This window comes from Schistocerca americana, chromosome 1 (assembly GCF_021461395.2).
Source record: "Schistocerca americana isolate TAMUIC-IGC-003095 chromosome 1, iqSchAmer2.1, whole genome shotgun sequence".
Classification (NCBI taxonomy): domain Eukaryota; kingdom Metazoa; phylum Arthropoda; class Insecta; order Orthoptera; family Acrididae; genus Schistocerca; species Schistocerca americana.
In genome coordinates, this window is record NC_060119.1 from 365,485,773 (window position 1) to 365,546,720 (window position 60,948).

Below are 60,948 nucleotides of genomic sequence, written 5' to 3' on the forward strand. Positions count from 1 at the left end.
CTGCTTCCAACCAATCCTCACAGCACTCAACCCTCTTTGCTTTCTGTTCTGGCGTCAAGAGCTTCGGTACGATTTTCGCACACAATTTCTTCATTTCAAGTTTTTGTGCCAGGATTTCGTGAACGACTGTTTTGGGGATTGACAGCTCCCCAGCAATCTTTCTCACTGTCAACCTACGGTCTTTAAGAACAAAAGCCCGAATTCGTTCAACATTTGCATCGGATCTCGATGTCGACGGGCGTCCCGGGCGAGGGTCATCGTTCACTTCTTCTCAGCCAGCCCGGAACCTTTTTAACCACTTGCTCACGGTTGGTTTCTTCAGAGAATTGTCTCCGTAAACCTGTTTCAAACACTCATAAATCTCACGGCCATTCTTGTCTAGCTTTGCAAGAAACTTGATGTTGACGCGCTGTTCCTCAATCAGAGAGAGCTCCATGTCGACGGCAGGTGAAAAAGGGTAACAGTCAACAAGCTGCCGCACACTCCCACCTTCACGCAGAGTGCTCTGACTCGAACTGAGCGTTGATGGGATTGATTACAGCAGTAGTCCCACCTGGCGGTGACTGCAACTTGTAACATAAAGACATTATTCAACTTTTATACGTATTTTCCGGACAAACCTCGTATAAACAGGTGATAGTAAAGTAGGAACAATTTAAAGAATACACAAAGTAAACAACTTCAAAGGTAGACAAAAATGTCCTAGGGTTTTTTTTTTCCAACTCAGCAGATTTGCACATACATTCCGAGAACTGGTTAATGTGCTCAGTATAAGGGGTGACCACCTCTGGCACCAATACAGGCATGACAACTACGAGGCATCCTGTGAATGTCATCAATCCCATGTTGAGGCAATAATGCCCATTATTCTTCCAGAGCTGCTCGTAAGTCTTGGAGAGTGGTTGGTGGATGCTGACGGGATGCAACCCGTCTCCCTAGTGCATCCCAGAAACGCTCTATGGGACTGAACTCGGGAGAGCGAGTAGGACACGCCATGTGTGCAATATCTTCCGTTTCCTAGAAAACGTCAGTCACGTGTGCTCTATGAGGTCGAGCATTATCGCCCATGAATATGAAGTCTGGGCCGTCAGAACCTCGCAACAACCACACATGAGGTCCCAAGATTCCGTCACGATACCTGATAGCAGTTCAATCTTGCCGATTCACCCGTGCAATTTCATGAAGAGGTGTTCTAGGGGTCAACGTAATCGCTGCCCACATCATTAGGGATCCTTCTCCATATCGTTCTGTTTCCACAACGCTTGAGTCCCAAAATCGTGTTCCAAATTCCCTCCAGATGCGAATCCGTCGACAATCACTTTCCATGCCAAATCGGGACTCATCTGTGAAAAGAACATTGGCCCACTATTCGACCACCCAGGTGGCATGTTGACTTCTCCACTCTAGACATTCCCTTCGGTGAAGACGCTTCAGTGGTGCACATACAGCAGATCTCCGACAATAGAAGCCTCTCTGCCGAAACCTTCTGCACACCGTTTGCCTCGATACAAGATGTCGAGCGGATGCTGCAAAGTCAGATGCCAGTTGCCGTGCAGTATTAAGGCAGTACTGTCGTGCCCTTACGGGAAAATAACGGTCTTCTCTGTCTGAGGCCAGGCGTGGTCGACCAAGCCCTGGTCTTGGGGATACAGTTTCGGCCTCTATAAACTGTCGCCACATCCGAGAAATAACAGAACGATTCACATTAAGCCATCGGACCACATCAATTTGCGACTGTTGTTCTTTCATTCTTTCTACACCCCTCCACCGCAGAGAGTCTGGTAGGTGTCTTCTCCGTGACACATTGTACCGTCTGTGACTGTATCTACAGCGATTTTGAACCTGGGACTATCCGTTAAATACCACACCGCCTGATAGGTGCCCTGACGTCAGTGCTGGCGTGGTTGCCGTTGATCGGAATGCCATCATCCGTGCAGAACACGATCGACCGGGCATCTGATGACAGTTTGTATGATTATATCGTGAATTAGATACAGGAACGGAAAACAGCGATTTGGTGCTTTAATTTTGGACACAGGTGTGTTATATTATACCTATGGCAGCTGTAGAGAAAAACATGAGAGACAATTTCATTGTGAAAATTACCTATAGTGAAAGTTTGACTTCAAATCAGTATAAAATCGATTTATTTTCATAATTAGCAGTATCATTTATGTCTGTTTCTTATTTGCGTGGAAATTGCGTGTAAAATTGACGGCGTAGGCAGAAAGAGCTTCCGTTTTACGTAAAGAGGTTTCACTTCTCCCTCGCATACTGGCAGTGATTTCGGTCAAAGATGACGTCCCTCTGTCAGTGCATCAGTGCTATACCTAAACAAGAAAAGATCCAGTAACGATACTCTGTGATGCTTGTCGAATGGGGTGTCTTCAGCGGCCTGCACGCGTTCATTACACATTAATTGACAACACTTGTTTCTCAGACCTTTCATGTAATGAAGTGACCCTCACACCACCAGCAATAATACGAGTATTGTCATTTGACAATGCTATTTCACAAGGATACGACGTCGAATACCCAGAAGAACGCGGGTGCGGCAATTATATTAACTATAACTAGAAAGGAACAGCAGGAAACAACGAAAAAGTTGCATGTTGCATGTTAATTTATTGACTGAAATCACAACCACAGACTCTAAAGACTTCATACACTATTTTCGGATGACTCCTGCATCATACGACAAATTATTAATGTTGGCATGACATAAAACAGAGCAGCAAAATATGTTAATGAGAGAGGCAGTCGCAATCGATGAGAGATTAAGAGGAAGTTTGAGGTTTCTGGCCACTTTCGGGTCATTAGAATGCTTGAAGCTTAGTGCTGTAAAATAAGTAAATACAATCAGCAAAACTGTTACGGAAACCTATCAGACAATTGAGGGTCTGAGGGTATAAGCGGTACATGCGTTTGCTGAGACAAACTGAGTAAATGGATACCAAAGTTAAACGACTGTTTAAAAATTATGCGAATTACTATCGAAATATCAGATATTTTCTTTTAATGGTCAGTTAGTCCCGTATAGCAGTATGCCTGTTTCGAGATTGTAAGGCTTATGCACAATTTTGTATAGTATACTTAAAATGCTTATACTCCTGGGGCATCTTAAAATTTTATAGAGTAAAACAGGTACAAGTGCAAAAACATTTTCTTTAGTGTGCTTCATTCTGAAGATTTTTGTTTTTGGTACAACACTCATTACCCTCGTTGTACATGCTCGTTATAAAACAAGAATATGTGCGTAATTAATGAAAAAGTAATGTAACAACCTGACAAACAATAGGTAACCAGCAAATGAACTAAAAATACTTAAACGAAAATGTACTGGTGTGGCTCCAACACACGTGAGAGATTATTCATTTTGATTTCTTTAATATCCTTACAGCCAGTGCCTTAATATAGAATCTGAATCATTTACTCCTGTCGTGTCTCTTGAAGAATGTCCTCCCTGGGACATCATTAGTCATGCTGTCATTGCATTGGTACAGTTTTCAGCCTGGCCTATCCACTTCTTTGACCACACCTCTTCTTTTTCCACTCCCTCTTCTTACATTCATGGTAACTGCAATCTGGAAATGGGATACATTGTTACAGAATCCACGATAAACTGAAGTGATGTAGTACTTTATTTCCTAAAGAACTTTACCCCTTGATACAAAACCAGCAGGAGAAATGTTGATGAGCGGCCAGTATTGTGCGTCCTAAGATTCGCATCGATAAACTGAAGATCACGTTCTAGTGGGTTCTTGAATTGCTTTGTTAGAAGATATTCTTTGCTGATTCTGATCCTACTAATATTAGGAACTTCGTCCTTTGCTACGGAATCCATGGCTTTAATCGAACAAAAGTTTTCCGTTTTCATTTCTACTACGAAAAACAATAGGCTGACATTCTTCAAATGGCTCTGAGCACTATGGGACTCAACTGCTGAGGTCATTAGTCCCCTAGAACTTAGAACTAGTTAAACCTAACTAACCTAAGGACACCACAAACATCCATGCCCGAGGCAGGATTCGAACCTGCGACCGTAGCGGTCTTGCGGTTCCAGACTGCAGCGCCTTTAACCGCACGGCCACTTCGGCCGGCTGACATTCTTCACTGCGCCCATCCTGTCTTGGGGAACAAATGCAGTGCAGCCACTGGCATGAAGCCTAAACTTTATTATCACAGAGTGCATAATTGTGCAAGCAATCGCTTGTACTTCTTTTATTTTCAAGAGATACAAACTTTAGCTTGACGAGTATGGTTGGTTGGTTGATTCGGGGAGGGAACAAAACAGAGAGATCAACGGTTCCATCGGATTAGGAAAGGATGGGGAAGGAATTCGCCCGAGCCCTTTCAAAGGAATCATTCCGGCATTTGACTGAAGCGACTTAGGGAAATCAAGGAAGATCTAAATCACTATAGCCGGACGTAGGTTTGAACCGTCGTCCTCCTGAATGTGAGTCCAGTGTGCTAACCACTGCGCCACCTCGCTCGATTTGACAAATGTGTGCTTGTGAATGTCACTTGTACGCTCAGCTCCTCAATTACATCTGCCTTGCAAACACAGAGTGAGGTAATTAACGTGAAACATTTTTTTACTGTCTGTTACAATTTAGTGAGAATGACACGCATTTTACAGACCTCTTAGTATTTATTACATATGTATGATGTATTTTTCGAAGTAGAAGCGTTTTCCCACACTGATGGGTAATTAAAAAAAAACGGATACTATGTCTTCAGATTCATAAAAAAAGCAGTGACATAGCGAATCCTCCAGTGACCATCCTAAAGTTGAAAATACGTTGGTCTATAAAACTGTTTTGTATGTATGTTTAATAATTCTTTATAGGCGATTCTTTTAAATCGTCCGGATATTCTTTTGGAGATTGTTTTCCTGTTGCAGTCGATAAATTCAATCATTATTTCTTTCTTCGCCCGCCTCCATAACCGAGTGGTCTACGTGACAGACCTTCATGCAGGAGACCCGGGTTCGAGTCCCCGTACTGCAGCGATTTTTCCTTGGTGGAAGAACTGGACCGCGGCGCACTCAGCCTCGTGATGCCAATTGAGGAACTACCTGAGTGAGAAGTAGCAGTTCCAAGGTCGGGACGTCGACAATGGCCTAGAGTGCGATGTGCTGACTCGATGCCCCTCCATACCGCATCTGACGGTGAATGACTGAGAATGATAAGCGGTCGCTGGGCTGTAGCGTGGTCTTCAGGGCATTTTTTTTTTCTTTTATTTCTTTGTACGTTTTAGAAAGTAGAGCAGGGAACTGTGAATATCTCAAAATGGTTCAAATGGCTCTGAGCACTATAGGACTTAATATCTGAGTTCATCAGTCCCCTAGGATTTAGAACTACTTAAACCTAACTAACCTAAGGACATCACACACATCCATGCCCAAGGCAGGATTCGAACCTGCGACCGTAGTGGTCGCGCGGTTCCAGACTGCAGCGCCTAGAACCGCTTGGCCACACCGGCCGGCTGTGAATATCTATCGAAAGGAACAAAGACGACCTACAAACACAAACGGTGCACACTAACTCCGTGTGACCGGTTCATGAAGCTCTGACACCATTTAAAAAGAGCATCCTGTCAAAACGTCAATTCTGGACTTCACAGGCTTTGTGCACATTGACAGTACTGATAATATCTTGAGAGCTATCAGTACTGATGGTCAATATTTATGGTGCGAGTACACTAATTCTATTTGTGCGCCGTTGACTTTTCTACGTGTCGTAAAGTGCACAGTTCTAGATTTGTAATGATTTATAACAAGTTGTCTTTTTACCAAAGTAAGATCTTATCAAGATATGACTGGATATTTCTGCAGCTATTTCAGATATTTCTTCGTTACAAATGACTGAACCATTTGCAGAAAGTCTGCAGGTCATTAATATACAATATGAACAGCAAGGGTCATAACTCACTTGCCTGGGTTACTCGTGAAGTTACTTGACATAATTACGCAATTTAAACGAAGACATTACACATAATGGTTGGACGACTCATCTAAAACCTCAGAAGAAGCAGTCCATTTTCTTCGGACCCTGGTGTCTTTAGACGGCTGTTGACTACAGGAACGGCCAGTCCACAAACAGGAGTTCATATTTCCATTCGGAGAAGCAACAGGCTGTAAGCGGAGAGCTGGCAAAGAGCGCTTCGCAGAATCGTAGCCCACCTGCTGTCGGTTGACTCCCCACGGGAGTCCTTGGACGCGCTGAGCCACTGCTGCGGATGATGTCATGCTCCTCGCCCCCGTCCCCCCGCCCCCCTTCACCACCACGCGGCCACTGTGCCCTCCCCTCCGACCGCGACCAGCCCACGGCCGTTCCTCCGCGTAAAAGTCTGCGGGCCGGGCTGCTCTCGTCCAGTGTGACTGTTCCTCGCGATGCAGAGCTTCGCCAGGTTCCTGCTGTTGTCGGCCTGCTGCTGGTCAGCGGCGCTGGCCGCGACCACCAAGGTCATCTGCTACTTCAACACCAGCGCGCTCAAACGACCAGGTAACGACGCATACACACGTGTGCGGTAGACGAATTTTAACTGTTGTCTGGGACAATGGGCAACGCTGACTCAGAAATAAATTAGTTTAGTACGAATCCCTGGGTCCCAACCAAGGTTGTGGAGGGGTTTTCTTTTGTTATCACATGAGCACCGGGACTGAAACTCCCCTCCACAATATTTCCAATTGGGAACCCCTCTGTAGCACTTCCCAGTCTACTGTTACTACAATTCCAGTGCCATCAGTCCGCAGCTCGTGGTCGTGCGGTAGCGTTCTCGCTTCCCACGCCCGGGTTCCCGGGTTCGATTCCCGGCGGGGTCAGGGATTTTCTCTGCCTCGTGATGACTGGGTGTTGTGTGATGTCCTTAGGTTAGTTAGGTTTAAGTAGTTCTAAGTTCTAGGGGACTGATGACCATAGATGTTAAGCCCCATAGTGCTCAGAGCCATTTTGAACCAGTGTCATCAAGAGGCCAGGTAACGACGAGCACAGTCGTGCGTGATCGTGGAACTTGTACCCCAATGCAGCGTTATTTTGTAACTGTTGTCTGGCTCAATGGACAACGTTGCCCCAGAAATAGTGCAGTTCCAGCTCCTAGGTTCCAGTCAATGTTTTCCGGAGGTTTCCTTTTGTTATCAGTACTGAAACTCTCTTCCCAAATATTCCCATTTGGGAACCCCTCTGTGGCACTCCCAGTCTACTGTTACAACAACACCAGTGGAATGAAACGATCAGGTAACTACGTCTCGACCAGTGCGTGATCACGCAACTGATACCCCAAGTCAGCGGAAATTTTTACCTTTTGTCTGGGAGTATGGACAACGTCGTCCCTGAAAGAAAGCAGTTCCGTCACAGTGGTTGCAAGCAATATTTTTGAGAGGTTGCCTGTGGATTATCAGGTGAATACCAGAACTGAAAATCTCCTCACAAATATTCCCAATTGGGAACCCCAGTGTGGCACTCCCAGAAACTATAAGAGAAGTATTTTCAAGAGAACAGTCGGACATGCAATTTGTCGCTAGTGATGGGTATAAAATAAGTTTAAAGACCACTTTCGCCATTGACAAACTGAAATAAATTATTTCAAAGGAAGCTATGTCAAATAATATAGAGCGACTTAATTGCTCCCACACCTCCAACAGATAATGAAGCATTTGTAAGACTGTTATTTGCACAGGTCAGTTCTATTTGCAAATTACTTATGTGTTTTTACAGGTATTAATAATATACAGTTATTAATATCAGTTTCATCGGCAGTGCTAGAATACACATTAATGCTTGTATTGATTAGACTGCGCGAGTCGCCCTTACTCGAATGTCAGTGCTAAGCTCAGACATCCAGAAGAGAGTATGGTGCACAGTTTCTTTTGCCTTATGATTGGCTCTTCATCTTAGAAAACCTTTCATACCCGCCCCCAATCATCTAATCGAATCGTTGTCTACCTTTGCAGTTTCTCCCCCACAGCACTCTGTCGGACGACACAAACGCATTAAACCGAGCGGTGTGTAACAGATTTTTTCGACGACTAAGATCTCGAGACCTGGAATGCTGTCTCCGTAAATGTTACTGCGGGGGAAAATCTTAAGTAAGGGTATATTAAGAATGTTGAAAATAGATATTATTGCTTTTCACAACCAAGCCAGAAAGAAGGTAGGAGCCACACCGCGAACACTGTCAGGTTCTCTTCCATTATTGCATCCGGCCAAGGCTGGACGTCTGGGAAAAGCATTACGCGCAATTGCTGTAATTTCACGGTTGATGTTATGGATCTTGCATAGGCACAAGAAAATGCGTCGTTTCCTCTCTTACTTACATATACTGTCTCGTCAAAATAAACTGTTCCTCAGCGGGTGGATTTTTTCCGCTGGCTAACTGTCGATAATGCTTCCTACATCACGATGCATAAACCAATCCCTGTGTCGTATGTTGCTACAATTAAAATGTAGGTTTACTTTTCATTGGTGGACATTTCTCACAATTATCATGTAAACTCTTTCGGTCTCTGGAGTTGTTCTTGAAACATTTCATACACTTAGTTACTGAGTTTGTCAAATTACTACAGGTTGTTGTGGATGTCCATAAATTTTTAGAATCTCGTTAATGAAATGCTTGTTATTACAATGACTACCATCACCATCACGGTTAAGCATCTTTCACGCTATGCACTATAGTTTCTTTTTTAGTAGCTACTAACGTATTAATGTATTCCGCACTACTTTTGTTTCGTACTAAACAACGAACGGGTTTCATAGCCGAGGACAATGTGGTGCATGTCGACCAAAGTATAATCGATAATTACTACAACATTTAGGAGTTTAGCACTTAGGAACTTACTTCTTTTCAGATTTAAGTGGTAAGGTCTCGATGTGCGCCATAGCCTCCGAATCTTATTGGATCTGCCGACATACTGCTGTGCTGCGGCCCACAACATAAATACAGGGTATTACTTCTGTTTGCAGTCGTGCGTTCATCTGAAGGTATTTTCATGGAATACGGAAGTGAAAGGTGGTCAGTAAATAGTTCAAATAAGAAGCGAATAAAAGCGTTTGAAATGTGGGACTACAGACGACGTTGAAAATTAGATGAATAGACACAATAACTAACGAGTAGATAATGAATCGAATTGGGGAGAAAAGAAGTTTATGGCATAACTTAACTAAAAGAAGGGACCTATTAATAAGTCACCATCCTGAGGCATCAAGGATTCGTCAGTTTGGTAAGGAAAGAAGTGTGTGTTTTTGGAGGGGGGGGGGGGGAGGTAAAATTTGTAGAGGAGAGAGACCATGGCTTGACGCAGTAAGTAAGTTCAAATGGATATGGGTTGCAATTGTTATTCGTAAATGAAGAGGCTTGCATAGGATAGGCTAATTGGGTAACTGCAACAAACCAGTCCTTGGACTGAAGACCACAACAACACAGTAGCGCGCACTGATTCACACTGTGAGCGAGGGTATTGATATTCTGTGATCCTCACAAGCTTCGTCTACTTTTTAGATTTCTTTGTAACGCTTTCTCATTACTTGTGACTCACTACCGCACACACTTAAATTTAAAATCGAGCTGAAAGTGTTTCAGTTCCCTTCCTGGACACTCTAGTTTAGCGTTTTCTTTTTAATTTCGCTACATCATTTTATGCGAATGCAGGACTGTTTCGTTCAACAGGACCGGATTATTTGCACGAAATCATTGCCCAGTCAGAACTTGTATTCTGCCTTTAATGGCCTCCCATTCGACGAAACGTAAGCCCGTTCCTACCTTTATTCGCTACCATTGAGGAAAGCTAGCATGTAACATGTTACAAAATTCAGTAGAAGGCTTCTTTAGTATGTTTCTCCATAACGTTGCTTTTACTGTACGAATTACCAACCTCAGAATTCTCATTTTATGATCTCTGCTTGTGCTTGAAGTACCGGAAACAACACAATTTGAGCCTTTTCCAAGATGTTAATGTGCAGACAGTTTCTTGTGCGTGCTTTACGCCAAAATCGTGAAAGTAGACAACAAATTTTATTCATTATATTTTCTCAAAGTCGAATTACTTTCGATTGAAGACAGTACAAGATCGTGAAATCAAATTAAACATATTTATGAAATATTTTTTACTGCTTGAATCACGTTTTACTAATACTTATTAGTAGGACATGTTTCAGCAGCGTGCTGCCATGATCATGTGGTTTACAGTTACATGTACATTAACGCAAAAAGTCATGAGACTGTATTCGATACAACATGATGAGTTTAAGCTTAAACTAAATGTGTATGAGTATTCCATAATAATGGCTATAAATGAATATATTTGACAATGAACTCGCACTAGAAGGATACTTTCTAGGGATAATTATGTGTGAGTTATTTGAAGACCTGTAGTACTATAGTTCAGATGGTATTGTTAAGCCAAAATTATAATAAATGTCTTAAAACAGAAATAAAGAATTCTATAGTTTGTTGATGCAATGTGTCGCACATGCTTATTCTCTTTTTGAAGTCAGAGGAATTTCTGAATCAGATATTGCAAGAAAAGTTGATGAACGCTGGTCTATAGCGCTGCTGAGACAATGGCTTCTCGCCCTCCCCCCTTATTGAGAAAGAGCTTCACCTTGTGCGAGTGCGTTGACCTAACACAGACGCGCTAAATTCGCTGGTAACGCGTGCCTTTGCATCTACGTATATGCCTAGTAAGGCACTTCACAGTGCGTGGTGCAAAATACTTCGTAACGATATTAGACATTCCCTATCGTATTCCATTCGCATATGGAAAAATGGGAAAATGTCTGTCTTTATGTACCGTTACGTACAGTTCGTTGAGCATTGCAGGAATCTGTCATTTACTGCCGAAGTGGAGCCGAGGTCGATATGGACCTCGTAGAGAACTCTAATTCTTGACAAAGACTTCTTTTCTCCTGTCTATCATTCTGGGGAAGTGGGCTGGCAAAGACTTAAGTCGAATCAGACGGAGTTGTTGAGAACTGTACATCATTTTCCGTACAATAAAACAAGGAGACTGGCTACATTAGAGTGGCAACCTAAGAGAAATGAACGATTTCTTTAATAATATCTCCGTACCCATCCGATTTTTTTGTTATGATTTCAAAAAACAGTACTGGTTTCCAGAAAAATAGTTGGTAACTTACTTCAGCTTTCGTCAAATGTTTAATATCACATACTGGTAGTTCACTAATATGCGGTTGATATATACTGTAATTTCCTTGTGCTTTTGTTCTTTACTACAACAAAGCGCTGGTAATAGCATGGTTCATCGTTGTCATTCCTTATGTGGTATGTTGTGTTTGTAAAGATGCCTTGAATTCGCCTTATCCGAAGAGACTTAGCGCCATTTTTGAACTAACTAAGGTAGAGTATACAGTGGGAGAAAAAATTTATATTCATTTCTCATGATTCTATGATGCTTGCCCCTTTTTTTTTTTTAAATTTTCGTGCAGTTGTACAATTTCGGTTTACACCACTTTTAAGTAGCTGAATACGGTTTCAGTTATGTGATCATAAAAATATTTACCATGGGGAACGTAGCCAGTACCGCAGATATTGTTATGATCAGAGAACCAACAAATATATTTAGGTACTTGAGAACGGCCTAAGGCTGAAATAATAGAACAGTTCGAGAACAACATAAAAATTAATACTCTATGGAAACATTCGAATATTTCATAGCAACTGTGCTCAGAGAAAATCATCTTAGTTTGGAGTTAACGGGAAGAGCCAAGTGAGGAGAAGTGTCTTAGGGAGAATAGTATTGCAGAAAGACAATGGTTCTGTTATTTCGGAAGTAGCAGTTTGGACAAGAAAAATTCGCCACTTCCAGTAAGACCATCAGTTTTTGAACAGCAGTATCTGAACGTCTTAAAGCTAAATGGATCAAGTCAGTCGGCATCAGTGTTGGTACGTATGGATAAATGTGACCTCACGACAACCCAGCAGCATTTACACCCAGTGGATCTTACGTGAAAACTACAAAAATCAGAGAGTGAAAGTATGGTTGTCATTAGTTATCTCATTAACGATAACGAACGTTCGTATCCAAGATACTTGCCTGTGCCTTTATGCAAAGATGAAAGAAAAAGCAAGTAACTACGAGCGCTATTCGAAATCTAAATCCGCACGAAAGTTTGCAAACTATCCATAAAGAGTAATGTTATGTGCAAGTGGGACAAAGAAAGCACTGAGCACTACTGATTTAGAAAAATACAAATATAAATGCTGGCATTTATTGCGGGCAGCTCAAGTGCAACGCGATAAAATAGCTCATGGTGAATCTTCATTGGGGTATAATTCCAACTTCACCTCTTTTTCCGATAATACACCCTCAGACTTCCACATCTCCCGATCTCTACCCAGCAATCTTCAAGGAAACTAATTAAAATTGGTTAGATATATTTGAGGTTTCGTCTATGCGTAGTTGTAGGTCAATTGTGATAGCAGCGTTGTTTAGACAAATTTATTCATGTACAATGGAAGAGATCTCTTCAGACCTTCAACAAAGAAGCGCACCGAATAAAAATGATAAATTACAAGTTGTAAAAATAGTAAAATTAGTTAATGCGAGCGTGTTTCAAATAACAAAGTAATGAGAGGAAATGGTCAACACAGCCTGCACAAAATCGTTGCTGAAAGGAGTCTGAAGCTTGGAGGACATGTACGCACGGAAGAATCTCCAAATCAGCACTGTAGTGCCAAACAAGGGTGGAGGCAGAACTAGAGTAAGAGGTCGTAACATCTGAGAACGATCTTTTGCAAAGGGTCTTAACCGCATGGATATGAACTTGGAGGAAGCTGGAAACCTTGCAGCTGACAGAGTTCGCGGGAGGAAACTTGTTGCCCTATATAGTCCCTAGCACTGGAGGAAATAAGTCTAAGTATTGTGTAATGCGTCAGCAGCTATTATATACACTGTTTCCTGTTTTGTGCTATTCCTGAGTTTATTACCAGCACTTGGGCGTTAGGTCTGTGACTAGAATCAGCTTAAGTGCAGATAAGTGCAGATAAGAAACTTTATGGCAAGTGACACACTAGGCTCCCTTGGCCTACCAGTTGCGAGAGTATCGAGTTCGTTGCCTTCTCAAACCGGTTGCGTTAGAAAGTTCTGTGTGATGACGCTCGTTCTTCGTTGCTGGTACAAAACTCTCACCTACGCATAATTGCAGAGGTATTCCAGGAAGATCTGACGACCATGTGCCGCAAATACTATCTCAGCAACATACGTCACCCATAACCAGATATCTGTCCTATTCTGTAAAGACAGGTGCAGCCACAGTTCTGCCAAACTAACTTCACTGTACCGCTACTGGAGTTTCCCGATCTGTGAAAGCAAATGACATGACTGCCTCAAGAGTCATTACTTCACATTTCATTTTCAATTTACTGCAACTTTGGCGTCATTGCGAAAGAAACGATGCTGTACTTTACAGACAATATTCCCCACATTCTTCAAGGGACAATTACGTTTTCCGAACTCAGAATCGATTGCTGACGAGTACAAATCTTACTGCTTTGATCCCAATGCTTCCCGTTTCGAAACAATCTATTATTCAGGTTCTTTAGTTTTTAAGTACGCGGTAAATATAATAAGGTTTTAAACGTGCATGATGTATCTGAAATGGAACTTCCGATACACAGATCACTTCTTGTTTCGCCGCACTTGCAGTGATAAACATTTATGAAAGTGATAGATTGGTCTATTTCCGCAATTTTGTCACGAAAATGGAATCACAAGAAAATGAGAACTAATATGTAATATTCCATGAGCCACTGAAATCGGCTCTGTGATGGTGTTTTGTTTCCAAGATGAGTCTCCGAAGAGTTCAATGATTCTCAAAGATCGCTTTGCAAAGAGAGGCCTGTTAGAATCGTTGAAATAAAAAAAAAAAAAATACAGCTCCTGAAGACTGATTTCCTGTCTTAATTGGCATAGGAACAAGCCATACGTCACCTGTGAGTAAGTACCGCCACTTTATTGTGAACTCTCTTCATGAACGTGTGTGCCTGTTTCTAGAGCATTTTTTCGTTTGTGTGACTTAGCGACAGACCAGCTTGTTTGGATGTAGTGTCAGCGGTTGCTAACGTTTATCTACGGTCGCGAACCACGATAACAGTTGAACTCTGACGCCGATGTTTAAAGGCAACGTGAAAAAATCGACGACTGAAGAACTCAAAAGCAGAATCGTTAGCTGATATGAGAAGAAATATGGAACTGCGAACAGATGAAAGCAACAGCAAAAAAAGCGTCACAACAGCGATGCAAAAGCAAGTTTGCGAAGATCAGTATATAAATAACGTTGGTAGTACCTGTATGTATCACATAGCAAAATATTTGCTAATTCTCGCTGATGTAGGTAATTTGGTTGAAACTTTGTGGTTGAGATTACGTTCGACAAAGACTAGAGGGTGTTTAACTTTGCAAAGATACATCATAGTTCTTTGCTTTCCACTACGCTGTACCTTGGATTCCTATAAGGATGCACAAACGTGCCGTTTACGTATTGCAGAGACAGATCGTTTTATCATGTGAAACAGGAGACACTAAATATCAAATATAACTTATTTTATTAAAAGAACTTCACTGTCATTCACTGATATAACCCTTAACTCCTAGAGGGACAGCGAAGACAAGACAAGACTAATTACAGCGCACTCAGAGGTGTTAAAGCAGTCTGTCTTTCTGCGCTCCACACCCGAATGGAATGAGAAAAAAACCAGAATGGGAAGTACCCAAATCCATTTACTTCAGTGGTTTGCAGATACGGATCTTGATTATCGAGACACGAATAAGTGCAAAAGCGCAGCCTCTTGTGACGTCACTATCGGTATCGGCGAGTCTTCCTGCAGCAAGGTGTCGACGCTTGCAAAAAAGGCTGGTGGTCAGAAGTCCCTGTGAGCTGTAAGGTGGGTTCTTGGTGCCACGTAGATACCAAATTTCACCACAAGTCTGCCAGACGACACCGTGGTTCAAATGGCTCTGAGCACTATGGGACTTAACATCTGAAGTCATCAGTCCCGTATACTTAGAACTAATTAAACCTAACTAAGTTAAGGACATCACACACATCCATGCCCGAGGAAGGATTAGAACCTGCGACCGTGGCAGCCACGTGGTTCCGGACTGAAGCGCCTAGAACCGCTCGGCCAGACGACACCGTGGACGTAACACACCACAGGTAGGTCGTCATACCTCCTGTGACAAACAGCCCACCCTTTCTCTTGACTCCTTTGTGACGGAGGTCTGGACAGCGACGTCCAGCTTTGAAATAGCGCGGTTGTTCTTATCGGTTGCCGAGGAAAAAATTTCGGACACTCCGCTGCGCTGTTCACAATCGGCACGAGAAGGTTTCTGGAGTTGAATGAAGTAACCCCATCCCCTGTGGCGTTCATTTTCACAGTTTTCGCGGCAGAAGATGACAGTTTGCAGTCCAATGTGCAACAGGGCGACATTCTTGACAACCTTTGACACTTCCAACATCGCCCGGACGATTCATCCTTTCTCTAAGGACATCACGAGACTGCACCTTACTGAACGTGATCTAAGTCCTTTTAGTGTAGCGTGGCCGCAATGCGACGAAGTCTGGACGTGATCCCTCCTTTTTGGTGCCCTTCAGTGCCGTGTGCATCGGAGGGGAGGGGATGTGACATTGACACGTGGGCGAATAAAACAGCAATGAATACCGCAGTTCGTCAACTCCATCAATTCCACCTGCATACCTTCACTGAGTACTTTAAAAATGTACCTGTACTAAGACACCCTTGACCGATTTCTTGGCACCTGCAGGTAGGCAACCCTCTTGACACCTCTCAGATACCGCATGGCCCCAAGCAGGCACTAGAGCTGTAGGGTGTCGAAGGAGTTTTCTGCCCACAGGCATCTAGTAACTAGTCAAGCGTTTTATCTGAACAGGTACACTTTTAAAGCGCTCAAGAAAGATGTGCAGGTGGCACTGAGGGTGTTGCTAAACTGGAGGGAGGGCGGGTGCGGGTCTTTGAGGGATCCTTTGCCATTTTATTATGCACATTTCAATAAAGCAACCCTCTGGGATCACACCATAGGAGGTTGCAAAAAAGGAGGGACAAAAACCACAAACACTCTTTTCTGCTTTGGATCGTGTTCAGATTTCCTTGAATGGTTTTGAACGGTTCCAAGCGGTTCCAGTCTTTATATCAGAGCAAAGATTGCGAGATTATTTTCAATGGAGTTAGAGCCCTGTCATTTCCTTAGAGAAGGACTGAATCGTCTGGGGTATATGCGTAACTAGCGTCAAAGGTTGTCAAAAATATCGTCCTGTTGCACAATGCTCTGTAAACTGTCGTTTTCGACTGTGATGTCTGTGAAAATTAACAGGTCAAGGGAAGAGCTAATTTCATTCAAATCCCTTATGACACCTCCTGAGGCCTTTTCTTGACGATTCACAGCAGCGGTGCGTTCGAAATGTTTTCTTCACCCACCCATAACAAAATCGCATTATCTCAACGGTGGGTGTTGTGGATCTGACCTCTGTTGCAGAGGCATCAAGGGAAGGGGTGAGATGTGGGTACAGAGAGATGTGACGGCCTGTTCCCTTGGTGTGTTATGTTTATTGTGTCGTTGGGAAGAATTTGGTGAAACCTGGTGCGAATGTGACGTCAGTGACCCACCTTACTCCTCACATGAACTTCTGGGACGTGTTTTTTCTTTTTGCACATCTCGACACCTTACTGTTGAAGCGTCGATGCAGGCTATGTGAGTGCATTTTAATTGGTACCTCATCTGTCTATGTAACATGGTGTGTTGTAGTTCGGTGAAATCCGTTACCACTTTTGGGTCAATGCCTGGTGCAATGTATGAACATAACCAGTTTGTTCATGAAAGGAAGGAAGAGAGCAAGCAAGAAAGAAAGAAAGAATTGGCCATACCGTTTTTAAAAGAATCATCCTGGCATTTGCCTTCAGCGTTTAAAGGAAACCAGAGATTCCCAAGTCTGGATGTGCACTCCACCACCTCGAACGGTAAGTAAATTTTGGAAAGTGGGTAAACAAAAATTGCCACAAATATGTGTGAAATTGGACGTATTCAGTAAAAGAGATGTGTTTTACAGTACCGAAGCTGAACAAGTCCTCATATCACATAAGGTACACATTGTAGAGTCCATGTTTACTAGACAATTTTTTCGTGTTTGTGTGCCATACTACGTCATCCCACAATGTGCAAAGCAAAGAGGTTGCAGTAGATAGAGATGTGTTTCACAGAATCGAAGATGAAGAAGTACTCCTGTTTATTAAGGTATTCATTTTAGAGTCTATGTTTACTGGACTTTTTTGCTTCGAATGATCATTCCTGTCGTATCCCTGACCATTCCTCCTGGAATACCTTCCATGCATTGTGTATCTTTCTTGTTTGTCGTGCAGAGTAAAGATTACAGAGGTCCTCAATAGCCATTTTAGTGGTTAATATACTTATGAGCCAAAACATTAAGACTACCTACTGAAAAGCGTGTTTGTCGACTTCTGGAGCGCAGTTCAGCTGTGATTCTGCGTGTCCTGGATTCTATAAGTACTTGGCAGGTTTGCAGAGGGTTGTGCCACCAGTTTGCCACGCCCAGGCCATACACTTACCGCAATTTACGGACGAATGATTTGTGGGAGCAGAGCTGGCGCCAGATATCGTCCCAGTTGGGTTTCATTGGATTAAGATAATCTGAATTTGACGGCCGATACATCAACGTGGGTTCAATATTATGCTTCAAACCACTGCAGAACGATTCTGGCCTTGTGACACTGACAGTTATCCTGTTGGAAGATGACATCGCTGTTGAGGAAGACATCAATCATAAGAGGTCTTTAATAATGTTCACATAGTCCACAGCTATCACGGTGCCTTCGATTACTTCAGCAGGTCCCATAGAACCCGAAGTGAATGACCCCCCCCCCCATAACATAATACCGCTCCCACCAGTCTGCGTCCATGGTGCGCTGCAATTTCCGAGCTTAAATGACGGCGTATCTGGACATGACCATCGATCTTTTTTTTAACAATAAACGGGTTTCATCCGATCATGCGACACGATTCTGCTGACCCGCGGTCAAATCTCGATGAACTCGTGCCCACTGTAAACATAATTGACGACGTCGTTGGGCCAACGTGGGAACACTTCAGGGGTCCCCTGCTGCAGAAGGCCATGTTCAGCACTGTGCGCTGAACGGAGTGCTCCAAAACACTTGACCCTGCGCCAGCACTGCACTCATAGTCACATCTCCCTCAGAACGCCGCCTATCCTGCATTAGAGAGCGGGCAAGCCTCCGATTCCTATGTTCTGTGAGGAGGTATGGACGCCCAACTTCTAATCTCAGACTCGTGGTTTCAGCTTTCTTCAACCACTTTCGATAGATGCTCACGATACTGGCACACGAACAGCCGACCAGCTTCGCCGTTTCAGAGACGCTCGCTCCCAGGCACTGGGCCACAACAATCTGGCTTTTGGTAAAGTCGCTTAAGTCGACGGACTTCGTCATTTGAGCTGCTTATCGTCGCTAGAATGATACCCCATTCGTCTCTGCTCCGCTCATATACTTCTCGTACCGTGCCGCGTGCCCTCAGAGCGTTGGGCAGAGGTCACAATGTTTTGGCTCCTTGGCGTAAATTTTCTGGAGTCGAGATGCTCATAGCAGTGTCAACGTCGTTATAAATATTCCAGCCAGGATAAACCAGAGAGACCGGCAGCATTACCTGAGGTCGCTTGGCCGAGCGGTTCTAGGCGCTTCAGTCCGGAACCACGCGGTTGCTACGGTCACAGGTTCGATTCCTGTCTAGGGTATGGATGTGTGTGATGTCCTTAGGTTAGTTAGGTTTACGAAGATCTAAGTCTAGGGGACTGATGACCTCAGACGTTAAGTCCCATAGTGCTCAGAGCCATTTGAACCATTTTGAGGTCGCTCAGTTACGGCGATGTTGTTAGGGGGATGTACGTATCGTAGTAGCATCGGAATTCTACACTTGTCATCGTTACATCCTATACTCACTTTTAGCAATACAGAATGCCGCTTGATAGAAAATCATTACAATCAACTACGAGTTTGTTGCGAAGATACTCATCTGATCACCATTCACGGGAGCAAGGAGGAAGAAGAAAATGTTCAAATGTGTGTGAAATCTTACGGGACTTAACTGCTAAGGTCATCAGTCCCTAATCTTACACACTACTTAACTTAAATTATCCTAAGGACAAACACACACACACCCATGCTCGATGGAGGACTCGAACCTCCGTCGGGACCAGCCGAAGGAGGAAGACGGTGGAAAACTATGTACACTTCAATGTTCTCTGCATTCAAATGCTCGTTTCAGTGCATAACAAATAAAGACTTTCTAATTATTACTTAAACAGTGTAACCAATATTCAGTACTGTAACAAAACTATGACTTTTCCCTATTGCTGTCAGGAAAACTCATTAAGGTAACCAATGACAGTAACATAATTTCCACAAGCTGCGACACTGTCGCGAAAAAACAGTGACCCGTATATGTAATCAGTAATGGGAAACCGTAACAGAATTTGTCATTGCTTCTTAGACATCTCGACACAAAATTAAAATAACACCTTTCAGAATGACACCTGTAAAAGTTTAGAGAGAGAAAAATGCTGCATTATAGTACATGAAAATTTCGACAGAAAGAGTTTTAGATCCACTTCAACAAAATTCAAATAGCTCGGAGCACTATGCGACTTAACTTCTGAGGTCATCGGTCGCCTAGAAATTAGAACTAATTAAACCTAACTAACCTAAGAACATCCATGCCCGAGGCAGGATTCGAACCTGCGACCGTAGTGGTCGCTCGGTTCCAGACTGTAGCGCCTAGAACCGCACGGCCACCACGGCCACTACGGCCGGCCCACTTCAACAGACGAAATTGTAAGAATGTTTCGTAGTATGATATCCCATTCAAATAATACGACGGGAGCGAAAGAAAGGCTCACTTGTATTGAAAGTTACATGACTGTCACACAGAATCACTCAGAAATTCGGATGTGATAATATCACTGGTACTAGTCAGTTCTATGTCTAGTCATGTTCCAGTATGTGGATGCAACAGACGTTTCATAATGTCAGTCGCTGTTTTGCGCTCTTCGCAACCCTTCTCCAGCATGCCCATTTGTTTCTGCTTGTTCGTTGTCTGCTGATCTGATTACATATCGTCCAAGATTCTTCATATCCAAGGACCCATACGTCTTAGAAAGTTGCAGTGTAGTAGTTCGACAGTCACTTTACTTTATTTACGTTGAGTTGAGCTGCAGAGTTCGGAAATCGCTGTTGATGCGTTGTTGGGTGACTGGTTGCGTTACGATTTGGCGAATTTTCAATCTCTCGTCACTTGCGGAAATCTTAGGTTGTTTGCTTGAATTGGGGGAGGGGGCCAGACGGCGAGGTCATCAGTCCAATCAAGTTCCGGAAGGATGGGGAAGGAAGTCGGTTGTGCCCTTTCAAACGAACCATCCCAGCATTTGACGGGAGCGATTTAGGGAAATCACGGAGAACCTAAATCATGATGGCCGGACGTGGCTTTTGAAGTGTCGTCCTCCTGAAAGCGAGTCCAGTGTGCTAACCAATGCGCCACCTCGCTCGGTTTGCAGAAATCTTACTTCGGATATAAACTGGAAATAAGTGCGGACATCTGTTTCCGATCGTTCGCTTAACAATGGTGATGCACAAGATACGCTTTTCATCCCAGTAATAAAACAATGTTTCACTACATCGAAACAGGCATTGCGACGGCGCGGTTCCTTATGTCCCTTTACGACGAACCTGCACATACCTGTGAACATTGTCTCAGCAGATCATCAGTAGGGAAGCCGAGCGAAACCTACTGTACTTGGACGTGAACCGGGCTGCAATTAAAGTCACTAATCTACGTTTCGGGAGAAAGTTTTCACACGAAATGAAAGGCTGGAAATTTTGCCCTTAATTAACATATTCTGAAACTTAGGTGAACAAGTATCACTGCCAAGCCCGTGCTAGTCTTAACAATGTCACTCACAATCCCTTTCTCTCACGTTAGCAAGTTTATGGTGTTGCATTTCCCGAAAACGTAATAGCTACAAAAATACGGATTGTTTTTGATTGAGAATGCTCGCCAAATATTAAGTTTGTCGGTACCTAATGCAGTCACAGTTTTTAGCTACCGACCTGCTGAATACGCCATGCGGCATTTATGTCTTTTCTCGTCACAAAATTCACTTCATTGGAATAATTATACCGTCACTTTACAACACTTTTGATATATGAAACACTGCTAGATCCGGCAACTTATCATATCCATCGGAACTACTACTACACACGTCCGAACTGGTTCATGGCTAGGTCCCGACTCCTCTCTAGAATACTATAAGTCTTCTCTACCAGCAGAGAAAGGCGCGCGAAGAATATTGCTTTACCATCGGTCAGTTCACTCAACAGCCAATAGCAAAACAACATTCTTCCGCGTCAGTCGGCGCTTTTCATCAATAACCAATCGCAAAATAGTAAACCGAACGACTGCACTTTTTCCGGACGCAATTATCTAATATGCTGAAGCTTTGATCATGCATAAAGTTATTTACTATTGTTATATTTACCTGAATTAACTTTCCCTTTACCATAAACTTACTTTACAAATCTATTCTACAAAAATCCCCTTTGTCCACATCCATACTTCTTCAAAATGTTCCCACGCTGAATCCCACTACATAACTCGTTAAACAATTATCTTCATATTAACCTTAAACCACACTCAAGCATCATTCATATTGCTAAAACACATTTATAACATTTTTCATACTCAAAAAGACGTAATAACACTTTACGAAAATACTTCATGAAAAAGATTCTATTACGTTAGTGCACTCTAGTGGGCACAACCGAAACTAAATCACAGTCCCCTATCCAATACTGTCCTCTATTGGCTGATACATAAACTACGTGCGCGTCCAGTCTCGCGTCACTATCTGTCACTATCCAGCTCTGAGACACATCTCCCACTTAACCGCCTCCAAGGTAGGATCGGTATACGGCGCTACGCCTCAGCATGATTAAAACCAAAGCTAATGATCATATCTGTAGATGCGAGGGGGTGGGGGGGGGGGGGGATTACTTCAATTCAAATAAAGAAGTAATAAATCTGCAGAGAAGTTTATTACATTCGTTGCAGCAACAGTTACAAGAACGACATGGGCAAGTCGTGCCACCAGCTGAAACCTCAAGTTGTTAGTGTGGTTACCAGACAGCTGACGAGCGTGGAACAAACATTCTTTCCGTGACGCCGCCTTTGCAAGCTGCTGGCGCAGGATGACATCAGCTGTGCGTCCTTCCTGTAAGTCAGCGGCTGACAGAGCAGCGGCTGCGTGAGAATGGAGAACAGTGTTGGCTCACTGGCTACTGGCTACCATTGCGCAACGCGGCGGCCAACGTCATCGGGGGACTCACCTGCTGTGAAGTGGCTATCGGCACATCTGCCAACCAGTCCGCGTCAACAGATCGCAATAAAACACAGTTGTGCTAGTAGCTATTATCACAGGGTTGCTATATACGTGATACTAAAATGAACGAAAGGACCGCTGATCTACACTACTGGCCATTAAAATTGCTACACCACGAAGATGACGTGCTACAGACGCGAAATTTAACCGACAGGAAGAAGATGCTGTGATATGCAAATGATTAGCTTCTCAGAGCATTCACACAAGGTTGGCGCCGCTGGCTACACCTACAACATGCTCACATGAGGAAAGTTTGCAACCGATTTCTCATACACAAACAGTAGCTGACTGGTGTTGCCTGGTGAAACGTTGTTGTCATGCCTCGTGTAAGGAGGAGAAATGCGTACCATCACGTTTCCGACTTTGATAAAGTTCGGATTGTAGCCTATCGCGATTGCGGTTTATCGTATCGCGACATTGCTGCTCGCGTTGGTCGAGATCCAATGACTGTTAGCAGAATGTGGAATCGGTGGGTTCGGGAGGGTATTACGGAACGCCGTGCTGGATCCCAACGGCCTCGTATCACTAGCAGTCGAGATGACAGGCATCGTGCAGCCACGTCTCGATCCCTGAGTCAACAGATGGGGACGTTTGCAAGACAACAGCCATCTGCACGAATAGTTCGACAACGTTTGCAGCAGCATGGACTGTCAGCTCGGAGACCACGGCTGCGGTTACCCTTGATGCTGCATCACAGACAGGAGCGTCTGCGATTGTGTACTCAAAGACGAACCTGGGTGCACGAACGGCAAAACGTCATTTTTTCGGATAAATCCAGGTTCTGTTTACAGCATCATGATGGTCGCATCCGTGTTTGGCGACCTCGCGGTGCACGCACATTGGAAGCGTATATTCTTCATTGCCATACTGGCGTATCACCCGGCGTGATGGTATGGGGTGCCATTGGTTACACGTCTCCGTCACCTTTTGTTGGCATTGACGGCACTTTGTACATTGGACGTTACATTTCAGATGTGTTACGACCCGTGGCTCTACCCTTCATTCGATCCCTGCGAAATCCTACATTTCAGCAGGACAATGCACGACCGCCCGTTGCAGGTCCTGCACGTGCCTTTCTGGATACAGATAATGTTCGACTGCTGCCCTGGCCAGCACATTCTCCAGATCTCTCACCAACTGAAAACGTCTGGTCAATGGTGGCCGAGCAACTGGCTCGTCATAATACGCCAGTCACTGATCTTGATGAACTGTGGTATCGTGTTGAAGCTCCATGGGCAGCTATACCTGTACACGCCATCCAAGCTCTGTTTGACTCAATGGCCAGGCGTACCAAGGCCGTTATTATGGCCAGAGGAGGTTGTTCTGGGTACTGATTTCTCAGGATCTATACACCCAAATTGCGTGAAAATGTAATCACATGTCAGTTCTAGTATAATATATTTGTCCAATGAATACCCGTTTATCATCTGCATTTCTTCTTGGTGTAGCAATTTTAAAGGCCAGTAGTGTAGTATTCCATTAACACAGCAAGAAGTCCAGACTCCTCACAATTCTCATAATGTGATTCGAATGTGGAAGTTTTCCTTCGTTAACATAGTAGGACTGCAACACCAGGAATACAAACTTACTGTAACTGTTTTAGTATTTCGTCTGCTGAGCATTTCAATTTTAAGTCGAGTCCATCATTACGGAGGTGTGTAACTACTGTATGAGCTAAGTATGCTGGACAAGTTTTGCTTACCCCCAGGAGACATCACGCAATCACTGCCTGCAGCCATGATAACAGCCCCACTGCGGCTAGGAAGAAACTCCACAAGTTCCTTTAGATTCGTCGTACCCAGCTCATTAAGGACCTGATCCCGTAGACCAGTGCTTCCCAACAGGTGGTCGAGCGGACCCGCAGGGGTCCACGAGCTATGCCAGAGGGGTCCGCAAGATACTATTAGAATAAAAAAATATATTAAATATATTTCGTATGATAACAGATTTTTGTTATGGCCGCTCAAAATTTTTTCAATAATGAATATGTCAATGTTTTTCCTAGTACCAAAAATAGAAAACGTATAAAAAGACTCTTAATTTGGATTTTTTGGGTACTTGATACTGTAATACGACAAGGTACCAATCATGTTCGATGAGGGGGTCCTCGAGAAAATTTTGTTGGGAACCCTTGCCGTAGACTGTAGAGCTGCGAACTTTCGGGAATACTGACTGCTACGTTTCACCTGCTGTTCTCAGAAATTTGCTGTGGGATTGTTGTTGTTGTGGTCTTCAATCCGAAGATTGGTTTGATGCAGCTCTCCATGCTACTCTATCCTGTGCAAACCTCTTCTTCTCCGAATAACTAGTGCAATCTACCTCATTTTGAAACTGGTTACTGCCAGGCACTTAAATGTGATTTGCCGAGTATCCATGTAGATATAGATGTATTCGTCTCATGGTCTCCCTCTACGATTTCCCCCCCCCCCCCCCCCCACACACACACACACTTCTCTCATATTAAACTGGCGATTTTTTGATGTCTCAAAACGAGGCCTATCAACCGATCCCTTCTTTTAATCAAGGTATGCCATAAATTTCTTTTCTCCCCAGTTCTATTTAGTACTTCCACATTGGTTACATGATGTACCGATTAAATTTTCAGTATTCTTCCATAGCCCTACATTTCATTCAATATGTGCACTACTTCCGCACAAGACTACGCACCAGACAAATACCGTCCAAAAAGATTTCCTAGCAGTTAAATCTATGTTCGATGTTAACAAATTTCTCTCCTTCTGAAACATTTTCTTTCCCATTGCCAGTCTACATTTTATATCCTCTCTACTTCGAACATCATCAGTTGTTGTACGACCCAAATGGCAAAACTATCTACTACTTTAGTGTCTCGTTTCCTGACCTGATTCCCTCAGCACCATCTGATTTAATTCGAGCTGCGTTCCAGTACCCTTGCTTCCCATTCACTAAATTGTTCATTCCATCAGTACCCTTGCTTCCCATTCACTAAATTGTTCATTCCATCAGCTCCTCTTACAAGTCTGACTCTGTTCTGTGTCTGTCTCTGACAGAATTACAATGCCATCCGCAAACCTCAAAGTTTTATTTCTTCTCCCTGAATAATTCCTACGCCAAATTTTTCTTTGGTTTTCTTTATTGCCTGCTGAAGGTACGGACTCAATAACTCCCTTCTCAACCACTGCTTGCCTTTCATCCCCCTAGAATCCTATAAACGCCTTCTGGTATCGGTACAAGTTGTAAGTAGCTTTTCCCTCCCTTCAGCCTTCAGAATTCCAGTTTACATTGTCAATAGCTTTCTCTAAGCTTACAAATGTGGAATTAAAATCGGGAAATTTAACGGGCCTGTCGAGGAACGATAGGATGCCCGAGTATTCGTCAAACCAGGACACTATGCGTGCAGCGATGTGAAGCCGGCTGTTGTCTACTTGGAAGACGGGAGTGTCCAGCGTATATTTATTTTAAAGATGCAGAGAAAAGGACAACAACTGATCACCACGAATGTTGAAATAAATGTCCTGGTACGTGCTGACAGTGAGTGGGCCTAAGTCATGGTAGTAGGAATACGCCCAGAACAACACTGAACCACCTCTAGCCTTAGCTAACCCTCCGCACACTGCTGTTTAAACGCCTCATTGGGCCGTCCGTGTTCTCGACTTCTTCCATCATTTGAGGAGAGGTAAAATCGCAACTAGTCGAACGACACTACACACCTAGCTTTCTGGAAATATGGAACCTCCCTGTTGCCTTCATCCATGGTTCGCAGGATATCATGTGACAAGAGGGCAAACCGATTTTCACGCGAGCGATTATTCCCGTCTGAAGGTAATTTATTACATTGTAACTCAAATTATGTTCAAGAATTCTGTAGCAAACGGATGATATTGGTCTGTAATTTTCTTCTACCCTCCTTATAATACAGCGCACAGGCCTTCATAAGCCTGAAACACGTGTGCTATGCGTATGATCCTGTATAACTGTACTTCCCTCTCCAGACATCTTGAGACAGTAGTTGGGTAGATTATTCTTTTGATCAGCTGTAATTTTCAGCGTCACAAGTAAGTCGACGTGCAGTGCATCCGGTACCGCGGGCAGTACATTTCTTTGAATCAGAATCCAGCCATTTGTCATCAAAAGGTTAATTAATACGCTTATATCTTGCAGTCACTGGCGTATCCCCTATTGTCTGCTTTTCGTTATATTTATATTAGTTCGCGTATTACATATATTGCACCCAAATGTGCTTTTTTGAAATGACGAATCCTACAAGGGGAAATCCTGTCACATTACAGTTTTCTGTTATGTTTTGTACGTTTTCAGAGCCTAACAATTCATGTACGTCGTAGACTGAGTTCAATTTGATCACAACCTAAGGTGAGGTAGTTACATGTAATGGCGCTGTATATAACAATTCGTTGTGAAAGGTAATTATCGAGGGTTATGTCAAGTCAGAAACACAGTGACTGAGCGTGAACGTCCAAGAATTCACTATGAGCATAACCACAGCTTCCTTACAACTGTTTTCAACAGCAAGTACCGTGAATGAATGTAACAAGACACACAACACGTCCCGCTGTCATTCGCACTGCTGTGCATTTATTATTAGTACGACAGAGATACAAAGATAAATGGAAGTAAGAATTCAAACGGGATACAATTACTCGGTGGTTTCCCTTGGCTCAGATAAACAGAGCGAACATTCTACACTAGTCCTGAGGAGTGGAGCGCTAAGAGTGACCAGCTCGGAGCCAAGGGGGCCAAGGTATTGTTTCCAGCTTGAGGAGGACGACCTTGGGAACATTTGTGACCGGCGCCAAACCGCAGCTGCTGCCAACTGTTGTGAGAAATTGACGGTTCGTTGCATTGTCTGCATTTCCCGGTGTCCACTTTGTTCACCTGTCATAATGGTGAAAGGTATAAAGATAGATAAAACGACAGAAAATTTCTCGCGCCGCTGGGCATCTAGTTTACGCAGTCGAGTTTACGATTAGGGACAGTGGCGGCATTTGGCGCCGGCGCCGTCGGTGACAGCTGACCTCGCAAAAAGTTGTTCAAGTTGTTAAAATTTTAGCTATTTAGTTATTCGCCTTTATTTCCGTACGAGTGTAGTAGTATTTATTTAGGGTCGTCTTGCAACATTATGAAAGTCAAGTCCCTATTGCAAGATACACCTAAGGTGCACACCTATGCAGCAGCGACCCAGGCGTACATGTTTGGAACTGCAGACGAAGTCAAAACAGCGGTGATGCAGTGGTTAACAAGTCAGGCGGCAGACTTCTATGAGGAGGGTATTAAAAACTGGTACTACGTTATGACAAGTGCCACAACATTGACGGAAATTATGTAGAAAAGTAGATTAAGGTACAGGCTTTCATGTAAAAATAAAATTATTGAGTTATCTTAGCACGTCTTTTTTAATTTCAAAACGGCACTTACTTAAAAAACACGCCTCGTATGATAGACCTAGAAGTCTCTTAAGTGGACACCTGGACTTTATAGCCGTAATATATGCTTCAGATTGTCCGGTGGCGATCAATATTATTCTTTCACATTGTTCGTTACACTTACGGGCAACAAAATTACTTGACTCAATAGGGAACAAATATCAGGTATGTATTTTATTGTAAAGGATCTAGGCTTCTACCTCTGATGCTAGTACCGAGTTACAGGGAAGTGTGTCTAACTGTTTGACGTTCCTTCGTACATTGGGATGGAACTTAATACTAGCCAATGAGTTATGAGCGGATAATCGTAACGTGTTAGCCGGATCTCGAATGTCTGCTTTCTGTTGGCGGAGCTTCATGGAGCCACGGCCCTCGTAATTATGGCTCAGTTTAAAAGAGTTGTAAAATTGTCTTGGGTAGTAGCGCAGTTGTATGAGTTTCGTCTGATATTTCGTATTCCTAAAGAATTTCGCTACTGTGCAGGCCGGTGTTTTTCTGAAACGCCAGCGCATTGGGATAATAACAAATGTCTTAGTTCACTGACATTCAGATTGAAATTTTCAGATTTATTTTTATTACATCGCAGGAGTATGGTCTATGAGTGTAAACTCGGCGTATATGCCTGTTGGCAACGGCTAAGGTGCGCAGGATCCCCCTTTGCGGTGACAGCAAATTCATCAGGTCCCTCTGCCACAATGACCCACATTCCTGAACGCTGCAATTCCCCAAAATTAGTGTCCACGTGGCCGGACAGGATTTAGAGTGACATTCGACATGAATACAGATTTACAGCCTTGCTCCCAGGTCACACAGCACTCGTTCTCTCTAACAAGTAAGAAAAACGTACGTCACTGCTTGACCTCGCACTGAAGAACAGCGGTCGTGTCGCTGGTGAAGGGCAGCTTCAGAGAAGTAGGAGTTCTGAGAAGTGTAACGCCTAATAGGTGGAGGCGGCTCCAGTGGGAGGTCGAGAGTGGCGCTTATTATTCCATATGAGAGGGGAACGGAATGCCTGGCCTGTGTAGCAGCCGAGGAAAACGGGGAGCAACTGTGAAAGGCAGCCAGCCTAAGACGACGAGATCGTGTTGTTCCGTCGTTGCTGGTAGGAGGTGTGCAGGATAATTTTCAGGTGCACAATGCAGGTCGTGGAAAGACAAGCTAGAATGTCATTGCAGTTTGTACAGACACTGCTGTGCCATTACATCAGCCTTACCCTAACTGCACAGTAGCTATATTGTCTGCTTCTGTAGTATTGTTAATTTTTCAGTGTATAGTGTGATTTAATACCCTCAAAACAATTACACAAGTCATGAGCCGCGTTAAGAAGCTGGAGTAATTGCAGTTCCATCAATGAAATAGACTCACTTAACCGAGTTGACAAAACAATAAATAATATAAGCACGTTAAGAAGCTGGAGCAATTGCAGTTTCACCAACGAAAATATTGATGAAACAATAAATAATATAAGTTGTTGTTTCAATAGCTGTTACAATCAATCACAAGACCAAGACCTTTTTCCTATTATTTCCATTTTTGACGCTCATTTTCAGACATCACGTTTTATTGTTAAGGCATTTATAACTCATTTCTCAATATTAACTAAATAAAAGAAAGAGAAAATGACGAGTTTATTGTCCTATCGCCGACGGATCTGCTAGAAATGGATGGCAAGACTGAGCGAGGTAGCACATTGGTAAGCACACTGGGCTCGCATTCGGGAGGACGACAGTTCGAATCCTTGTCGAGCCATCCTGGCTGAGATTTTCCATAATTTTTCTAAATCGCTCCAGCAATGCCGGGATGGTTCCTTTGAAAGCGCACCGTCGATTTCCTTGCCCTTCACACATTCCAAGCGTGTGCTCCGTCTCTTATGTCATCGATGTCGGCTGGACGTGAAAAAGTAGCCTTCCTTCCTTCCGTCAGACGGGAAAAGAAGTTAGCTATGTCCGTTTCAAGCAACCATTTGTCTCAATCTCTTTAGGAAAACCATAAAAAATCAAAATCGGTATAGCCAAACAGGTATCTGATCCCAGCTCGTGGCGAACGTATATTTTTTTATCTGATGATTAGTGTACGCCGAAACAAGCAACGTAATTTGAATGAAAGAAGCTGAAGGTGCGATCTAGGCGGGTATTGTATCGTCAGCAGGATGCTAATCAACGAAGACCTGATTACAGATGTTTCATCAATTAGTAGGCATTCGTGACCATCTCTTAAAGTGTGAAGCCGACAAAGGTGAGTCTTCGACGAAGCCTATCCTCTTTTTAAAGAGTTCTGGGATAAAATTCTGTGTGAGGCAATTGCGGCTTCTTTGAATATTTGCTCCCCCGTAAACTTGTCACGAATAGCTCCCGTTTGATTGCTGGCGGAAGTGCAGCAGTCTGCAGTCTTTCTTTTTTCCATATCATGAACTTATCCTACGACTTCTAGTGTGTTGCCTTCATTTGGCTATGTTTACAGCGCTTCTGTGACCACATTTATTTCGTTAACAACATTAACAAACGATCTTCAGTGAGGTTTGAGAGTCTCCACCCAGTTCGGTTGCTATTTGTGCAAGTGTTCATCCTTTCACATGAAAATATTTATTAACATCCAACAAGTATTTTTTTAACCGTTTTGTACGCTCACTTGTTATTGGCCTTTCGGGGTGGCAATCAAAAACCATTGTATGCCCATCATATATTCAACAAAAGCATTATTGGAATGGTGCTTACCAACAGTGACTTGCTTCAACAAAATTTTCTATTATAAAAGTTTTCTTGGGTAATGAAATTGCCCTCGTAATAATGCCTGAAGTTAGATATTTAAGATGTCTAGTAATTAAATGCAATTTACTTTCTTTTCGGTGTTTTGTTGGGTCATACTTGGTCTGTATCTGTATATAGAAGGTGAACAGTTTGGATCGGAAAGACCCTACCGTCGAAAGTCGATCAGTGTGTGTATAGGAAAATCTACAGATGCACACCACTATGTACGTACACACACTAGCCGAGAAAAATTATTCTACTCTAGGTTAAACCCTTTAAAAGGAGTATCTTTATAAATTGGGCAGCAATAAGAACAGCTGGCCAGTGTCCATTGACACCCAGCCCAAAGCAGCTCACCAAAACGTCTGTACAGTGTGTGTAGAAATATGTTTGTAGGTTGCTTAGTACATCCAATTTGGGTGTCACAAGCAAGCCATTTATTTTCACCAGGGCAGAAGGTCAGGTACTGAGTGTGAATATGTGGACGAAAAACGAATAGTCCACACTGAGAGGTATAACCCATTTAATGCACCGTTACGACCGTGCAGAAAACATCATGCAGCAAATTATGTTCTGTGGTTGTGGGGAGACTGTTAAATGTAGAGAAAATTACAACAAACACTCTGAATTGGGTATATAATGTCAGTTCCACAAGAAAGTTTACACCGTTATCTGTATGAAAAAAAGACAGTGTTATAAATATACGTTTACATGAAAATAGATGTTGCCATGATCGGTTACAGCTTGGCACATTTTTGGCACACTTTTCACGAGATCTCTATATCGTCCTGATTTTATACGACATCTGCTTCAAAGTATACACTGGCTCTCCTTTAAGTTTCATCTTAATATACGACCAAACATTTTCGATCGGATTTCCATCCGGAGACATTGCAGGCAAATCCATCGTGGACGTCCCATTGTCTTGTTTCCACGCTGCACAGAGACGGCTGCGATGTTTTGGATCATTATCCTCTTGAGGCACCCAGCTTGCCTCGTTCGAAACAAATACCTTCTTAACGGACCTCAGAAGGCATTTTTGATAAACACTGCACATTTTGTCAGCACTCACCAATTTTGCAATCATTTGAAACTGCAACCGATGAAACGAAACATTTAAATCTCACACTGTTTATGTACAAACACTGTGCAAAAGCGCACTGTGTACAGATTCGAGATCACTAACAGGGATGTCGCGGCGGACATTACATCTAACATTGTGGCGTACACTTTCTTGTGGGATTGACTGTATTAAGGTACCAATTATTTACGTACATGTACTTATACCCGTAACAACATTATATACAGGGTGATTCAAAAAGAATACAACTTTAAAAATGTGTATTTAATGAAAGAAACATAATATAACCTTCTGTTATACATCATTACAAAGAGTATTTAAAACGGTTTTTTTTCACTCAAAAACAAGTTCAGAGATGTTCAATATGGCCCCCTCCAGACACTCGAGCAATATCAACCCGATACTCCAACTCGTTCCACACTCTCTGTAGCATATCAGGCGTAACAGTTTGGATAGCTGCTGTTATTTCTCGTTTCAAATCATCAATGGTGGCTGGGAGAGGTGGCCGAAACACCATATCCTTAACATACCCCCATAAGAAAAAATCGCAGGGGGTAAGATCAGGGCTTCTTGGAGGCCAGTGATGAAGTGGTGGTGGTTGTTAGTGTTTAACGTCCCGTCGACAACGAGGTCATTAGAGACGGAGCGCAAGCTCGGGTTAGGGAAGGACTGGGAAGGAAATCGGCCGTGCCCTTTCAAAGGAACCATCCCGGCATTTGCCTGAAACGATTTAGGGAAATCACGGAAAACCTAAATCAGGATGGCTGGAGACCCAGTGATGAAGTGCTCTGTCACGGGCTGCCTGGCAGCCGATCCATCGCCTCGGGTAGTTGACGTTCAGGTAGTTACGGACAGATAAGTGCCAATGTGGTGGCGCTCCATCCTGCTGAAATATGAATTGTTGTGCTTCTTGTTCGAGCTGAGGGAGCAGCCAATTCTCTAACATCTCCAGATACTGTAGTCCAGTTACAGTAGCACCTTCGAAGAAAAAGGGACCAAAAACTTTATTGGCTGAAATGGCACAGAAAACGTTCACCTCAGGCGAGTCACGTTCATACTGAGTTGTTTCCCGCGGATTCTCAGTGCCCCATATACAGACATTGTGACGGTTGACTTTTCCGTTAGTGTGGAAAGTTGCTTCATCACTAAACACAATCTTTGAAACGAAAGATTCATCTGTTTCCATTTGAGCAAGGATAAAATCACAGAAATCGATTCTTTTAATCTTATCAGCTGCAGACAGTGCTTGAACCAATTTCAGACGATAAGGTTTCATAACTAACCTTTTTCGTAGGACTCTCCATAAAGTTGATTGTGGAATTTGCAGCTCTCTGCTAGCTCTGCGAGTCGATTTTCCTGGGCTGCGAACAAATGCTTGCTGGATGCGTGCTACATTTTCATCACTCGTTCTCGGCCGTCCAGAACTTTTCCCTTTGCAGAAACACCTATTCTCTGTAAACTGTTTATACCAACGTTTAATACACCACCTATCAGGAGGTTTAACACCATACTTCGTTCGAAATGCACGCTGAACAACTGTCGTCGATTCACTTCTGCCGTACTCAATAACACAAAAAGCTTTCTGTTGAGCGGTCGCCATCTTAGCATCAACTGACGCTGACGCCTAGTCAACAGCGCCTCAAGCGAACAAATGTACAACTCAATGAAGCTTTATAGCTCCCTTAATTCGCCGACAGATAGTGCTTAGCTCTGCCTTTTGTCGTTGCAGAGTTTTAAATTCCTAAAATTGTGGTATTCTTTTTGAATCACCCTGTATATGAAAAGGATAGACTGCTATTCATCATATTGCGGAGATGCTGAGTCACAGATAGGCGCAAGTCACACACACATGACCACAGCCCTGTGTGTGTGTGTGTGTGTGTGTGTGTGTGTGTGTGTGTGTGTGTGTGTGTGTTGTTCCTATGTTTGTTCTGTTGACACGTTTATTACAAATACGTACTATGGATAAACTAATTAAGTAATAAGACCTCTGAGGACCGACACCTCACGTGAATGGCCCATTAGCAGAACTAAACTGATGAGATGTATAAACTGAAGTACGTCGCTCCTGTGTCAACTGGCGTGTATTCGGTGCGCTCATACGCAGGCGACGTCTGTTGCAGAGTCGAGCCGCATTCTGCTGTCGCAGATCGAGCCCAGCTTCTCGTACTGCACGCACCTGGTCGTGGGCTACGCCACGATCAACACGGAGACGTACAAGGCGGTGCCGCCGAGCGAAGACGAGCACACCACGTACACCAACATCGTGGCGCTCAGGAGGCGCTTCCCCAGCCTCAAGATCCTGCTGTCGATCGGCGGAGGCGCCGCGGACACCGACAGCAGGGAGAAGTTCTTCGAGCTGGTCAGTTGACACGTGGAGCGCTTTCACACATTGCTGCGTACAAGCATTATCAAAGCGTTACACTAAAAGCCCTTGGTAACTATCAAACTTGTTTGTCATATTCGATGCTTCATATCCACGACTGTGTCAAACAGCCGCACACACGTGCTGGCCAAGTTTGTCACATTTGACCTCACTTTTGAAGCAGCTGTCTCGCTGTGCATATCGTGTGGTAAATTATTTTGAGATTAGTGGAAATAGCTAGCAATAAGCCAAACCCGGGTTTGATATCCGGTCAGCCGGCCGGTGTGGCCGTGCGGTTCTAGGCGCTTCAGTCTGGAACCGCGTGACCGCTACGGTCGCAGGTTCGAATCCTGCCTTGGGCGTGGATGTGTGTGATGTCCTTAGGTTAGTTAGGTTTAAGTAGTTCTAAGTTCTAGGGGACTGATGACCACAGATGTTAAGTCCCATAGTGCTCAGAGCCATTTGAACCATTTGAAATCCGGTCAAGTCGAAGATTGTCTCCGCTCATGGACTGGGTATTTCATTGTCTTAACGTTCGTATCGTCGTGATTGACATTCCATTAATGAGGTGACTGTGTGGGCACTTCCCGAAATCCAATAAATTCAAAAAAAATACGAGGGTTGAAACTTTAATAGCGGCAACTATTTATTTAGAGCTCGTACAAAATAGATACGTGTTTCAAAGTTTTACTGACCTTCAAAGTAGTCACCAGCATTGTGTATAACCTGTTTCCAGCGATGTGGAAGTCGTAGGATACTCTTCGCAGTGCCAGTTGTGTTCGAGCGGCGCGGTCTATTGGTTCAAATGGCTCTGAGCACTATGGGACTTAACATCTATGGTCATCAGTCCCCTAGAACTTAGAACTACTTAATCCTAACTAACCTAAGGACATCACACAACACCCAGTCATCACGAGGCAGAGAAAATCCCTGACCCCGCCGGGAATCGAACCCGGGAACCCGGGCACGGGAACGCGGTCTATTGCCCGACGAATCTGTAGCAGTTCTGAAGCGAATGCCCAGAAGTGTTCCCTTCAGTTTAGAAATCGAGTTGAACTCACGAGGGCTTAAGTCAGGGGAGTGCAGTAGGTGGTATAGCTCTTAGCAGCCCCATCAGTCAAACAAATCAATAACAGCTTGCACTGTACGTGCTTGAACATTGTCCTGCAAAATGATGGGCAGCTCCTACAAAAAGTGTCATCACTTCTGTCTCTATGCTGTTCATTTTTGGAACACAAACTACCACCAGCTTTCTAAATCACCTTGAAGGTAAAATTGGAAAGATTCGAGCTTATACGGATGTCTGCCAACAACCATTCTTCCCACGCACCATTTGTAAGTGGTGCACGAAGTATTCTCCACCATCCATCATTAGGTGGCATGTGAGGTACAGATGTAGATCTACGTCGCGATGTTCTAACTGAGTGTTGCCATCAATTCAGCCCAAAAATCCACAGTGGCAAAGAATCAAATTTCTACTATTTTTCTCTATAAGGTGGCAGTCTATACATGCTAACAAAAATCTAAACATACACTGCAAAAATTGGGTGGCATTAGAACATAAATGTGGCAACACAATTTAAAATCATAAGTTTCATTTCTTAACACTGAATATTTACGGTAAATGTACTTAACTTTCTTACTAGTTGCATGCTTGGCATTTGAGTCCTATACCTAAAATGACTGAACGTTAATAACTGTGCTGTCACTTGGCAGCCCGTGATTTAGTCACTATGGCTGAAAGTAATTTGCAGGCACATGACGTTAACTGTTACCATTGCTCCCTTAAATAAAGACTCCCACGTCGAAACATTAGTCATTGTAGAACTTCGTAACTGTCTGTAGAAGAGATGGGACTGTAGCAGTCTCAGAATGAGGCTGCCAAAACAGTGGTCCATAGTGTAATCTGTCACAGAGATGTGGCGCAACTAACGGGTGTCCCTGTTGGGGGAGTGATCTCAACCTGTGTCCGTATTCTGTGGAATCAAAGTAGTTCCCAATTGAGAGCCATCTCTGTGGCATGTGGCAACACTATCAGCGGATGGATATGATTTGCTGACGAACATTTTGCTGAAGCAGAAGATAGTCCCTTTCGGCGAGATGCTGCTACTCCGAAATTAGGCGGCACATGGCAAGTGATGTGTTCAAAATGGCTCTGAGCACTATGGGACTCAACTGCTGAGGTCATTAGTCCCCTAGAACTTAGAACTAGTTAAACCTAACTAACCTAAGGACATCACAAACAGCCATGCCCGAGGCAGGATTCGAACCTGCGACCGTAGCGGTCTTGCAGTTCCAGACTGCAGCGCCTTTAACCGCACGGCCACTTCGGCCGGCCAAGCCAAGTGATGTGTGTGTGTGTGTGTGTGCGGGTGGGGGGGGGGGGGGGTGGCAGAGTCTCGTGGTACTGCTGAGTACTTCTTGAGCGTCCTATCCATATGAGCTCTGTACAGATGGACATCCGAAAAAGCTAGAACAGGACAAGGCCAAGGAAGCGACGCAGAAGTAACCACCAACAGCGTAAATGACTGTTGCAACATTGCAGATTATAACTGTTTTTAGTAGTATTTTGATAGATGGTGAGATGGTGTAAACTACAAGGCGAAACCTGCAAACAATAATCCATACAATGATCTGGTACAGAATATGACTGCCATAATTTGAATGTTCCTGTGGACTCCACACAGTTGAAACGACCTCTAAATATCAGACACAGCGCAGCAGTCGTCCATTGGGCCCATTGACCTTAATAGCACACGTGGGCGCTACCCGTCATTAAGTACTTGAGCATTCGCCTCTGGCCTTGCAAGTAACGACGTTGACAGACGATCCGCAGCACGGGCAGGTCACTACATAACACCACATGGCTCTCATTGAGTCATGTGTCATGTGTCATTCTTTTGTTACTCTCGAGCACGACATAGCGCGAAGAGTTACCTCCGCTTTACTTTCTGCGCAAAACTTGTTCGTACCAACCTGAGTTAAGAGGCAGTGTAGTCGAATGTAAACTCTGCAAAAATCCATAAAAAACACTAGTACTGCAATTTGATTCTAGTATTATAAATGAGATTTCTTTGGTTGTTCCAAGTCATATTTACGTGAAAACGTTTAGTAAGTGATAAACGATCTTTATTTTTAACAGCTCCACCGACGACAGGCTACATTTCGTGGCAGACGAGCCACTAGTAAGTTTGTGCAAAGCACAGTGCATGCTATATTATGAACAAAGCATACGCCATGATCAGAAACCACCTATATCTGTCAGTACAGGGAGGAATGATTGTCCAGGGAGATCAGACAGAGTGTTCTGTATGGTAATAACATTGTACTTCTCTGCCTTCTCTCAAGAGGATCGGACCCAAACCGTTCCGCGTAACTCGAATTGTGGTCCCTATCATGTGTTTAACCCATCATTGCTTACCCACCGTTACGGTTTCTTCTAGCAAAGACCTACGTAAATGTACGCAGAAAATTGTCAAAAATATGGTTCCTCAGTAGAAAAGCATATGCTCCGCTCCAGTTTGCGGTTTCGAAAAGATGAAGGGTTAATTTTACAGAACACGCCAATAAGAAATGATGAGATACGCTTTAGAGCTCATCAATGTTTTTTACTTCGAAACTTATGGAAAATGTAAAATTTAAGTCTCTCTCAGCGAATAAAATATTCAATCAACTCTCGGGATTGAACCCTGGTGACTTCTTCGACAATCGCCGATAATTTGAAAGTACACAGCTTGTCATTTTCCTTAGCGCCACCATGCAACCAACGTCAGAATTCATCGATATTGAATATCAATTACGTACAAATGACGTTCTCTCTGTTCCTCTGTTTTCCGACCAAGGAGAGTGCAGCATTCCAAGCAGAATTTAAGCAAACAACTGCATCTGCATTACAAGGTTACTTGCTAACTTTAATCTCAACTCCTCGTTAATAGCACTATCCCAGTAGATAGAAGTCCATTCTGCGTTTTTATATTCATTAGAATGACCTGTGGCAAAGCAATGTTTTACAATAGCTTATTAGCTCACTTGTTGTAATTGTGTGTGATACTTATGCAAGATTTGCTTTTATAAGGCATTTTATGATGATGATGATGTCCCATACTCTGTAAAAGAGCGTAGGGGACGATGCGGGAGACCCGCACCTTATGAAGCAGCGATTTCATATTGGTCCATATTCATGTTCACTATCTAAAAACGCGAACTATTTTCACCTAGTAGTGACCTAAGTTGATTATCTCTTGATGTAATTCACCAAAAGATAATAAAAATTTGTCTTGCAAAAGCCAGGAAAAAATATCACATAAATAAGCTAACTTTACACCTTTACGAAACCTTTTCAAATTTTTAATATTCTGATACACATGAGAGCCAATAAAAATCACCTTTCAAAAGACTACGATTTACACAACCACAATGTGATAGCTAAATAATTTACCTTTAGATCTGTTATTCTGTTCTAGTAACCGGAGTTGCGTTTTGTACTTAGAAAACTCCCCCCAGACATTAGGAATCCCTGAAAATTCTAAAGAAAATTAACCAGTCGCTCATATTTCGATATTCACCAGTCCCTGTCAGTAGCAACAGTGTTTACTCAGGGATACTTATTTCCTTCTTCATGCCGTCTACTGATGTTTTACTTCTTCTTAATTTGCAATCTACTTCGTTCTCGTTTTCTTTAAGGGGACGCTACAATCCTTCAGATCTATTTCTTTTTATCACACTCATTATCTTTTCAGTGGCCTCCATGTCACCAGATCTTTTCTCTTTGTGTGAGCTACTAAGTATCGTTCTTGGTACAGCGACTAATGATCAGTGGCATATTGCGGGACCAAGCAACTGACCTCCATGCTTTCAACGTACCATGGATAGTGTAGCAAAATAAACTTTCATAAAGGCTATAGAATTGCTATTATTACTGAAAATAAAATACGAATCACTTAAAGAAGGCCTGTGAAACTAAAAGACTGAATGTAGGTTATTAATGCAAGTGCTACCTAAACTATATAATCATAATTTATTTTATGTTACAATTGTTTTTTTAATGATGAGGACATTAATAGAGTACGGTAGTGAGAAATATGTTGTCTTCTTTTACAGCTTGAAAGTGATGAACACCGAACGACTTTCGTAAGTTCGGCAAAGAGCCTACTGAAGCAACACGGATTTGATGGCATTGACATCGCCTGGGAGTTCCCCAAGAACAAAGCAAAGAAGGACCGTGGCACTTTTGGTGAGAGGCAAAAATTACAATATTCACACGTTGGCACAACAGATGCATGTAAAGATTTATCAATTAGAAGGACTGTATGAAACTCCTGGAAATTAGCCTAGATGATAACGTTGCTTTAACACATAAAGCCATACATACCACAGTTAATGCACAGCAAGTTACGTAAGAGAGATGCGCATGCGATACTTAATGAACAGTTTAAGTATTTAATCATAGGGTGCAGACCTCCACGAACTGTACTTGCGTAATTTTAAATATTAGTTTTCTGGGTATAAGGCCGTGGACCAGGGCACAGAATTATACCTCGGACTGCTGCCTTACCCCATAAAATAAATATTAGCAATTAATTTAAGGATTTCTTACCGAAGAACTTTAATTTTTTATTCTATTTTAACATATGCAGCAACCAGTCATTTTTATGTATTTTTATTTATTGCAATACACGTTTCGGGCTTTTACCCATCTTCAGTTGATGTAATACACATTTGAGCACTAAGTAAGTACATCGTTAAAACATCGACAGCAAACTGGATGTTGCAGCTGCTCTGTGTAGAATAACAATTTCGTTTAGCCGCTACACTTCGCGAGTTGTGCATTTACGATAAACTGCTCGTTAGGTGTACTTGCGTTCTACTCTGATCGTTGTTATTCCGATTTTTGCTATTAGAGGATTGGAAAAAAAAACACTTTCCCACTTATATTTCACTTTTGCAAGATTGTCAAAAGCTGCATATCTTGTAGGCAAGAATTTCCACTTTGATATTGTAAAGGCTTTGAACAAAGAATAAGTTAAAATTCCACTATTTTGGTACATCGTAATAAATTATCTTCAAATGAAACATATATTATAATTTAATGAAAAAAACATGTTGATGTTAAACCACAATTTGTCTGAAAAACAAAAAATTGAATATAATATAAGTAGACTTTTATAATTATGCAAAAGATATAACGTACATGGAAAAGTTGATATTATTGCAAAAATTAAAGAAGGGAAGTCAATAAATGGTTGAAGAGAATGTTGGTGCTGATTTCTCTATGGAAGACTTTCCGATCGCCTGGTTTTTGGAGTATTATTCAGATGTGGCATTAACTCAGTACAGTGAGGCCTCGACAGACAGTGTAAACGCGGATAATTGTTAACACGGAAACAGATGTGGGAAATACTGACTCTAATTTCTAACTGTTTACTTTGAAACGTATTTTCTACGAAAAACACATAAAATTTCTGGTAGCTTTTTTCTTCCTGTGTCACGAGCGAAACAATGACGAGATGAAGTCGCTAGGAGCATGCGTCACACTGTCCACAGGTATAAATAAATGGAAATGTCGTGTGGCTAGGGCCTCCCGTCGGGTAGACCGTTCGCCTGGTGCAGGTCTTTCGATTTGACGCCACTTCGGCGACCTGCGTGTCGATGGGGATGAAATGATGATGATTAGGACAACACAACACCCAGTCCCTGAGCGGAGAAAATTTCCGACCCAGCCGAGAATCGGACCCGGGCCCTTAGGATTGGCAGTCTGTCGCGCTGACCACTCAGCTACTCAGCTACCACAGGTAACAGGCCACTATTGAAGCGGTTGCTTCTCTACCAGAAGTTTCTCAGGTGCCACTCTCACTATCCTGTTCTTCATCTTCCATACAATCTTCTGAGTAAAACACCGCAGTGATTTAATTAGTCTCTAAGCACGATGGTACAGAAACAAACAAACAAATGCAAAAAAGTCACATTCAAACATTAAAAATGCTTTTCTTAGAACAATCAAAGAATTTTGCCAAAGAAAGCATAGAAATTCAGATATTAAGCTCAAGTCGTCCGTTAGTAAACTAATAAATGGAGACACACACGAAATTAGAATGCCCTCACACTATAAGAAGAAGCAATGACAGACTCGGAAATTGTTTTTGTGTCTTCAAGAAGGAAGTGGAAACCACAGCGTTAGAGACACTTAAGTTGCATCCACAGCACATGTGACCTGTAACAGGAAGACCTATTCATTGGCAAAAGATTCCGAATTATTTCTCCATCCGGATTTCCGGGAGGGGACTGTCAAGAAGGTGACCAAGACAAAAAGAATGAATAAGCAAAGGAAGAATAATATTATACGAGTCGGAGAGTGGAATGTCAGAAGTCCGAAGTCTTTTTCTCCTACTGTTCTTTCTGTCGAAGAAACAATGGCATAAATAAAAGATGGGTTCAGGAATGCAATCAAATTAAGGGTAAAAAGATATCAGTGATAAGACTGCTGATGAAAGTGCTATACTCAAGGAAAGCGAAGGAGAATTACAGACACACAAATGGAATGAACGGGCTACTGAGCAGAGAACAAGAACTGAGAGTAAACCGATGAAAGACAAAAGTAATGAGAGCTAGCAGAGGTTAGTGAAAAATTTACCATCCAAACTGAGGACCGCGAAGAAGGCGAAGTGGAGGAATTCTGTTACCTAGGAATCAAAATAACACATGACGGTCGATGCAAAGAGGGCATAAAAAACATACTAGCGCAGGCGAAGAGTGCATTCCTGCCCAAAAGAAGTCTGCTAATATTAAACGATACCTTAATTTGAGAAAGAGAATTCTGAGGATGCACGTCTGCAGCACAGCATTGCATGATAGTGAATCACAGACTGTGAGGAAACAAGAAAATAAGAGAATTGGAAGCATTTAACGTGTGGTGCTATAGAAGGATGTTGAAGGTTAGGTGGGCCGATAAGATAAGAAATGAGGCAATTCCCCACTGAATCGGCGAGGAAAATAATATGGGGGAAACATAAACAAGAAGGAGGAAATCGATATTTGTGGTAAGGACTATGGCACCAAACTGCTCAGGTCATCGGTCCCTAGGCTTACGCGCGAACCGTGACAAAACGTCCAAGACCGCACGGCTACCCCGCGCGGCCAAGAAGAAGGGACGTGATGATAGGGCATGTGCTGAGACATCCATAGTACTGGAGGAAGCTGTAGAGAGAAAGAGAGATTCGAATACATCGAACAAATAATTCAGGAAGTAGGGTGCACGCAGTACTCTTAAATGAAGAGGTTGGGGCAAGGAAGGATTTCGTTGTGGGCTGCATTTAACCAGTTGTATCGTTGAGTAACCCTCCCCCTACAATAAATAAATAAATAAATAAATATATACTCTTGCCAGTATTTCTGCACATGTTTTGTCGTTATCAGGCTCCATATGGCACGGGATCAAGAAGGCGGTCGGCGCGGCCCACAGCCACACGGACGAGAAAGCAGACGAGCACAAGAGCCAGTTCTCGGCCCTCATCCGCGAACTGAGGACGTCGCTGAGGAACGAAAATGCCCTCCTGACTCTCAGCGTCATCCCATACATCAATCAGTCGGTGAGTATTAGGCGCTTTCTTTTTAGATGCCATAATTAGGAATTTTGAATTATATTGTGTTTTTAACGCTCCCATTACAGGGGAGGTGCATCTACCCTGATACTTAAATCACGGACATCGGTCAAATTTTATAAATGTTTCAAAATACTGAAACACGTGATAACACCCACAGAAGTAGGTATTTTAGTATATTACTAAAAATAGAGATTTTTTACTTATATTATAAAGATAAGAATATAAAAATTCCAATCCCAAAGAAAGCAGGTGTTGACAGATGTGAAAATTACCGAACTATCAGTTTAATAAGTCACAGCTGCAAAATACTAACGCGAATTATTTGCAGACGAATGGAAAAACTGATAGAAGCCGACCTCGGGGAAGATCAGTTTGGATTCCGTAGAAATGTTGGAACACGTGAGGCAATACTGACCCTACGACTTATCCTATAAGAAAGATTAAGGAAAGGGAAACCTACGTTTCTAGCATTTCTAGACTTAGACAAAGCTTTTACAATGTTGACTGGAATACTCTCTTTCAAATTCTAAAGGTGGTAAGGGTAAAATACAGGGAGCGAAAGGCTATTTACAATTTGTACAGAAACCAGATGGCAGTTATAAGAGTGGAGGGACATGAAAGGGAAGCAGTGGTTGGGAAGGGAATGAGACAGGGTTGTAGTCTCTTGCCGATGTTATTGAATCGTATATTGAGCAAGCAGTGAAGGAAACAAAACAAAAATTCGGGGTAGGTATTAAAATCCATGGAGAAGAAATAAAAACTTTGAGGTTCGCCGATGACATTGTAATTCTGTCAGAGACAGCAAAGGACTTGGAAGAGCAGTTGAACGGAATGGACAGTGTCTTGAAAGGAAGATATAAGATGAACATCAACAAAAGCAAAACGAGGATAATGGAATGTAGTCGAATTAAGTCGGGTGATGCTGAGGGAATTAGATTAGGAAATGAGACAAAGTAGTAAAGGCATTTTGCTATTTGGGGAGCAAAATAACTGATGATGGTAGAAGTAGAGACGATATAAAGTGTAGACTGGCAACGGCAAGGAAAGCGTTTCTGAAGAAGAGAAATTTGTTAACATCGAGTATAGATTTAACTGTCAGGAAGTCGTTTCTGAAAGTATTTGTATGGAGTGTAGCCATATCTGGAAGTGAAACATGGACGATAAATAGTTTGGACAAGAAGAGAATAGAAGCTTTTGAAATGTGGCGCTACAGAAGAATGCTCAAGATTAGATAGGTAGATCACATAACTAATGTGGAAGTACTGAATAGAATAGGGGAGAACAGAAGTTTGTGTCACAACTTGACTAGAAGAGGGGATCGGTTGGTAGGACAAGTTCTGAGGCATCGAGGGATCACCAATTTAGTATTGGAGGGCAGCGTGGAGGGTAAAAATCGTAGAGGGAGACCAAGAGATGAATACACTAAGCAGATTCAGAAGGATGTAGGTTGCGGTAGGTACTGGGAGATGAAGAAGCTTGCACAGGATAGAGTAGCATGGAGAGCTGCATCAAACCAGTCTCAGGACTGAAGACCACAACAACAACAACAACAACATTATAAAGATGCGTTTTTCTTCAAAAGGTTACCGTAGTTTTGGAAAAAAACAGTGAAATACGGCATGCTAATATTAGGAATGAACCTAAGACACGTACAGAAAGTCCGTCATCACGTGCAGTTTCACCGCCGTTATGCGAGTTTACATGGCAAGAAGCAGTATCTCCTCCGTGCATTTCGCACTGTTCTTTATACACCTCTAAGAATCAGACTGTTAGAGCACATTACGTCGCTCTGCTCCTACTTTCAGTAGCTTCCGAAAGTCGATAAAAAGTATTTTGTTTCTTGTAAAAGAACCACAATTGCTTTACCACTTATGTAAATGAAGAAATATTAATCATATCTTAAGGTACCTACTCTTTAATTAACTGTGATACGTGAAAACCATGTTTATGTATCGCGAACCGTTCAGAATCGCAGGTTCTTATAATATATTGCACCCACGAATACGTAAACATACGAATCACCAGCAAAACTTGAAATTAATGGCACATATAATGAACATAGATGTCATTGAAGTATATGATTTGCAGATGGGTCAATCAAAAGCATTGTCGGCAACAAGCAACAAATGGTGGTGTCATCGTTAACTACGTACATTTAAATTGGTATTTATAATAACACTTCACTACGGTGATTCAAGGACGCATTTAAAGCGCGTTGCAGTCATGGCGTGCCATAATGCTTCAATTCGCCTCAGAATCTCATAGGTATTGCTGAACCATTTCAATATTGATGATACACTATGTGATCAAAAGTATCCGAACTCCCCCCAAAACATACGTTTTTCATATTAGGTGCATTAGACTGCCACTTGTTGCCGGGTATTCCATGTCAGCGATCTCAGTAGTCATTAGACATCCTGAGGGAGCAGAATGGGGCGCTCTGCGAGAATTCACGGACTTCGAACGTGGACAGGTGATTGGGTGTCACTTGTGACATACGTCTGTACGCGAGATTTCCACACTGCTAAACATTCCTAGGTCCACTGTTTCCGATGTGATAGTGAAGTAGAAACGTGAAGGGACACGTACAGCACAAAAGCGTACGGGCCAACCTCGTCTGTTGACTGACAGAGACCGCCGACAGTTGAAGAGGATCGTAATGTGTAATAGGCAGACCATCACACAGGAATTCCAAACTGCATCAGGATCCACTGCAAGTACTATGACGGTTATACGGGAGGTGAGAAAACTTGGATTTCTGGTAGAGCGGTTGCTCCTAAGCCACACATCACGCCAGTAAATGCCAAACGACGCCTCGCTTGGTGTAAGGAGCGTAAACATAGCACGACTGAACAGTGGAAAAATGTTGTGTGGAGTACGAATCACGGTACACGATGTGGCGATCCGATGGCAGGGTGTGGGTATGGCGTATGCCCGGTAACGTCATCTGCCAGAATGTGTAGTGCCAACAGTAAATCTCCGAAGCGGCGGTGTGTTTTTCAGGGAGGGGGCTTGTTGTTTTGCGTGGAACTATCACAGCACAGGCCTACATTGATGTTTTAAGCACTGTCTTACTTCCCACTGTTGAAGGGCAGTTCGGGGATGGCGATTGCGTTTTCAACACGATAGAGTACCTTTCCGTAATGCAACGCCTGTGGCTGAGTGGTTACACGACAATAACATCCCTGTAATGGACTGCCCTGCACAGAGTCCTTACCTGAATCGTACAGAACAACTTTGTGATATTTTGGAACGCCGACTTCGTGCCAGGCCACCACTTACATTATGCTTTTGCACAGGTCAGACTTTAAAATCCTCCAAAATGTATACAAGTCGTCGTCAAAACTAAGCATTTTCACTTTAGGAATACAATAACATCAGACGAGCGCGAAGCCCTGTGCAACGCGAAATAAAGTAAATTACTTGAATTGTATACAGTGTTAACCTCCTTCACGTTTTTGTATTCTTATATCTTTTGCGGTACGACTTGATAATGGTCCTGCCGAAATTGCAACTGTGAAATAAATAATTTGCACGGTCAACGACAAATATGATGTCCTGTAAAAAATACCCACAAACAACATTAAAAGCTCTCATCGATGATGATCCAAGCAGAACATGAGATCATCCATGCACTCTCATGATCTATAACCAATTATGTAGAATAAATTTCTTTTATTTAACTTCTATGGCCACAAACTTTAGGTCCTCAGACTACGAGTTTCGGTCAGCAATGACCATCTTCAGATCTCACGATGTGACTATTGCCCCAGTATATTAGGACATATTTTCTATAAAACAGATTTCAAGATTGTCGTTGCTGACCGAAACCGGTAGTCTGAGGACTTACAGGTTTGTGACTATAGAGGAGAAATGAAAGAAATGTATTTTACATTTTCGGGTCGCTGTTCCATTCGCAATGTTGCAGCTTGTGAAACCAATTATGTTGGCCGACTGAGATTGACACAGAGCAGTCACTCACTTTTTGAACTCACCATACATTTTGCAAGCAGCATTCCTCTGAAGCCAATAGATAGCAAGCAAGCGATAGTACTACTTTAGTACAGCATTCGATAAACAAATCTAGAGAAAATTGGAAAAGGAAGCCAGGCTTTAGCACTAAGGTCGCGGGTTCGAATCATGGTCGGACCATTGAATATTTCAGTCTGCCTTTAACCTAACCTTCACCCCTCAATGATGTGAATGTATGCCAGGGACGACACATCGTTCAGATTCCTCGTTAAACTGTGGGTGCCCGTCCCCTGGTAGTACCACTGGGGCAGGTTCTTTCTTCTTCTTTTTAGTGTTCAACCCTGAGGTTGGTTTGCAGCAGAGCGCCATTCCTCTCTTCTGTCTGCTTTCCTCTTCATTTCCACATACGTGTTACATCCACCATCATTCATGATCTGTTGCTTGTGTGATATCCTTCGTCGCCCCCGCCGATTCCTTCCCTCAGTAGCTCCTTTTGCTATTGTTCCAATGACATTGTTGTGTCTTATGATGTGCTCTACAAGTTTGTCTCTTCTTGTTTGGATGTGCCTCCACAGAGATCTGGTTTCCTGCACTCTCCTAAGCACATTTGCTGCTTAGTCTCTCCAGCTGATCTTCGTCATCCTTGTATAGCATCTATAGCACCACCATTTCCAGGGCCCCTAGCCGTCTTCTCTCTTCTCTTCCCCTTGTCCAAGTGTCACATCCGTATAGGGCCACACTCCAAACGAAAGCTTTCATGATACGTTTCCTTATTTTCAGACTGATGTTCTTGCTGGTAAGTTCCTTCTCAGATTAAATGAAAATTTGGCCTGTTGTATTCTGCTCACAATTTCTTTCCGGCTTCTACCATCCTTTGTGATTTTGCTTCCCAGGTAGGTAAATTCCTCTATCACTTCCACTTCCTCGCTTCCAATTCACGTTCTCAGAGGTTCATATTCTGCTTCAGAGCTGCATACCATCACTTTAGTCTTTTTCTTCTTTATTCTCATTCCATACTGATTGCATAGAATCCTTTCCATTGTTCTGAGGACTTCATCTAGATCTTCTTTTGTCTCCGTGACTATAACAACATCATGTGCATAACATAGCATGTCTATCTTCTGTCTACCAATTTTGATCCTCACCTCATTAGTTCCTCGAACTTGGTCTGTAGCTTCCTGGATGTAAGCACTGAATATAAGAGGGCAGAGAGCACGTCCTTGTCTTACCCCTTTTCCAATATTCGCTTCTTTTCTTGGTGACAGTTCCTAATCGCTTCCGCCACATTCTTGTGGAAACTGAGCATCACGCGGATGTCTTTGTACTTCATTCCACTGTTCCTCAGCACTCTGAACACCTCTTGCCAGATAACGTTATCAGGTCTTCAAAGGCAATATAAGTTGGTTTATTTTTCTGTAATTGCTTTTCGATAGGGAGTCTCAGCGCCAGAATCGCTTCTCTTGTTCCTAACCTCCTTCTGAAACCAAACTGATCTTCACTCAGCATATCCTCCACCTTCTCTTCAATTCACTTCAGAATTATTTTTACGAGAATTTTTGATTCATGTGAGAGTAGGCTGAAAGTTCGGTACTGTTCACATTTTGTAGTTGCTGCCTCCTTTGGTATAGGAACAATGATGCATTTCTGGATGTCTGTCGGTATCTCTCATGTGTTGTAGATGGACCTAATAAGTTCAAGCAGCATCATTTTCATGCTGTCACTAGTGTACTTTATTAGTTTTGCAAGGATGTCATCAATGCCCATTGCTTTGTTGTCCCGTAGTTCTTTTAGAGCTTTGTCAAATTCTTCTTGCAGAATGCCATTTCCCCCGTCATCTTGGTCTACTTGCTTTTCTCTTTATATTACTTCCCCGGAGCCGCGCGGAGTGGCCGCGCGGTTTGAGGTGTCGTGTCACGGACTGCGCGGCCCCTCCCGCCGGACGTCCGAGTCCTTCCTCGGGCATGGCTGTGTGCGTTGTTCTTAGCATAAGTTAGTTTAAGTGGTGTGTAAGTCTAGGAACCGATGACCTAAGCAGTTTGGTACCTTGGGAATTCACACACATTTGAACATTTGAACTTCTTCGGAAAGCGGTGTTCCGGCGTACAACTCCTCAATGTATTCCAGGTTAGGGACACGGAAGTCGCTGAAGTGGTGTCCAACTGAAAACTTGCACCAAGCTGTTGAGCCACACGGAACTATCTTTAGGAATGATGCCCTCTGCAGTTGCAGTATTTCGCCGTTTGCCTAACGCTGAGATCGCTGGTGTTGCAGCTGTACTACGACCCGACGGCGCTGAACCAGCAGATCGACCAGCTGCACGTGCTGGCCTTCGACTACCGCAACCCGGAGCGTGACCCCAAGGAGGCCGACTACCCTGCGCCGCTCTACCCAGCCGGACAGAGGGACTCTGACCTCTCGGTCGACGGAAACATCCGCTGGTTCCTCGAGAACTCATTCCCAGGTCAGTACGCCCGCTGCTGCTGCTCCGGATCGGAAGCGAACAAGATCTTACTATACACTTTCTATTCAGTTCATATTACTACCGACGTACTGTCCAAGAGCGACCAAAACAGAAAACAAAAAATGCTTTAGTCTGTTGTTCCACGTTTATTTTGTCCAATGGCTACAGGTTCCCGTACCAAGTACCATCATGAGGCTATTCTATGATCAAAAAACCAAAGTATGTAATTAAAATATTCTATAAGAAACAGTTTCAATTTTTTTCTCTGATAGCTAACTTCTGTATGTATTATAAAAATGGATGTATGTATGCGTTTTCCACATCTTCTCCTAAACCATTGGGTCAAATTCGATCAAACCTGGTACACATACCACTTACTGTCTGGGAAGAACTGCTGCCGGCCGATGGTGGCCAAGCGGTTCTAGGCGCTTCAGTCTGGAACCGCGCGACCGCTACGGTCGCAGGTTCGAATCCTGCCTCGGGCATGGATGTGTGTGATGTCCTTAGGTTAGTTAGGTTTATGTAGTTCTAAGTTCTAGGGGACTGATGACCTCAGATGTTAAGTCCCATAGTGCTGTTCTCGTGTGTTCTCGTATTATGACGTTCTTAGATAATACAAATCTCCTTCATCATAACCAACATGGATTCCGCAAACAGAGATCATGTGAAACTCAGCTCGCCCTATTTGCCCAAGAAATTCACAGTGCCGTAGACACTGGCGAGCAGATTGATGCCGTATTCCTGGACTTCAGGAAGGCATTTGATACGGTTCCGCACTTACGTTTAGTGAAAAAAATACGAGCTTACGGAATATCGGACCAGGTTTGTGATTGGATTCAGGACTTCCTAGAAGAAAGAACACAACATGTCATTCTTAACGGTTCAAAATCTGCAGATGTAGAGGTAATTTCGGGAGTACCGCAGGGAAGCGTGATAGGACCTTTATTGTTTACAATATACATAAATGACTTAGTTGACAACATCGGTAGCTCCGTGAGGCTATTTGCAGATGACACGGTTGTCTACAAGAAAGTAGCAACATCAGAAGACTCGTACGTACTCCAGGAGGACCTGCAGAGGATTAATGCATGGTGCGACAGCTGGCAGCTTTCCCTAAACGTAGATAAATGTAATATAATGCGCATACATAGGGGCAGAAATCCATTCCAGTACGATTATGCCATAGGTGGTAAATCATTGGAAGCGGTAACGACCGTAAAATACTTAGGAGTTACTATCCGGAGCGATCTGAAGTGGAATGATCACATAAAACAAATAGTGGGAAAAGCAGGCGCCAGGTTGAGATTCATAGGAAGAATTCTAAGAAAATGTGACTCAACGACGAAAGAAGTAGCTTACAAAACGCTTGTTCGTCCGATTCTTGAGTATTGCTCATCAGTATGGGACCCTTACCAGGTTGGATTAATAGAAGAGATAGACATGATCCAGCGAAAAGCAGCGCGATTCGTCATGGGGACATTTAGTCAGCGCGAGAGCGTTACGGAGATGCTGAACAAGCTCCAGTGGCGGACACTTCAAGAAAGTCGTTACGCAATACGGAGAGGTTTATTATCGAAATTACGAGAGAGCACATTCCGGGAAGAGATGGGCAACATATTACTACCGCCCACATATATCTCGCGTAATGATCACAACGAAAAGATCCGAGAAATTAGAGCAAATACGGAGACTTACAAGCAGTCGTTCTTTCCACGCACAATTCGTGAATGGAACAGGGAAGGGGGGATCAGATAGTGGTACAATAAGTACCCTCCGCCACACACCGTGAGGTGGCTCGCGGAGTATAGATGTAGATGTAGATGTAGATGTGCTCAGAGCCATTTTTTTGTCTGTGTGTTCGGCGGCGCGGCATCACGTTTCCTGCACACCATATCGCAGTTCACTAAAGCCCCACGGCCGTGATGACGGTTCGTCAAATGCTACTTGTAGTTGTAAGACGCTACACCGATGGGTCTCTGTATTAGGAGAAGACCACAACACTAACCCATGCAACTATGTTGTTAATGTAGTAACATTCCGACATTAAAATCCAATGCTTATGTCCCTATCTCGATGGTACTGTGTAGCTGTTATCGATGAGAACAGACTACGTCCAAAATTTCCTCGTGCACCTGCAACTTAAAACTGCACGTCGAGTGCATTTACACATCATGGTAGTTGAAAAATCAGCCCTTATCATCTTACCTCTGCGTATCAGGGGTAAGGAGCTCCCTGCAGCTTCAGGTTGCACTTTATACCATACGTTAGTTATCACAGAGCATTTTATGATTGTAGGCGGGCCTGATGATGGTGTTTGGTACCGTGACCGATAGTCATTAGACAAAGTAAAAGTACAAAATAATTTTTGTGTGCTAGTTGTTTGGAATTAATGGATGGAAGATCCCGAGAGATTGTTCTGCATCCTACTTACAAAGGATTTCTTACCTCGCATACAATGCAAGCTTGCCTTTGCGAATTGTGAGTGTGGCACCTTTGCGAATTGTGAGTGTGGCTTCTTAAATGTAAATATCCAATGTATGAGACTGTAATTAGCGGGGTTGCGATGTAGAGTTTAGTGTCCTGTTTGACGAGAGAGAGAGAGAGAGAGAGGGAGAGAGAGGGAGAGAGAGAGAGAGAGAGAGAGAGAGAGAGAGAGACAGAAAAAGAAGAGGTTGAAATCCGATACCGAAATTCTTGTTGAATAACACTTAGGGGGCTGCTGAGCCTAACGATGTATTATGTGGACTGATCACCGTCAGCTGTGTCTCATGCCCTCACTACACGAGATACTGCGAAGATGTTTGGCCTCTAACGTAAGACGTTGGCTCAAAGTGTAGTTATCATTAACTGTACCGCGTCCATCTTTCCAAGTCTTACAAGGAAAACATTGGCGATTAAAATTTCTTCCACCACCAGTATCCGAGCCAGCTGCCTCCGAGTCGATCGCCACTGCGCTGGCGAGCGGATGCGGAAGTGGAGACGATAGTCTGAGACAGTATTCTCCGAGAAGAAACGCATCAGTCTGTTATACTCATCGATTCAGTACGGCAGCTTCTTCTGGGGAATCAGGGGTCATAAGAGTTACTCGGTTATGAATCTGTGTTCGTTTGTGATTACTTACACGCGGGGTTGGATAACTCATTTCTAGCAACTTGTCTTTCAGTCATGTAACATTCCATAATCTGAATATCTGGAAATTCATTATTTTCCACTAAAGAAGATAACAAAGCTGCTACAATTACTGCACGGAAAGCCATCGAGAAAGGTATCCCAACGTCTTATGGAACCGAAAATCGACCTAGTGGAACAGCTGGGCTTTGGCAGCGTCCTAGGAAAGTCAGCTACTATTACAGACTAACGGATCGAAATTGTTTTTATGAAAAGCGTAACACTTCACCCAGAATTTATGCCTTCACATAAAAAATCCGATACTGCACTTTGCGATGCCGCAACAGTTTACTCTTTCTTGATTCGATTTTAGGTTACCTGTAGTTGCATTTTTGTAAGATTCATTTGTTTACTAGTGTCACAATTAGTTTTTTTAAATAGAAATTTTATATTATCCAGCACGCAGTAATTATTGGCCTCTAGCGTGATGGTGCTCGAACTAGAGGAAGATCGTCGTAATTCTGATATTTCATCATCAATACTTATCCGGCAAGAGCAGGGAAACAACTACTGCCTACAGTTGCCGATCCCTACCCTTTGAATCAGTATTAAGTGCTAACTCCTTCGCGCAGCAGTTCTTCATGGTGTTGCGAGCGTCCAACTCCTACCTGCTGTACGATTATAAGCATTGCGAGCGCACAACTCCTACCTCCTGTACGATTAACGATGGAAGATTGGGCGGATGTGTCCTGTGCTAGGGACATCTCTCTTGGACTCAGCTAATTGAGGAAATCTTCGGAAAAAGGGAAATCTCAAGAAACTAACATTGAAGTTCAGTAATTATAAGGGGCACTCATAGAGAAAGAGACAGATAAAAAAGGAAGCAAACTATTTATTTATTATTACAAAAGTAATCGCCATAGCTGTTAATACATTTATTGCATTGTGAGACAAGACGGCCAACGCCTTTATGGAAAAATGTTTGCGGTATCCTATGGAACCGCGTTTGTATCCAGGCGCGCACCTCTTCATCCGAAACAATTCGACGGCCACGAATGTCTTTCTTCAGGGCCTAAAAAACGTGGAAATCGGATGGGAGGAGATCAGCACGGTATGGAGGATGTGTAAGGGCTTCCCACCTAAACTTCTCCAACGTAATCGAAACAACCTCGGCAACATGTGGGCGGGCATTATCCTCCAACAGAATGATACTGTCTGTCAATATTTCTGGGCGTTTGGCCTTTATGGCGCGTTCTGCGTTAGTTATGGCTCCCTCTTCGAGAAAGTTATTGAGCAACGAACCCTAGCAGTCACAGTCCATCATGACTTCTCCGGAGCTGGCATGCCTGTTGTTTCGGCTAGCTGCAGAAGTTTCGGTGGGAAATCCTGACGCATTCTCCATACAGTCCCGATTTCTCCCCATACGGTTTCCATATTTTTGAAGCCAAGAAGAGAGATATCCGTGGCCGTCGGTTTGCTTCGGATGAAGAGGTGCAGCCCTGGGTACAGTCTTGGTTCCATAGACAACCACAAACGTTTTTCCATGAAAGCTCTGACCGTCTAGTCTCCCAGTGGGACAAACGTATTAACAATTGTCGCGATTATTTATGAAATAATAAACAGTTTACTTACTTGTTTCCATCTTTGTCATTTTCATTAGGACGTCCCATGTACGTATGCTCTGTCGTTGAGTATAAGCAACCATACAAGAAATTCTTAGATGGGGAAGAGGAACAGCACAAAAAAATAGTGTCATACGAAGGATATAGTACTGCCAGTGGTTAACTGTGGTGAGGTGAGACGCGAAAAAGCGAACCTCTACATCACTGTTTGGAAATCGACGGTCACAGGTTCTGTGCACCTAAGACTGGAGTCAAGGTAATAGCTTATTACAAAAATATAAAAAAATTAAAAAAGTTAGGTTTTACAGGCTTGCATATTTCTTCTTCACCTCACCATGAAGCGGGAAACTTTGGGACATGTAAAACTTTGAACATAGCTGCTAAGGTTCAGTGACCGTGTCAGGATTATATTAGAACAAATAAGCCCTCGGCCACAAATATTAAGTCAAAATTGACCAGTTTCGACGCTACTATGAGCGTCGTCTTCAGAATTAAACTAACTGTTCTAAAACAAGTGTGTACCGACTGGAAAGAGATGCAGTACATTACAAGTCACATTCTAAAAAATCTAAGCCGGAAAGGCGACGTCACAAAAAGTTGTAAATAAGATAAAATGGCGAGTCGTGACAAATTTCACAGAGCATTACGGAGCTGCCTGCCGCGGTGGCCGAGCGGTTCTAGGTGCTTCAGTCCGGAACCGCGCGACTGCTACGGTCGCAGGTTCGAATCCTGCCTCGAGCATGGATGTGTGTGATGTCCTTAGGTTAGTTAGGTTTAAGTTGTTCTAAGTTCTAGGCGACTGATGACCTCAGATGTTAAGCCCCGTAGTGCTCAGAACCATTTGAACCATTACGGAGCTGTCTAAAGTGTTGTCGTGTCCTTTCGTGTGTCACCGCGAGTGATGATTCCTTGGGTTTCTTGGTATAAATAATAATAACAATAGTCGCCTGTGCGGCGTTGGTGGAGACGGGAGCTGGCTGTTACTTCCTCTTTGCCAGAGTGGGGACCCCTACTTGAATTCTTTTGCTCAGCGTCCCAGCTATACCAGATTACTGGTTTATGAGTTCACTCGAACGGAAGCTAGCAACAGAGTGCTTACAGCAAGCCTTGTCTAACTGTGTCACTGGAAACCTCTTCGCGACTAACAGAGGTCCATAGTTTAAGGTAGCGGCTGTTCTCAGCCGCACCGCCAGGGCCTAGTAGCTCATGGGAGAGAGAGGATTGAAATGGGTGGGACCTGCAACAAGAGCTTTTGTGTTTCTACTGTTTGTTCATCCGTATCAATTTTCCCTTCTCTCAGTTTCTCTCATATTAACGCTGCCAGCTGTAGGCGCAGATCAAGACAATATGTTGTGCAGCAAGATGAAGTAATACGAAGAAAAAGATTTTAAAGTGTCTCGTTTTCTTTTGCGTACAGCTAGCAAGCTGGTGCTCGGCATCCCGACGTTCGCCCGCACGTGGAAGCTGACGGAGGACAGCAAGGTGTCCGGCGCGCCGCCCATAGAGACGGACGGCCCCGGCGACCAGGACGCGATCGTGCAGACGCCGGGCCTGCTGGCCTACCAGTCGGTGTGCACCCTGCTGCCCAACCCCTCCAACAAGGACAAGCCGACGACGCTGCGCCGCGTCAACGACCCCTCCAACCGGCTCGGCTCCTACGGCTTCCGGCTGCCCTCCGGGGACGTCAACGGCCTGTGGGTGGGCTTCGAGGACCCGGACGTCGCCGCCTACAAGGCAGCCTACGCCAAGACCAAGAGTCTGGCCGGCATCGCCTTCTCCGACCTCACCCTGGACGATTACAACGGCATCTGCACTGGCGAGAAGTTCCCCATTGTTCGGGCTGGAACGCTGAAACTTCGTTCACCGTAGTTCGTAACAATTTCAGTATTCTCGCAACGAACACACATTTACATCCGTATTTTAAAATAATGTACTGATATGCTCTCATCAAATACGTTTCAAACAGAGCCAGTAATATTTTTTATTTTATTGCTCCACAGAGCACTCTACATCGAACGTGCTTTTCGAGCTCGTGGCACAAAACCAGATTTTATAATCACAGTGGAAGAATTACAATGAATACGAACGAAATTCACATTTTAACAGTGAGGTCTATGACTGTGCTACACAAAGCGATAGAAATAAAGATCTTCTTTCCAAACATAAAACCTTGTATTTTTCTTTTACATAACAGTTACTACCAGATCGTCCAGGTTCACACCTATACGAGACGCACGGTTTTCGACATACCACTCTTATTGTTTTCCACTAAGTTTCTTTACAGCCAGTTTTCTATCTGCAATAGTTTTTACATGTATTGGAGTAGAGTTTCTGCCTCTTGTTATCAATCATTCGGTATAAAAACTCTCGCAACACAACATTGCTTATACAGGATCACTCATAACTACCTCAAGGGTTTCAGAAGACGACTGTGCAAGGACTACAAGACATAGAGTAAACTAGCGCTTACCAGTGGATAGAGCATCTCTGCATATTTTTAACTCACGTTACTGGTGTTCGATATAGGCACCATCCGTGATGCGACGAACATCAATATGTGCGTGCAAAGGAGTGGCAGCTGCTCAGTTTGGAAATCTGGTCATTGTGTTGCCTATCTACAGGCACAAACACAATTTGTCTTCATATTTCGACATGTCTTCGCCCCAGTGCAACTAAGCTACTGCGCGTATTGCGAATCGAAACTGGGACATATGCTCTTTTCAATCATATGCGTCATTTTCCTGTAAGTCTTCTAATTTTTGTGCAGCCATCTTCTGAAACCACTGAGGTGCGTATGAAGAACAAAGTATATACTCATCAAGACACCGAATATACCAAAGAAAACCAATAAGAGTAAACAGATGTCCAGCATAATGCTAATTCTGCTTGATTAAGGTAGTCAAATAGAATTGGATTTCAAGACAGTGAAATCTGAAACACACATCTGCTGTTCTACTACACAGAGTATCTCAGCGGAACGAAGGAGAATAATATAATTCACACTGAGCCCAGGATGACATGTGGAAGTGAAAGCAAGAGATGCCATATCTATGGTTTGCTCATCATTGAAAGGAACAGTAGCTGATCGATGATCAACTGAGTTAACTGAAAGTATTAGTGCCGTCTGTAAGACTAAAATAAAGGATTACTAATTTAAGGAGATTTACAAGTACAGTTCTTAAACGAATCTGATAGAAGCAGTAATCGGCTCTTTCACTGAAATGGTGAATGTCTGTTCTGAGTGAGCTTTCAGGAGGCTTCATTTGGCATAAGGTTTGTTCATTACAAGCCAGCAGTAGAACAGACACACTTGATAAAAATTTACTTTTCCCTCTTTATTACATAAAGAAAATTTTGCTACGTGGCCTTCAAATTTCGGCCATCGAGAACTGCAGTTTGAAGAATACTCAGAGAGATTAAAGCTTTTCCTGCTCAGCTCCCCAGACCCTAGACGGGTTTTAGTTCTGCAATAGCTGTCAGGAGGTCATCAAAGAAACATTGGATTATGTTAAGTATCAAAATGTTTTCATAATGAAAAAAGCAAGTATACAAAATGACCAGGACGAACAAGATGTTTGACGTTATGAGTAATTCTTTCCATATTGTAAGTGCTGTACCATATTAAGAAAAGCTGTAAAAATGTCCACGATTATGCTTATCACGTTCAGTCAGACAACTCGAACGAAAATATAGAATTTTTTGCTAACAGAGAGACGATGACAGAAACAATAGAAGGTAACACTATTTCTGTTAGAGAGAATCGGAGAATTATAAAACACGGTTCACGTATGGCAGATATGCAAAGGATACACAAACAGACATCAAAAATTACCAGTCAGTCTCATTTCGCTAAATTTAGAAAAAGATAATGTCTTAAAGGACTCTTACAACCCTCCCCCGCCTCCCACCCCATGCAATAACAGAATGCTAAATTGATCACAATGCTGCTGTATTCGCCGAACGTTGTGCTTACCTCAGCGTCACTTAACAAGGGACAAGTATCTTACATGCCCTATAGTTCAGTACTTCTTGCGGATCCTCTGTCAGCACCACGAATATAACTAGATGTCGCCGGTTCGAGCTGAACCCAGCGCGTCGGTAATGACATCCATGTTTGCATTTTTCTGTTTGTCTTCGTTACTTTCTTATGTTTGTTGCTAGCCGTTAGTGTTCCGCTATTGTTCAAAAGCTTCTCCCGAATTCTGACACTGCTCTGTACCATTGTTACCATGATGACTGCATGAATTCGTCCGCAAAAATTTTTCTTTTGTACCACACGACATACAGTGACCCAGAATTCGTGTCCAAGAGCTGATTGTGTCTCAAGACAACAGGGCTAATATTGTGAACCGGTACTAAAGATATAGCGACTACAGGGCACATTTTACCTTGAATCCTAATGACGTAATGTGCGCGGTTCATTGGCCAAAGCTGCTACGAGCATTCTACTCTGAAACATCTTGACTAAAACTGACTGAATCTCCACTTGGTTGCTTCCAAAGTGGTGGAAGACAACACATGTACAATATGTAGCAGCAATTCCTGAACAACTACTAACAACGAAACGCAGCCAAACAATAGGGTTGGGCCGAAGTGGCCGTGCGGTTAAAGGCACTGCAGTCTGGAACCGCAAGACCGCTACGGTCGCAGGTTCGAATCCTGCCTTGGGCATGGATGTTTGTGATGTCCTTAGGTTAGTTAGGTTTAACTAGTTCTAAGTTCTAGGGGACTAATGACCTCAGCAGTTGAGTCCCATAGTGCTCAGAGCCATTTGAACCAATAGGGTTGGGAAGCAATCTCACCGTAGTTTTGTAACACTCCAATAGCAGAAAGTCCCTATAACCAACTCGAGTGGGCAGTGGCAATACATATGGTTGCGGCTGCTTTTGATCGTAGGGGCACCTTGACCTCTTTGCACCGAGTGGTGGCACCAGTTCTGTGGCGGTAGTGCCCTTCAGCATCGGTGTGGCTGCAGCTAGAACTTGAAACTAACGACCCTGGACTTTACAGATTTTCGCGCTCTTGTGAATATTGTGAATTAATTGACTGGCGAGCATTAAAACTGCTTGGCTCCACCATTCATTGCTCCTACACACAAGTAAGGCATCCGTGGTTTCAACTGGAAGAGGAAAATTGATTTTGATGCATAAATTGACTGATTTATACTTTTTAATTAATTTATTTAAAGGCCTGTAACGAGTATAACTGATTTCATGGTTACCTAAGCAATAGGAGGCCAAAATTTTTATTTAATTCAACTCTCGTTCTTTGTAAGAAGAACGGAGTTAACAGCTGCTGAGGCTTCTCCACGTGCCTTATGCGTTTCAGAATACTCTCCAGCTTACAGTCTCACTTCTGACTTCTCCGTGAAACTCTGTATTGCATGTATAATTCATTTCCAGAAGTCCGTAATAGACTTTTATATATTACAGTTAAATTTTCCTGCGAAGTATGTGACCCAGTAATGTAATGATACTATTCTGATAATACTGCTCATTCATGATAGCTTTAATGGCTTCTTGTAGGTGCACAAGTATTTCTTATATTCTTACTCGTACGCTGTTGGTCAAGTACCCTGTCGTTAATTTATTGGTAAAATGTAAATAGTGCATCTAAACACTTAAGTAGAATAAGTGTTTGTTGTCACTGTACGAATTGGTAACATTTTATACACTGAAGAGGAAATGATTTTCACATTCTGTTATTTCTTTTAAGAACCATGCACTGAAAATTTCCCTCTCTGATGTAAGGCACCGTATCCTCAGCCGGTTTCGCGGGAAGAAAGCAGTCACTAATTCGCTACTCTTACACTTGACTGCATAACTTAACTAAACATTCTGCAAAATTTCGCCGTCGTTTTCTTTCTATTGAGGTCTTACGTCGAAACAAGGATGCAAATATATGAGCGAGCACTAATATGTAGGCAAGGCATCAGTGTGGTATACGTGCCACCGAAGTGCGTGGCGTAAATACGGGAACGTGTTTTTTTTTTTTTTTTTTTTTTTTTTTTTTTTTTTTTTTTTTTTTATTGGCTGCCGAAGGGCAAACACCGATAGGCATTAATCGGATACTGAAGAATGTGTATGGAACAGCACGGCTGTCGGAAACCGCCGTTGTTGAATGATGCGCAACAGTGGGTGCTGCTGCTACCCACATCCTCATATCGCAAATTTCGTAACGCGGCAGTTAGGCAACACAAGTAGGAGACACTCGAGCACTCGCCCTATAGTCCTGATCTCCCCCATGCGATTATCGCGCCTTTGCTTCATTAAAAAAGGCCTTGATGGGTCGACAGTTCCTGTCGGACGATGATGTGTAGCAGGCAGTTACGGACTTCTTCACACAGCAGGACACGATGTTTTACCAAAAAGGTAACTTCAACCTGGTGCGTCGGTGAGGCGATTGCCTCAGTGCCCTCGGTGATTTTGCCTGATTGGCATGCAGACTTTTTATAGTACGACTCTCGAACGGAAACTTTTTGAACGTTCCTTATAAATTAGAGCATGGAGTTACGAATGCTGTATTTTCATATTATCCTTCCGCTCCCCAATCCATTACGCCATACGATCGTGGTAGGTAATTTTGTGACATCATTCTTTACTCCGAAACATGGAAACTTATTTTCAGTTTAAAAAATACGAGTTGTCAGAAAAAAACATGTAAGTATAATGGGATTTTCATTCTTAATTAATTCCAGTTAAACAGTTAAGCCTAAATAGGGCACCCTCAAGATTTTACAGCTTCGATGTCTCATATGTGCAAGTGTTATGTTGCTGTGATTCGAAGCTGTGTAGCCAGAGTAGTAACCAATCCTTAGCACACCAGGTACAGGTGATTACAGTGTACATCGCGTATCTTTTCTGTAGCAATGACTCACTTCCTTTTTCTGTCGTCACACCGTGAGCAGGTTATTATGTTGCCAAATGGTTCGAATTTCCTGCCCAATTTTTTTTCTGTGGAGGGCATATGGTTACTGCAGCTGAATGCAAAAGTTCGTAAAGCACTGAAAATCTTATAGCGCCCCAGCTACAGATCATGGACTTAAAGGGGACGTCAGACCGAATTTGTCCGATTACTTC

At 43.1% G+C, this 60,948-nt stretch overlaps 1 protein-coding gene across 1 annotated transcript; it reads left to right on the forward strand.

The window, feature by feature from the left end:
• The first annotated feature begins 6,354 nt into the window (after positions 1 to 6,354).
• LOC124600321 (chitinase-like protein Idgf4) lies at positions 6,355 to 56,037 on the forward strand. Its single transcript, XM_047136151.1, has 6 exons — positions 6,355 to 6,506; positions 33,865 to 34,103; positions 39,207 to 39,339; positions 42,519 to 42,691; positions 48,950 to 49,139; positions 55,287 to 56,037. The coding sequence occupies exons 1-6, from the start codon at positions 6,395 to 6,397 to the stop codon at positions 55,736 to 55,738; spliced, it is 1,299 nt and encodes a 432-aa protein (XP_046992107.1). The 5' UTR covers positions 6,355 to 6,394; the 3' UTR covers positions 55,739 to 56,037.
• The last annotated feature ends 4,911 nt before the right edge of the window (positions 56,038 to 60,948 follow it).

What these genes read in the sequence shown, in the direction of transcription:
- LOC124600321 (XM_047136151.1), top strand. Translation starts at nt 6,395, where the DNA reads ATGCAGAGCTTCGCCAGGTTCCTGCTGTTGTCGGCCTGCTGCTGGTCA. An exon ending in CAGCGCGCTCAAACGACCAG is followed by an intron (nt 6,507 to 33,864) that starts GTAACGACGCAT and finishes CGTCTGTTGCAG; the next exon opens with AGTCGAGCCGCATTCTGCTG. An exon ending in GAAGGACCGTGGCACTTTTG is followed by an intron (nt 39,340 to 42,518) that starts GTGAGAGGCAAA and finishes TGTCGTTATCAG; the next exon opens with GCTCCATATGGCACGGGATC.